We start from the raw sequence: 60,948 nt of genomic DNA on the forward strand, positions 1-60,948 counted from the left end.
TTCTGAAACATAGAATTGCAATAGAAGCTTGTTGGTGCATACCTGAAAAAATGCAGAAAATAAACGTGCAGTTCGATAAAACATATGATTTGGATCAGGTTAATTTAATTTTCGCAATTGCAAGCATAGGAGCCGGGAAATCATATTAAGCAGGAACGTATCAACGAGGTTCTACTGCATTTGATCTGTGAAGCAACCAGCGTTTTCTATTTGTATGATGTTTCTGCCGTCTACTCCTCATCACAAGAAAATGAAGAGTAAGGACATAAAAATCCATTGCCTAAAATCGCACTCATGCCTCTTTCAACTTATGGAAATCAGTCAAACACTCTATCTCTGACTTGTGTCACAATAAAGAAAAACAGACGCATGATGCCCCAGTAACATCACACAAAAGTTGACACAATATCTGGCCACATAACTACAATAAAGCCGGGGAGGGGACTCCATAGTGTGAGAATGACAGTCGTCAAGGCAAAATGTCCTTTGACAACAAGATTTCCAGGAATAAGCATTAGCATATTTGTGGGTCACTAAAGACTCACAGAGTAGGTGCTCAAGCCCACCAATTAGCCTCATAATTAACAACCTTGGAAAACATGTCAATGCATAATCGAAAGTAGTTTGGGCATTGAAGATGACTCGCCTAAGGTCTTGATGTTGAGAACCTGTCCGAAAATGCGCTCTCAGTACCAGCAGCAAGATGGGTTGCTGTATTAAAAGTAGTTGTGTGGCGTTTACAAAAATACCATTCGTGAAGCAGTTTGTCAGTCAGCCAAAGAACTTTATTGAGGTCCTAAGGAACTACGCAGACGTAGTTGCGGGCTGCTCTCACACTGAGGCGAGAAGACCATGCTCCTTTGCCCTTTCACAGGCTCTTTGGACAGCCCTCAGTTGGTCCTAAAGATTGCCCCGCTAAATAAGATAGATGTGAACTGTAGTAGACAATAAACGCGAACACGTGACAAAACTGATAAAACAGGTGCAGCACAAACTAACAATTTATTGGCAAGAAACATTACCTTATTTGCACATACGCTGGAACACACATTGTGTATTACAAAGCAAAAGCCAGAACCTCAAGACGCACTGTACTATCGGCCAGATAAGGAATTCCTTTAACTGATAAAGATAGACGGCATGCTGATGCACTTGACTTTGAGACATGACAGTTTGTGAGCTTCAATAATTAGGCGTTTCATTTCATTTCGGTTTTTTGCTATGACAGTACCTTCTGCAATTCAAGTTTACAACCAGAATTACGGCGCTGTTTCTTCTTGTATTCCCATTTTCCGCGTGCAGCAGTTTACTTTCATATGAATTACCAGCAAGCCCAAGTAGAAAACCCCAGGAATAAGAAGGCTTGGAGTCACGAAAAATTTTGGTTAAAATGTCACTGGTGCCAGTGTTTCAGCAAGTGGACTTGTCTGAGATTTGCTTTACTCGACGAAAACAAGTCTGCGAGCTGAAATGTTTGCTTTAGTGGCATTTCCTGTTCAACAATTTTTGATTGTCTAGAATTCAGAAAAGAAAAGGCAAAGTCATCTCATAGCTTTGTGCTACTATTACAATATAATATATTGGAACATTACTGAATGCTCTTCTAAAACATGTTGCAAGATCCACTGCTCTGGAACAATCCTATTTTGCTGGCCTTACTTTAAAGACTAAACTAGCATGGAACATTCCAGATGGCTAAATAGGACTGATAACAAAATTCTGCACTTTTTTATCAGTCCTGCATGTTTTGCACTTTTTCCATGTTGAAATACTAGCAAACCATTCTAGACTCGCACCTTTCTGGCTTTAATTGGCCGTCGAAATATTCTTTAGAAAATGTATATTCAAACGATTGGGTTTCTTTTCTTCTTCCTCCCCACATCTTTTCACACACAGAACTTCACCACTACATCAAGAGCACCGGCAGCGACGTGGTCGGCTACGTGATTGCCATCGTGATCCTGGTCACCATCATCGTGGTTCTCATGTGTGTGGCTTGCTTGTGGAGGCGGAAGAACACCAGGCCGTTCAACAAGCCCAAGCCAACGCACTACCAGAAGACCGCGAACGGCTACGTCTGAGAAGCTGAAGTCAACCATGTCTTTACTCCGCCGTTTTTCTCGACACCTTCGCCCCCTCCCTACTTTCCCCGAATGCTCCTGGTCTTTTTCTTCAAGTGCGTGCACTTTGTGATATCGAGTATTTATGCCAAAGCCGGCAAGAATGACCAGGACTATAGCGGTGACGTTGAGGTTCCCAACACCTGTGTATGGCAAGGACACCGATGTAACCTTGAGAACTGCTTGGTGGCCTTGTCGAGAGAATAGTGTCACGACCTCGTCACGGCTTTTTCAAGGATTTCGTCGAGGCAGCCGCTTCACTACCTTGCCAGGGAAGCTGTCAGGTGTATCACAACCTAGTAGAGAGAATGCTGTCACAACCTCGCCAGGGTAGTTCCGTCGTGACCTTCAGTAGTGCGTCACGACCTTGTAAAGAAAACAGTGTCATAAACTTGCCAAGGAAGTTGTGCTATGCCCTTGCCAACAGTGTCACAACCTTTTCAAGCGTGCTGCGTCACGACCCCGTCAAGTGCGCCGCGACATTGCAGGGACAACGGTGCCGTGACCTCACGAAGGAAACTGCAGCACGACCTCGTCAAGACAACTGTGTTGTGCATCAGATCTGCCGTGTTCGCGCAAACACTTTCAAATCCGTGGCACAGACTGCTTGGGCAGGGGAGAGAGTGAGGCACCATGACATATCCGAGGACGTGTGCTGGAACATGAGGCTGTATGCAGCGGCAGAAGGAACAGTGAAAGATTTTGGTTTCGAACAGTGATGACATTTCAGTGGCTCTGCGGAATTCCTTTTATTGCATGTGCATGTGTGGACTGTATCAATGTATTGCGCTGGTCCTCACATGTTTGAGAATAGTTCTGTGCACTTTCTCGAACTAATGTGGAAACGGGGGCGAATCGTGCGCCCAGCTTTGCGTGGTGGATGTGCAGCCGAAAGGCAAAGCACGAAATGACTGTGCCATAATGGGCAGACAGGTGATGTTTGTCATATGTGGGCCACTAAGATGTATGATCTCCCGTATACTGCTTTGATGACTTTTATCCCGTACGAGGTTGAATACCTGCACAGGGGCACGTTCGTACAGTGTGTCCTTTCGTCGTTGCAAGAGCATGCAGATTTCGCAGCATGCTGACAGAAAGAGAATGGGATAGCACGCACACTGCGAGCAGCTCGAGGCAGTTCAATACAATGAGGAACTTTTCATTGGCTTGGTTCACGCCATCCAGCAGTGAAAAAATTGTGAATATGTCTTTTACTTCCTTGCTCCACAGTTGCTGAAGGCCATAAACCTTTCAGTGATGTAAGTGAAGGACGTTAGGACATTGTACATATACAAGTTGTTGTCGACAAAGTTTTAAGTCTGCAGTGTCAATGCAAAAATAATAAGAGTGAAATGAAAATGTGTTCGTGTCGGAGTTGTGTGATTTCGTCAATGTCGTGCCTCACGGCGATTCCCTTTTGAGTCTTTTACGCTCAGCATGGGGACATCTGTTTAGCTTGGGAACATTTGCTTATTTAGGAGGCACTTGTGCGGTTCTGCCCCCAAAAATGAAGTTGAAGGAAATTCATTAGCGTACTTTCTTCGACTGGTGTTCATTGTTTAGGCCGAATTCCTCGAGGGCAGTTCGTGAAGCTGTCAGCTGCCTTCGCTTTTAATCGCTGCATTTCTGTTTGTTCAATATATACATACAAGTAAGATAGCAGACTGATCGATTCTCTGTCTTGTGCATGATGAAAATGATTGTAGAGGACTATCTATTAGCACTGTTTTGCAAGATCCTCTGCACTTTTAATTATGAAGTTGATGGTTTATAAAATTTTTATTGATTAACTAGATGCATCAAGCTTCTCGCACAAGCTGGACCTTCAATGTGTCTAGCCAAAATTTGCAAACCGTTTAATTAGGTTAACATATTTTAGTGGGAGCATATTGTATAGTTACCCTGCATGGTGGAAAACTCTACATGTGTGTGACAGAGTGCTATTAGAACTTTTATATTTTTCAGTGATACATAACAGAGATATAGTTGAACCTCGATATGACGAAGTTGTGGAGATCTCAAGTATTCCATCCAAACTTTATTACACTGCAGTACCTCAAGGGGAAATGGTACTCAAAGAAAAAAATGCTGCTTTATTCTGTAGCCTGGGGCAATGAAATTTTTGCTGAACTATACGTAGGTTTCCATGCAGATTTCAAATATGTAATCAGCTTCATAGTAAGTTGCATAGTTTTCATTTTGTACCATAGCAATGGGTAAAATATGGTTCTTAATTGAAAAACGTTTTCTGCCGCTAGGCTTCTATGGTTATGAGCCATTAATGGATTATATTGCTCCACAGTGGCAATTATTATAATGTGAGATGCTCTCTAATATTCAGCCCACACTCAGTGCTCACTCAAGGTTCATAATAACAATAAAAAGATATCTAGTTTTAAAGGAGATAATTGTACCGTTCACATGCTTAGAAATATCTGGTGAAAGTTTCATTCCGGGCTGGTCATTAGAAGTACCAAAAGCAATGATTAAACTCAAGCAGCTGCCCGATATTTCCCCATGGCAAGAAAATCACATTTTATATCTAGAAATGAAAACTCATCTACAGGGCAAAGATAAGCTATCTAAAACGATTTATTCCATCATAAGAGCTTGGAAATCATGGTTATTTTGAGCATGTGGCTTTGGTGAACTCCTCATGTGAAATGCAATAGCAAAAATTTCCAGAAAACTCTAGACAATTAGCTCTTTTTAATTTTTATTTGCCACCTTGTGCTCTTGAAGATCAATTTTAACCTAGTTCAATTTTAGTTACAACCTTCATTTTTTTATCATACAAGTACAGAAACAAAATTTGTGATAGCAAGTAAAAGCAAAAATATGTAAATTTGGAAAAAAAATTTTTCTTCAGTAGCATCTCCCCTTAGATACCCACGTAAATTTTCCTGAAGGATTTTTTTTTTCTGATGAACTTTTGAAGAACCACTCACAAAGCAACCAAGTGAGTACAAATGCCCTGCAATGTTTTTGCTTATGCTTCAATCTTCACATTGTGGAATCAGTTAAAGCTTTGTTGCGCAGATATTGCGGGAAAACAAAATATGAGCAATACAACTCGCCACACCAGAGTTCGTTGAGTCGAGGTTCAACTGAAGTTGTAACTTTCAGTGTCACACTTACTGCTGCGGAGGGCAGACAGTACTTTGTAAAGTTTTTAGTATAGTGTGTGGTGTCATAGTTGCCAATCGTGGTGTACTGTTCCAGGTGATGCTCTGCCTGTTATTCGAGCTTCTAGCGAAAGCCAGAATGAAATGGCAGTGCTATGTATACATATATATTTTTTTCCTTTTTGTGAAGTAGACGGCAATGAGAGCATGAACAGTGCACTGTTTGTTCCAAAACAAGATTTTATGAAATGAGTAGAAAACACAATCTTATTTGTGTTTCCATTCCTTCAGAACACTGTCGAGTTTTTTAAAAGTCTTTTAGGAGAAGCACAACATGTATATTTATGACTTTGTTTGCGGTTGTGCAGTTTATCGACTGTGCACGTGTGCGTGAGTGACGGATGAAAAGAACGCAGAGCGACAGCTTTTTTTTTTCCTCCTCCTCGGCTCGGTGTCGGCCACAAATAAAAATCTGAACATTTTACTGTACAACTCTGGTGCTGTGTGGTCCATTCCTTAGTTCAAGGCATCACAATGTAATTATTAACAATGGTGCTGTTTATACCAAGCGTCAGTCTGCAATCTGATAACAAAGACTATCCTCAACATGAACCAACACCCAGTCTTAGTACTCTGCTTTTCTTTTCGCCCTTACGCTTCTCTCACAGGATATGTGCGTCAATTTTTCTGGTGCACAATATTGATAACTCTGATGGGTGAATACAAGGAGAAAAATCACTGGAGAAAAATTTTTTTTGAATTTCAAACCAGCGTGGCCAAGATCCGAAACAAGCATCAGAGCCACTTAACTATCCAAGCATGCTAACAAAGCATAAAAACTAGGAAACGCTTAAGTTTCGCCTTTATGAGCTGAATTGCATTAGCAATAGTCATACCCATCCTCATCGCTCTCTGTTTCGCTTGTCAATAAAGTTCAGTCACCCAGCCATCCACACACACAAACACATGAACACACCCACACGACATGAATTGTGCATCATTTGGCCATGTCCTGTTAGCTTATGCCAGAGAAAAAAAGAAAAAAGGAGAAGTGAAATGTATGGTTCATTATGATTATGGTGGACAAGAAGTGGTGTAGATATGAAATAGCCACGCACAATAATTTCCTTAGTCTAGAATCCAGCCTGACACTCGGACACTGCATAACAAACCGTCTGCAAGATTTATTGCTTCTGCACCATGGAATTGCATGTAATTTAAAAGATTACCTGCTGTTCATACGTCGTGTGTGCATCATTTATAAGCGCAAGTACACTGCCACAAACGCGATTACGCCGCTTCATAGATAGCTTTGCGAAACATTGGTCAGTGATGACAGAAGGATGCGTTTTTATTTATTTATTTTATTTATTTACAATACTGCCAGTCTCTTACGAGACCAAAGCAGGAGGGCATGAGTTACAGAATACAATGAATGCTAAGTACTTTCTTACAGGCGGCATACAGAACTGTAGTTATTTTAAAATTGGTAATAATATTCCTAGTTACATAGAAAACATTACACATAGGTATTTATGCACTCCAAATATTCACACTTCGGAAGCAGCAAACTGAATTTTTGCTGCATAAAAGAATCAATACGGTTTTATACAGAGAAGGCATTGTGTACACTTATACATCCAAATAAATACTACTGGAAAACAATAATGGTGGTCATGGTTGAAGAAAGCCTTTGTCTCAAAGTATAGTCTCAATTTTTGAAGTGAATTCTGCCAGTGATGGTGCGTTAGTAATGGAGGGATCTTACCTATTCCATTCGCTGATTGACAGGGGGAAAAAGGATTGCTTGAAACAGTCGTTGTTGGAAGCGTATTCTTTGATAGTGTATGCATGTTTATGTCGTAGTGTTCGTGATTCTGCCAAAGATATGTACCTGGATGCATCGATCCGGCTGTGGTTATGCAGAATGTGGTATAGAAATTTGAGACGCGCGATTTTTGCTCTTGTTGCAAGCGTGGGTAGACCAGAGGTTTCTAAAAGGTTTGTGGGCGTGTCGGTGCGTTTGTACTTATTATGTATAAACCTAATGGCCTTCCTTTGAACCCGTTCAACTTTTGCTATATTAGTAACACCTCGTGGGAACCACACAGTGTTAGCGTACTCCAAGATTGGTCGCACAAATGTGGTGTAAGTTAGGAGTCTAGTATCTGTCGGTGCGAAGGGTAAATGCCTTTGTTGGAAAAACAGTTTACGCAAAGCCGATGCTGTAACATTGTTAATGTGCGCATCCCATCTTAATTCGGAAGTCAAGGTGACACCAAGATACTTCTGCTGTGTAACTCTTTGTAAAGGTACGCCGTTAATTGTATAGGTAAAGTCGGAGGGTTCTTTTTTCCTGGTTACCGTCATGCAAACTGTTTTTGTTAGGTTAATTAACATTTGCCACTGCTCACACCAGTGAGCAATCTTACTCAATGAATTATTTAAAGATAAATGGTCATCCGAACTGTTAATTGCTCTATAAATAATGCAGTCGTCTGCGAAAAGTTTAATTTTGCAGTCTATGTTATCAGTGATGTCATTTATGTAAATTAGAAATAATAATGGCCCTAGGACGGAGCCTTGGGGAACACCTGACTTAACTGGAGCCGTCCACGACGATACTCCTTCGAAAACCACGAACTGTGACCGGTTTATAAGAAAGTCTCTTACCCAGTTCGTAATTTCCCCATCCCCAATAATGTTCTGCAATTTCGAAATCAGTTTAGTATGACACACTCGATCGAACGCTTTTGCTAAATCAAGTAGAATTACGTCAGTTTGGCCACGGTTGTTTATACTGAGTGCAAGGTCGTGAACAACCTCGGTAAGCTGCGTGATTGTTGATAAACCTTTCCGGAAGCCATGTTGATGGGGGGACAGAAGATTGTTGTTTTCTAGGAAAATAGTTAAATGCTTAGCGATTATATGCTCTAGTATCTTACATGACGTACTGGTGAGGGATATAGGTCTAAAATTAGAAGGAACAGCGGTATCTCCGGTTTTGTGTATGGGTATCACCTTTGCTATTTTCCATTCTGATGGCAGTTTTGCTGTTTCTATAGATTTGCGATAAATTATGCCGAGGTATTTACTGCACAGTTCTGCGTATCGAAAAAGAAATTCATTTGCAATATTATCGTGGCCACTGGCTTTCTTCGTGTCTAGATTCAAAAGTAGGTTAAGAATCCCGGGGTCGCTTATAACTAATGGTTCAATGGGAATTCGGGCTGTAGGCAAGGCCGCAGGAGTGGTGCCATTGTCATCAGTAAAGACAGATTGAAAATAATCGTTGAAGATATTGGCCTGGTTTGTTTTATCGCTATCGCTTAAACACGACTTTGTTTCAGCGGCAGGGCGAAAATGTTTCCAGAATTGGTAAGGTTTTTTTTTATGCAACACGGAAGCGTTGAAGTAAAATGTTGCCTTTTGGCGAAGCTAGCTTTTTGTTTGAAGTCTGTAATAGCACGTGCTAGGTTAGATGCGGTTACTGGATTCTTGCCTTTCTGTTTGATTGCTTGGCGTAGCCTCTTAACTTTTCGCTTTGCGTATAAAACTTCGCGGGTTATCCAAGGATTATGTTTTTTTTGCCTTTTTGTTTTCAGTGGGACAAAGTGGGTAACGCAGAACACAACGATAGTCTTGAAGCACGACCATAGATGATTTACATCAGTCGTTGGATGTATAGCAAGGTTTGAAAAGTTTTCAAATTCGTGAGCTAAGTAAGTTACAATGCTGGCATCATCACCTTTAGGGAAATTTCGTACAGTAGTTACTGATGAACGTGGTGTTATGTCATATCCTAGTTGGAGCTGACAGATTGGTATGCGGTGATCTGATATCCCCGGAATCACATTGACGACTGATTTATTTAACGGGAACTGGCCACTAATCAATATAAGGTCGAGTACGCTTTTTGTTTGATCTTTTATACGTGTTGGCGCAAGCACGACTTGTTGTAGATTGAAATTTAAAATTAAATCAATAAGTGTCTCCGATGACTGTGACGTGTACTGCATGTTGTTCCAATTTATGTCGGGAAGGTTAAAGTCACCCATGATGATTAGTCCAGAGTTATGGGCATGAGTTTGAAGATAATCTTGGATCGCTATAATACATTTGTTGTCTGATGAGGGGCTTCTGTAAACGCACCCGGTTACTATGCTAATTCCATCACAATGAATTTTACAGAATACCGCCTCTGCGCCTATAACATCGGGAAGCACGATAAAAGGAATCGATTTGCTTATCAGCAGGGCCACACCCCCACCACGTGTGGGACGATCTTTCCGGATTACAACGTACTCCGGGGGAGTGAATTCGTCGTTTGAGATACCAGGCGTCAACCATGTTTCCGTGATGGCGACTATGTGTGGCTCTTGATCAAGCAGTAGTTGTTCAAGGCTTGCTGTTTTATTTAGTATACTGCGGGCGTTTACGGTTAGTAACGTTATTTCTTCGATTGGGCGTGTTGTCGGGTCTTCGGGCGGTTTACTGTGCCGTTTTTTTCTACTGGTACCCTTTCACCCTTTTCGTCGTCCCAGACAAAAGCGACATCGTTAATATAAAGCTTGGTGTAAGCTAGTGCGACTTGGTCTTTTTTTTTCCCGATTAGTTTTGGCGCTGTCCCAAAGCTTTTTCCTTTTGTTACCACTACCACGCGTGAGAATTCAAAGCTTTTTCCTTTTGTTACCACTACCACGCGTGAGAACAAATAGTGTTGCTCGGCTGAAGCTGTCACCCACGCACGTACACAAACACTTCTTACTGTTTAACTTCTGTAGAAAATGTAGCCGGATACCCCCTTCTAGATTGGAGCCGTAGAGCGGCAGACAACCGACAGCTGGGGTCGCCAACCTAGCTGGGGATGGGGTACACCGTACAGAGGCTAGCTGGGGAAACGAAAATCACGCGCCCCTTCAAGCCAATCCAGTCATCAAACTGGATTGATTTGACTTGACTCCTAATTCATTAAGTAATTACAGATCTCGAAGGCTGTGCTTTTGCGAGCGTTAGTCAAATACACGCCTTTTTCCTGCCTCAGTGAATACACGTCATGGCCGCCATGTTTAGTCTTTGTTGGATTGAATGTTTACTATTGGAGCCAAGCCAATCCGCAGATTCTCAAACGCGCGTGCGTTCTGTTTCGGCTGTTGTTCCGGCTTTACCGGCGTGTCTGACTGCAGACTGCCGAATGGTATCGATATGATATTGTTTCGTTGTGCAGTTGTGCCTGCCACATAACCCTCTGTCGGTATGCCCAAGGCGTTTTAGCTCACGAACCAAGCGATCGATCATGTTGCCAAGGCGATCGCTTCGATGCTTGCGCGCGTTCCACGCCGGAAAGTCGGTTCCGGAGACGTTCGTCCGTGCCTCCCGATTGCTGCAGCCCAGTGCGTCCACGAAGTCTGACTCAAAGCAGGCCCTTTGTAAAAGCCAGAAGGTACGTCGGGCACTCCTGTGTGCCGCAGAAAGAGTGGCACGTAAATGTTCGCGGTCGGTCACGAATACTGAACGCGGTCAATGCTGCGGGTAAACCACCGTGGAACACCTGGTGCTTTTGTCAGCGCTCGGGAGCTTCCCATCGCTGACTGTGTGTAGCTGTAAACCGAGGTGTCCGAGCACAAGCTGCGAAGCTGCTGTTGCCGAGTGAAACGTTTACACACTGACGTCTTGTAGTCGAAACCGAATGCGTGATATGCCCGTCGGGTAACGCCCTTTACAGCGATCGTGTCTCCTTTTTAGCGAGCAGCGGGTTTGGCGGTGTACCAAATATTTCATAAAGGTTGAATAGATCTTCAGGCTGACGGGTTGCCTGACTTTTTTTTTTTTTCCTGTCATACTGGCAGATGTAGTCATAGCAATTGCAGTTCTAGGCGTTCACATTGCTTAGTTGGTTTAGACCTCTAATGGAATTCTGCGAACTTCTGTTGGCGCGATTTCAGTTGGTGTGACGTGACGGGATGTGCCTCTACATAAATAAACAGGGCACGTTCTTGCAAACGAGCCAACAACGGGGTACTGCCCGCAGCGCGTATTCTGTCAAATGCAGCAGGGTAAACGAACTTTTATTTCATGTGCTTCTGAAGATTTATAGACACAAACCTCGCACTTTCTCACGATTGAAATTAAACAGAGGGTTTGAATGGATCACCCAAAGTAATAGACAGAACCGCGTTGTTGTCATTCGCTCATGTACAATCACAGTTTCCGTCGAAACACCAGGACTTATAGTTAGCCAGACTTTTATTTGTTATATTTCGTGTGTTAGTATAACCCCGCTACAGTGTAAAACCAAAGGACATCTTAGTGCGAAAATGTTTCTTCGCAGCAGTTCGAGTTTAGCGCCTCACCGCACCCCACAAGCAATTGGGCAGTGCAAGTTCAGGATAAGCTGAAAACTTCCTGTCAACATCATTGAATTAGCACGTGCGATGCTAGTTTCGTATAAATGTTTTTATCATTGAGAAATTATTTGTTGAGAAACATTGAAGTGCACTGATAATAATAAATGGCTTGCACTGGCATCACTGAAACTGCCATGTTGGTGCACTGCATAAAACACGTAAGGTTTGTGACGCAGTGTGTTAATGATATCATTGCATTGCTTACTTGCAAGTTATCTTGTTATTGACACACAGAGGCCAATGAAAGTCTGGCCGTAGCAATGTCATATTGAAGCTCCCAATGTTTCAAAAAGTGGACTTGTCTCCTTCAGGGGAACGAGTGCTTTTCAATTAAATTGCTTGCAGCCCTGATAAAAACAGGTCACCTCATTGAAAAGTTGGCTCAAGAAACGTTCCTTTCTCCACAGCCTCTCACCATTTTCCCCTTCCTCATTCCCCTGATCTTCTTTCTTATCTATTTGGTACATTGAAATTTCAGCTCATGCTGGATCATGGACTGATAAGCTCGACAGGTCCCGGAACGTTTGCCCTGCTCCCTCTGGCCACGAAGGCGCTGGAGCGCCTCGTCCATCTAATCGACTCCGAGCTCCAGCGAGTCGGTGGCCAGAAGACGTACTTTCCGTGCCTTGTGCCGAGTGCTCTCTTCAAGAAGACAGGTACGTATATTTTCCCACGTCATTTTTCCCGGAACATTTTTTGTCAGAGCAGTGCCAGTACATTTCCTCTCAACTTATTCCTCGGTGCAAGTACCTCCTATTCTGGCTTAGCGAGTACGCAGCTGTCTGTTAACGACTGCGACGTTATTGGTTTGGTGACCGATCCCTGTGCCTTGATGGAGAAGCACACAAAGGCAAACATAATTTGGCCCCAAATAACAGTAATCCTATTTTTACAAAACTAGCTTTCTCCTAGTTTTGCAACGAATAGGATTATGGTTATTTGGGGCCAAAATGTATTTGCCTTTTTGCGCTTTTCTCACACGGCAATTCGTTCCATCTTTAGTAAGCATCTCCACATCCATGATAGTTGTAACTTTGGCGGCACGAAGTTCTGTCAAAATTTCAGAGTAGAATTGGTTTGCGTTTTTGAGAAGCCTGGAGGGTTTTAAGGGGGTCCAATGTGCTTGACTTCAGCATAGTATTGTGTTGTGTGGTTTGCCTTGCTGTTGTCTATCATTGTGAGCTGGTTTGGGAGTTGGTTTCGAGTTCGCAGCTGGAGGGATAAAGCCAGGCCATCGTCCTCGTCACCAACCATTCTCTTCGTGCCCAGCGGTTGGGAGCGCTGGCCAGCTGAGATTTTCCGGGCGGCGGAGGAGCTGTTAAGTTTGGCCTGGAAATTCGTCTGAGCAGACGCCTTTGTGCGTAAGCCGATCCACTGGTGAGGCTCTCAATCCCTTCGGCGCCCAGTCTGACAGACGCCGTCGAAGATTTGAGCAATTATCCAGACCAAGCAGCAAGCAAAGGCGAGTTTCCGTCCTTCAAATGCGGACCCTTTTGTCGTCCTTTCAAGCAGCAGTGGTGCCTGATGATTTCGGTGATCCACTGGCGACAGGGAAGCTGCTGTGGCCGGCGCCAGAGCTGACGGCGGAGCGGCGCTTCTTTAATCCTCAGTCAAGTAGCCGACCGGCCGACTGCCTATGCCCGCCAGGCATTGTCCCTGCTGGCCGGAGGAGGAGACGTCATGTCGCCACGACGAAAGAGGGCAACAGGGACGGCGTCTTCCTGAAAGAGACCGTGACGGCCACCGCAGATCGCCCCGCTAATTGGGCGAGCTGTGCGGTGGACCCTTTGAAGTATGCGACCAGGATCATGGGAACTCTCGACAAACAGCACACACACGACGAGGAAGAGCCCTGCTGGCGCCACCACAGTGCAGTGTTCACGTGGACCGTGCATGCTCGCCCCCCTCACCTGTGTGTGCGTAATTGGTGTTCGACTCGGAGAGGAGGAGCCCGACAGGGCATAAAACGACGCCGTAGAGGGCTGGACGTTGCTCTGAAATATGTAACGTTCAACCACCACGCTCGTGGTTTGTGAAACCACTATCCCTTCTTTTCTGTAAATATGTGTAAATAATAGTGCCATTAAACCCTATGTTTGTTTTCCGTATCCTCTTGTCAGCGTTCGTATCCTCCAGCGAACTTCTTCCTTCCCAACATCTTACAGGGGCAAGACACAGATAGCCACATAATTTCATTGATGTGTTCAAAATTAACCAGTATTATAGTGCCATTTACAGTTACCGGAGTAAGACAATGGTCTTGAGAAGAGATGAAACATTCTTGAACTCAAGATGTCGCTAAATCCCACTTTACGACAAGCGGTCGTGTCTTGGTCAGAACAGGAAATCTTTCAGCTAAATGGACAGCCTTTCTGCAAAAAGCAAAACTGCTTGTCTAAACGTTGGCTTCAATGACAACCTATATTCATGAATTTTCCATTCCATTGAGCTTCCATCTTCCCTTGAACTTTTGTCTTACTTGAGAAAAAAGGCACACAAGTTTCCATTAAAAATTTTGAGACTGTTCATGAGACTGCCATTTGACGCTTCTCAGACTTGTGCTGTCATTACTGTGGAAGAAACTTATACTTGCCATGCTTGTTTGCTTGTGATTCCCAAACCTGGTGAGAGGCCTGTTTACAAATCAAACACTATATGCCGACTATTATATTGAACAACGCAGACCAAGAAATGGAGGTCTTGTCAGAAGACTTGAACTGAAGGGATACTGAACAAAAATTGGGAAAACTGGTGAGACTTCTACATGAAAGATGTGGCTGTCGTGATAAACAGAGTTAATTTCCGGTGTTTTGTCAACAGGCGGCGGTATATTTGACGCACTGTCAGCGCACAACGGCCGCACATGAACGCAAGCCGTGACATCACAATGGTCGAGGCGCATACGAGATACCCGTGTTCCTGTCCTCCTCTTCTTTTTCTCCACCTCTGCTTTCATCCCACTCTCCCCCTTCCACAAAAGCACTGATGCTTTACTCCAGCCGGGTGCATTGCTTGCTGCCGGTGCTGTTCATACCAGTTCTGGGAACCATAGAGGGAGATGAGCAGGTCGAGAGAAGCGAGTAATGACTGGCATTGTTGGCTAGCTTGCGGGCGTTTGTGACTTCACCAAACTCCCCCTTTTCCAGTTCACAGCGCAGCCGCCAGACGCGGCAGCTTGTGAAAAACACATTAAATTCACTATTTTTCTTGTAGTTCCCACCTCAAATGAAGACTGTCTCTATCTATTTCGGGGCCCAATCTTTGGATTTGGTTGAAAATCTTGGCAGCAAAAATTTTGTTCAGGAAGGCAAGGACTTAACATACTAAAGGCCAAGAAACTTAATTGGACATACGTAGCCAAAACGAGGGAAAAAAGATACTCTGAAATTTCTGCCATCTTGATCAGAGATATTATTAAAAAATGTGAAAGTGATATTTTCTTACTTGTGTTTTCGAATCCATTCATACACCTCTAGTTGTGGGATTAATCGCACTGGAATTTTTATAGTGTAAATTGTCAGTGTAAACTAATTCATTGTTTTATTAAGGTTGCTGTGGCGATTGCACTGTATTTTCTTTTATAAGTAGCTTTCATAAAAAAGATAGGCCGCAGTATGTTTTCGAATTTGATGCTGTCTTTAGTAGAAAGAGGTATGACTGGAATATATTTTTTTTCTACTTTCTACTCTATATACCTATCATATAATGAAGTGATGCATTATCGATGGGCATTCCACGCACTTACAGGTCGCTTGGACAAATTGGGCCAAGAACTGTTAATGCTGAAGGACAGGAAGGACCATGACTACTGCCTTGGACCTGTACGTGGCCTCTTTTGTTTTAGCATTTCTTAAAGGAACCGGCAACTGGCCAAAACGTGTGATTAGATCCCAATAGAAATGACAAAACCTTGAAGTATGGTTCTAGATTGCAACATTTTTTTTGCATAGTGATGAAAATTTATATTTTTAAATCGTGCTTGAAAGTCACAAAAACTGTTAGGTCCAGCTTTGCAATCCAGTTTCAAGGCAGATGAGCCTTGAATCTGGATTGTGGAACGTGGAGTGTATCACTTTGCTGTAGTTGTCGCAAAGTCTCATACTGTTATGTGCACCAGTCCTCAAAAGTTAAGAGTATGTACGTTATTATCCAGCCCCGCTCATTTCTGTACTGCTTATGATGTAAAAGGAGCTGCACGGAGACAGGTGGCGATGTCGTCGCAGCCACCAGTGGACCAAGTCATGTCGCGGCACATGCGCATGGAGTGCACGCAGGTGCAGTAAATCAGCAAGCTCAAACACGAACCACTCTCGTGCTTGCTGCTTGAAGCATGCGAGTGTATGACCTCGAATTCACTGCAGATAGAAAAATTCTGATTACAAATGTTTCACGGCGTTTCCCACTTTGCCATTCTATGATCAGACTCTTTGACCCGTAAGCTTTTTGTTGCACTAAAAAAGTAGGCACCATAAAAATTGGTTGTCGGTCCCTTTAAAGCTTGGGGTAACATATGTAGATTCAGTTGCAGAAAACGTGACTGTTTTTCAATGTCTCACACATGACTCTACCTGAATTCATCACCTTTTCTAGACTCATGAAGAATCCGTAACACAACTCGTCGCATCTTTGAAGACTTTGCCTCATGCGTCTCTGCCACTTTTGCTGTATCAGGTAATGCGTCAGCTGATTTTGCGGCTGTGCTCGATTTCACTGGTGCATTTGACCTCTTTAATATTTAGTTTGTTTGCGCTTTGTCCTAGATAACTCCGAAATTTCGGGACGAAGCACGACCAAAGTTTGGACTACTTAGGGGTAGAGAATTCATCATGAAAGGTGAGCTGTTATTGTCTCGCTATATATATGTATATATATATATATATAAGGGAAAGAAGTGTATACCTAAGGGCTCGTTTTTCCGTGTTTTAACACAATATTAATGAGATCTAACAGACAGTAATGCCAAGGAATGTACAGGGGAAGTTATTAGAACCAATGGATTGTAAATAAGAAAGAAAAGTGGATGAAAAAATATCCAGCCGTGAGCAGGAATATATATATATATATATATATATATATATATATATATATATATATATATATATATATATATATATATATATATATATATATAAGGCTTATATGCAGAATAATAACTTCGGTTGCCGCAAGGTTATAAATATGAAAATAGATGCGCGTTCACATAACAACTGTTTATTGTGCCGACGTTTCGACGGCAACCCCGTCTTTTTCAAGGCATAATGCATATATATATATATATATATATATATATATATGCATTACCCAGCACCTCCACCACTTGTGAGGAACCGGTTTATTCGGCCTGGCTCGAGCTCAATCACGCCGGTGATGATATTCTTAGATGAAGAAGATGTACAGGTGATGATGATTACAAAGAGAATAAAGAGTCATTCGCTTGTCGCGCTCACAATATTTTTTTTTTTTCCTGTGATGCAATTTCTCAATTTTTAATCAACCTTCCCCATGAACTAGTTTCCCAAGAAGCAAGTTCAGTTTACCCGCGAGCTGTTTATTTCTGGAAAAGTTAGACAGCATAAATTGTCTCAAATTTCGCTCAGCACCAGCAAAATATTTTGATCTTTCCGTGTTGTACAAGCCCTTGTCTGACACAATATTACATTTATTGTTTTTGATATATATAGAGTGCATAGATATGTCGAGTAATGCAATGTTATCTTCAAGAAGTGTTCCTTATTTATTTCATTATGTCCAAAAATATACATTGCATATATGTTTTTTACATAAATATATTCTAAGTATGTATGAATATGCTACCATTACAAAGATATACTTGCCGACATCTCTGGATTTTTCACGTTTACGGATTAATCTTCTCGTGTAATTGCACACTCATTTTTTTTTTATTTTGTTCTGTGGCGAGTTGACAAGATGCAACTGTGTTGCACTTTTGCAGATATGTACTCATTCGACAAAACTGTTGAAGAGGCTGCTAATACTTACAACATGGTGTGTGATGCATACGGGAGGATTCTGCAGCAACTCGAAGTGCCTTTTGTCAAAGGTGAGCAAGTGACTATTGGCTATTTTGTGAAGATTTATAGCAGTTCCACACCTTGTATTTCTATTCACAAAGCATTGATTGATTGATTGATCGACCGATTGATTTCCGTTCTTTGAACTGCCATTGTGGCAAAAAATGAGGAGGGCACGCAACATGTGTACTGGCTATCTTGTCAAGATTAAGAGCAATTTCATGCCTTGTATCTGGTTTACAAAAAAATTTATTGATTGATCAATAATTAACTGCCATTCTTTGATCTGCCACTGTGACAAAGAAGAAAGGGCAGACAACACGAGTATTGTATCATATGGCATTCACTAGCTGAGCTTCCATGTTCTGTTGTTTGCATTAGTGTCAACTATAATAGCAGATAACAATTTACAGGTTATGTACCAGTCATGCATCATCAGTTTCTTCTAATTCAAGTTCTAATGTTAATTTTCAAATACATACTTCAAACTTTACTCATGTGTTCATATTCTTACGCCTTCAATCATCACTCCTGCATCCATGAATTCTTGGAAATTAACTTCATAACAACCGTACGTGAGACACAAGCACAGTTTTACGTTGCTACATGGAATGGGTGCAGACAACATGATGTCTGTGCTATGTTTCCATGTTGTGTTGAATCAAACTGTATTGAAACAAATGGGTGTTCAGACATTGTTACCCAAATATTTGACCCACGCTTTCAACCCTGAAAATTCATGCTGCCCTGGCATTCGTTCATCTAAGTTTACCTTGTCAATATGTGCTGACATAAACTTTGTAAGAGGCTGGAATAAGAGATTGCACAAGTGATAAAATTCGATTAGTGGACAACATGGTGATTGTGTTATGTCACACTGCTAATTTTAACTCCTTCAAACCATTGCCATATTGTTGACCAGCACCGTTGGTTCACAAGTTGCTGGTAAAAGTAGGCAACTATTGGGTCAGTTCATCAGTGGTATTTTTCATTTTTTCTGGCAGTGCTTTTTCCTAGTTACCTCCTTCTCAGTGCTTTGGCATGCCTCTCAAATCGCTGTCTGCAATCCATGGGGCAGTGCTATCATAGGCCAGTTCATTCTGGTAGGGGTAATACAACATATCAGCTACTAGGGCCTTTCAAAACAGCTTCTTGATTTTTTGGTCAGACTGCCGGCGATAGAACGGAACAGAGACGGTTCAATCTGAAAACTGGTATTCATGCACCCGTTAATCATTGCCGATTTTGAAGGAGTACTGTGCGAATGCTTGCAAATAGAGCCGTGAATGCAGCTGTAGTCTAGTCGACCGAAATGTCCAACGTTTTTCTCACTGTCCTAATGACACGCCCGCCTTTGTTTCAGTGAAGGCATCCACAGGTGCCATGGGGGGCAGTTACTCCCACGAGTTCCACTTTCTCAATGACATTGGCGAGGATCGCCTTCATGTATGCACACAGTAAGATGACCATTGTAATCATTCCGCGCCTAGTCCTACAAAGAAAAATGGTAATGCATGTCGTCGTATGTCGCCTGAACGGCACACTATTATTTTAGTTTGTCACGTCAGCTGTAGTTAATGGCAGTGTAAGAATATGAAGCATCATTGTCTAGCTGAAAGAGAATTTCTGCAAATAAGCAAGCCTGTGGTGGAATTGTTCTGCGATTGCACCCTAGTTTCAAATGTGCTCATTTCCTCTGAGCAGAAGCTGGCCTTTATACATGAGAGCATTCATTTTTAAACTTAATTGTGGCACGGCAAAGGTCACATGTAAAAGAAATGTAAGGCAACAAATGCTCGTGTCGATGTTACGCTTTCGTTCTGCATGTCTGTCCTCTGCCATACTGCAACAGTTTTCAAACGACATACCTGCAAGCCAATGGAGCCACCCCAATTAACATTTATTTGGCTACCCTAGTATTCTACTTCTATTATGTGACCACATACGACAGGCATGTGAAGAGAATTTTTAAAATGTAGTCTTCATGAGCAATCGAAACTGTTGCTGAATCATGTACTTACTACTTTTCTTAGTCGCCAGACGGAGAATTGAGGAGGAGTGTGGTGGAATGCATGCAATAGTATAGTGGAAGAGCAGGGCTTACATCATGCTGTCATCTAATGGATGCCCATGTGCAGATAATACATGCATGTTTACAAGGCTTCAAAAAACACACACTGCATTACATTGCAAAGCCAACAGAACAAAACAAATGCACTGCCATGCTCCGCCTAGTCAACACCGACAGAAACAAATGATGTATGCATAATGTGCTAGTGCTTTCAAGTGATTTTGACTATTATTGTAGATAGATTCTCCCGAGACATTTTTCTGTGTTTAAGCAGCTGTGAGAAGCTATGTTTTGAAATCTGAAAGCAAAATGAATTTATCAGTGAAGTGAAACTTTGGGCTAGTTGGTTTGGCACTGCAAAATAGGAACAGCTTAATTTTTACATGAGAACACTAAAAAACGACATGAACTAGTGCTTGTCCAAGTCGTACTTAGTGTCACCATTATAAATTATGCTGTTCCTCTTTCGTCATCAGTAAAGCTTTTTCTGAATTTTTAGGCTGTTGCTAAGCACAGATGTAAAAAGCCAAGCAGTGTGTAACAAGCCAAATATTTATCTTCTAGTGAGAGCACAAACTACTACCACTTGACTGAATATGTTTCTGTTCTTGTTATCTTTCTTGTCAGATGTCAGACAGGCCTTAGTGTTGACGAAGCCGGCTCAGGTACGGCAGAAGTCCTCATGTTTCTTTTCCTTTCCGTAGCCAGTGTGAAGCCATATATTGTCCCACTTTCATTACCCTACGTTGTGGATATCTGTAGCGCTTTCAGTTGTCACTTCCTTGTGCTTCAACATAAAAAGAAAATTTAGCCTGCACTATTTTTCCGATGCCTGCACTTTGCACTAAGAGCGCTGACCATGTGCAATAACGTAATTGTTTGTGTGAAACTTGCTTTGACTGCGGTGTCCATGTTTTGCCATCGGTTATAACTTGGCGTCAGTTCTTTCACATGCACTCAAACTTCGTTATCACAAAGTCTCACCTTGCACGAAAATAAGTTCGTTATATCCTAAAGGTCATTATATTTATCTACTGCAAGAGTATTCTTCATTTACTCTGTTATAACGGATATTTCGTTACATTTGGGTAGGTATATCAAGGTTTGAGTGTATACGAATGTTTACACAAGTGGTCTGTTGCATTAACCTTTGAGGCTTCCTTTGCAAGATATTAGAGTCTTTTCTGTGAGCATCTAGACTGATGAGCTTGTTTTGCTGTATGTATGGATAGAGACGCATGTAAGTATTGTTTAGTCGGACTGTAGTTCAATTTACGATTTTACAGACTGCCAGGAAGAGACATGTGAGAATTGTGGAGGGCGCCTGCAAGAAGCGAGAGGCATTGAGGTGAGCTTCGAATGCGTATAAATTAAAATTACGTACTTCCATTTGCTGAAGGGTGCATCACAATTTTGAAAAGCCATTCCTGTTTCAATTTTCAACATCAAGAAAGAATTGCCGTAAAATTTTATCCACATAACAAATGCATTCAACTGCCAATATTTCAGGTGCCCCCCACTCCCCTTGTTTTCCTTTTTGGACGTCCTTGAAAGTTCCGACGCTTTTGCGTTACCGTCACAGATTCCCTAGACATCAGTGTACACGGGCTTCTGAATGCTGAAGCTTTCAAACTTTTTGCCATCTGATTTTCCAGACTTTCTACCCAAATCGCTGCTTCGAAATGTCACTAATTGAAGCCCCCACCTCTACCACGTCATCATCTCAGAGGTTTGAAACAGTACTCTCGTGAGTCTGTCTGTTTCTGATAACATGAAACTGTAACAGATGCCGCTTAGAGAAAGGCATTCTTGAAGAGAAAAATCTGTCTGGCTGCAACAGCTCACGCAAGCTACATGAGAGCATCAAGGTTGGGCTGCGACGCAACGCGGTTTCTGTTGTGGCGTAACGAATATCACTGCTTGCATGTTCGTTTCGTTAACACGCTCTTCTGCAAATGTGATGATCAAGGATTCCGATATCATCCTATGCTATGCAAGTTCACTGGCATAGCATGGCAGCAATGGTTAGCATCATTGTGTTCATACCATGCTGCCCTTGAAATGAGCCATGATTCCAGACCAAATGATATCTGCTGATGACTCAACAAGGAAAAGGCAATGAGTCAGCGAGCCTCTGCAGACGGCATGTTGCATGCGTCTGTCGTCTCTGCAAGCTCATTCACACGACGGAGGATGCGTCGCCGTTGTAACTCTATAAGCAAATCCAAGCAAGCACACATTCCTCGCTGAATGATAATTTCTTTGTGATAAAACCCATAAAAGTTTGTCGGAACAAGAGCCTCATAGCTGGAAGACAATTTGTCTTAGCGAAGAAATTGCACCTTGAACCACCGCCATTCAAAAGCAGTAGTTCATCTTGGCCTAACACTAGTCAATTGCAAAGCGAGGCTAAATTAGTGGATAAATTCGAACCATGAAAACAATAAACATTGTAAAATAGTTTCACAGGTTTCTTTTTCAATTTCAAGCTCTATACGTTTTTTGTTTCCTTTGAGGTGGCTCACGCTTTCTGCTTGGGAACCACGTATTCCGAGCTGCTCGGTGCGACCACTCATCACGCCGATGGAAAGAACAGGTAGGAAACTGAATTGCGCATGTTAAAGGGACACTGACAGAAAATTTCGCAGCCGAGATAGCCTGCGTGATCGATTCTCGTGAACATGCGTATATCATATGCAAAATAGCAATGGCAAATATAGCTTGGAAGGTATTCTTAATTAATTTTGAAGGTTACGTGAGTGATCGACTCCAACTGACACCCTCAAACAGTACCCTTGGGGACCCCCTGCTTCCCTTACGTCACCACGCTGCTACAAGTTAGGACGATGTCAAGGCCGTCATTTTTTCGTAGTCGGGTCTCCTCCAGCAGTCTATTACTTGACAGCTGCTTGCGAGTCTGTGGCCATGGCGCACGAGTTGAAACTTTTGTGTTTGATGACATATCTGTCTCGTTTTCGATTCGAAAAAATTTCTTTATGCGAGTCGAACGAAAGTGCGTCACATTTCTGTGTGCTCACGTGGTTGAGCATTGCACCCACTAAATGATGATAGTTGCTCCCGGTGGCTTGTCTTTTTTGAAAGCGAAACCGACACTGGTCGGTAATAACGAGCCTGTAATTAATTATCTGTCGTGCACTGCAGAAAACGATGTGTCGTGTTATAACTGACAGGCCCCCAGGAACATATTGCAGCAATAAAAACGCGAGGCCAGAATTTTTGTGTCAGTACCCCTTTGAAGGGGTCCTGCAACACTTTTCCAAGTAACCATTGACCGACTTCATAAACGGAGTTTGTTGCCTCACGAATCGATCGCCGTGAAAATGTTTGGAATCGTCTGGTATGAGCAGAGTTACAGAGATTTCTCTGCATCCAAAAATACAGCCGCCGCAGATTGGATTCGACACTGCGACATACGAATCAGCAGTCAAACACCATAACCACTAGACCGCTGTGGCGGGTGTTGCCATGTACAGTAGGATGAAAAGAAGAAAAAGGATGAAAAGGAGAAAAGTTTTTGTTATAGTGTAGCAGAGGGGAGTGGAGGATGAACTGCGGCACAGCTGATTGGGCAAAGTTAGTTGTGAGAAAAGCAAATTGGCAGCTATGACGAGCACAGGCGGTTTGACATTAGAGATGATGTCATCAGCCTTTGCGAGGTTAAGTTAGTTGCAGTCACGCATAATTTTTTTCCCTCACTAGCAAACTGATCTTGCTCGTGTCAGGAACAAGTTTATTTTTAAGTGCCAATCTTGACAGTCGTGCGGTCGATTTCAAGATTGATATGTGGGGTTTAACGTCCCAAAACCAGCATATGATTATGAGAGACGCCGTAGTGGAGGGCTCCGGAAATTTCGACCACCTGGGGTTCTTTAACGTGCACCCAAATCTGAGCACAGAGGCCTACAACATTTCCGCCTCCATCGGAAATGCAGCTTCCGCATTTCTCCCCCGACCTGTGGGTCAGCAGCAGAGTACCTTAGCCACTAGACCACCGCGGTGGGGCGATCGATTTCAAGGTGCCTTTCTCGATATTTTTATTTTCAGACCGTTTGAAATGAACTGCTTTGGGATCGGCATCACGCGGCTTCTGGCAGCGTGCCTCGAAATGCTTGCATCGGACGACCGGATGCGGTGGCCCCTTTCCTTAGCGCCTTTCAGGGTTGCCATTGTCACGCCCAAGGTTTGCAGCATAGTCTTCAACTATTCTTATCGCAGCTGTAAAGTTTGATTTCCATTACAGTAATTTTCCTTTGCAGCAAAGTTATCCTAAGCCGAGCCTGTACCATTTAAGTCACATGACCTTAAATAGGACAGGAAGTGAATAAACAAATAAATAAAACAAAATTATGGTGATGCTAGAAATATTGATGATGCCAATCACATTGATAGTGTTGACGCTAGATGATTGTGGGCATGATGATGCTGGTAAATGATGATCATCTGTGAAAGATATCTGTGAAAGTTTTGACGAATGGGCTTCTGTATACGCGTAACATTAGTTTTAGTCACGTCACTGTAACCAGGTTGTGCCATTGGTCTTTGTCGTGTTTTAAATATCCGTCCTGTCAAATTGTTAGCCAACACTTATAATTCCAGCTATTCGAAAGTCAAAACGAATTATTCTATTAGGTATGATGACGCATTCAAAACTCAAGTATTCGCACACCCCTGGTTTTTTCTAATGTCTTTTTACTGTTTGTTTCTTTGATCATTTCACAATGGCCAGCGAGGTAGCCATGAAGTGGGAAGCTTGCCCTTGGCAGAACACCTAGCAGGGCAGCTGGGTTTGCTCGACCAGCTGCGAGGTGCGATAATTATGGATGACAGGGATGACTGGACCATTGGGAAAAGGCTAAAGGACCTTGACACCCTGGGAATACCTTACATCATCGTTGCTGGCAAGAAGGTACACAGAAAATTTGGCAAATGAAGAACTCTTCATCGCGGGCCGCAGTGCATGCATTGAGGCGTTAACTTCACTGTGCTGTACTTATGAAATTCCACTCAGCTACTCAATATGTAACTGTTCTTTTTTTTATTTTTTGCAATTTATGCCTGTTTTTACCAAAGGGACTTCTCTTCTTTTACTGTATATTGTGGCTAAGGTAAGGTAATATACTGTGACAATTATTGAATGTGAATTAATATAATTAACATTCAATTAATATAAGATATATAGTTTTCTCTAGCTAAATATTTTTGCACATGCATGTGAACACTATCAACTAACGCAACAAAGACAGGAAAATTGTTATATGGGTGTTCTCACATCCTGTGTAGATTGTGGGTGTTTTAAGTGTGTTACCCATTGTACACTCAGGCATCGATATAAGAAACTCAAATATTACAAATTATTGGCTATAACGAAGTAAGTGAAGAATAGCTTTGATATATATATATATATATATATATATATATATATATATATATATATATATATATATATATATGACATAGTGTTAAGAATATATGTGTATAACAAATTTTTGGTTAAATTGAAGCATTTTCGAGGCAGATATGACCTCTTCATAATGAGGTTTGAATGTAGTGGCTCTGGGACTGTAGTGGAGTGCTGCCACGAAGAGGTCATGGGTTCAAAACAGGTTGTCGTGGCCGCATTATGATAAGTGCAAAATGCAATAATGCCGATTTAATTTAGCTGGCACAACCCCAGTACACAAGTCAAAACAACATGCCTCGTAATGTGACTGTTTTATAAGGCGATTTTAAGCACACATACAACCTGCACCAAGTTAGTCCAAAACTCGTGTTGCAGGTTGCAGTGTGGAAAAGACAAAAACAGGGTTTCATGCGATGATGGCTACAAAACTGACTGCTTTTCATCCTCTTCTTTGTTTCTTTACAGACCAACGAACCGGTGCCCCTGTTTGAGCTTTACGACTCACTAGAAGGCTCAACAGCTGAACTGACGCATTCAGAACTCCTGCACTTCTTTCAATTTGGACCATTAGCTGTAAAGAGAATATACTAAAGTTATTTAATTGCCTTATTATCTGTTTGGTTGTTTTGGGGCACATTTTCACTCTTGTGCAGCTTTGTATTGTTCTACCATAATCCCTCCCCCTCTCATTAAGTAGAAACTACCGGCAAAGTTGAAGAAGTGGGTTGCTTTCCTACCGCCACAATAAGAAAGTTCAAGATGGCGACAGCAGAATTTTCTCGCCAGAAAAAAACGACTCCCTCTGAAAGCCTCCCGCACTCATTCGTAGCGTGGCGCATTAGAACGAGGGCTCACAAACAGAGGAAATGCAACGGCCACACCGTCAGGTCGCAGGAAGCATGACCTCACCGAGTTTCTTACTAATATTGTATGAAACTATATGTATGACATAGAATTCCTTCGATCATGAGTGAACGCAACCGCTCAATGCAACAAACACAAATCACGAGGACCATGGTTTTGTTGTGGGACTTCAAGAACCATCATGGTTGCTTTTCGTGGGGGAAAAACTGCAATTTGGACCCTGAATTTCAGACGCAGATGCTTAGATATCTGGGTGTCACGCAATTCTGGCTGGAATTGCAGTGGGCCAGTGTTGCATAGACACGTCGCACGATCGGGGTGCCGAGCAGAAGGAGTACCTAGGTGGATGGGGTGTGTGTGCTTTTCTGGGATGGCACGGAAAATTGAAATCAGAAGTGGAATGAGAGGGGCCGCTTGCTCGGAATTTCAGAGTACATGCTGGGGCATAGCCAGGCAATTTTTCCGGAGGCGGGTGTAGTGTTTCAACCGTACTTAATGTATGCTTATGCGTGCATATTGTCACAGGGTCGTGCCGCTGACAGCGGCAGGGACGGCTTGTCCAAAATGAAGCTGTTTATTTGACCGCACCTGCGGGCGGTAAACAGAAACTAAAATTGCTGCAGTACACACTGGCACTGATAACGGCGAACAGAGCGTCGGCCGTCGATCAACCGACAAGCGGTGATGTGCATCGGCATTTATACATGTGCGGTCGAATGTTCCAGCATTATCGCTAGCAGCCAAGTATGTTCCAGAACAATCTGTAATGTTCTCGTTGTGCACGTAACCGCATCGGAAGGTTCTAAGATGATCTCGGTGGTTCTTAGTCCATCGACGCGGTTTGCGCAAGGTAGCACTCAAACGTGTAATGGGACAATAACAAAACTTGGCAAAAGAGTGTGGCAATATATACATGTGCAAAACTTTGGAACATTTTGCAGAAGCTGTTCACCCCCCAGCTCCTCCTCGATCTCTCTTGTACATGTAATCGCGTTTCTCTTTATCTCGCACCATATTGCGGGCGCCCCGAGCTGTGTATCTCGCAAGTTTGTAGGAACTAAATATGGCAGCACTCAATGACTTGCATACAGTTGCAGCACTTGTTGAATCTTCACAAGCATCCTTCTCCTGTCGATTGGCTTATTACGCCTTAGAATGAAAAAAAAAAAAACATGTTGCACTCTTTACATAAACTGAATTGAACAAGTCACAGAGGCATGTGGATGGGTTGTTAAATTTGAACGTGGTTTGAATTTGCCTCATTTGCCCTTTGAATACACGAGAAGGACCAAGCACTTTGGCGAGCCTTACTGCATGAGAAGCAAAAATTATTTTAACCATGGTACAAAACCAGCGCCAGAAATGAAAGCGTTTGTGCCTGTCGTGTTTCTTTCTCCCTTGTGTAAGAAATTCTACTCCCTAAAGCCTGTAATTATGAAGAGTCGGTTTGGAACATTCTGCATTACACTCACCAACAACACAACAAAAGAAAACCATTTACTTATGGACTTACACCGTCACACCTAATTTCACTAAGACGCCTTTAACGTACACAGTTTAAAATTACTGAGAAGAGTAATACACTTGAATGGAAAAAAAATTTATAGAGAATTGTCATACGTACTTCCTAATGCAAATTGTGGCCGCAACATTGTGTTGAGGGAATGCCGACAGTGTTGGAAGTTTTAGCTTTCCACAAGGTATCAATTACGCTATAAATCATAATTTTTTGTAACCCTATAGCTTACACAGCACCCACTACGCCGCTATTCGTCTTCCTGCAAAATTATGTGCACCTTGTTGAGGCTGCACATGCCGGATGACGAGTTACGGCTGAGCACTTTCGGGGTGCACGTCGCCGAATTTCAGAGGCAAAATCGGGCCGTTTCGACGTGCCAGGAGTGGGAGTAAAGATTATCAAAAGATGTATGTTTCCAGAAGGTACCAGCTTCCACCATTGACGTGGTAGGCAGTGTACCAGTGGCAGGCCGGCGGGTGGTCCAAGTTGGTGGTTGTTGCGAGACCGAGTAGGGCTAGCGATCGATTCCAGCATGAATAGCAGGAGGGGTCACTATACTGCTTTGAGAACGTCTATGCGGTACATTTGACCAGGCGCCACGGTAGTACGACTCTGGGTCGAGCCGCACAACGCGTACCCAAGCCCAGTGCACGTGCGCTCAGTGAGTTATTATGCGCCTTGTGAGTTGGCTGTATCCAAGCATAAGGGTATTCTTGCTTTTCACACCCATCAGAAAAGCGGCTGCTATGGCCAGAAATGGAATCCATCATAGGGGTTAGCAGCGCGAATAGACCTTTTCACCCATTTCATATTGCTCACGACCGAGCGCGCGATTTACCAGGAACATTGCCGATTTCTGTTTTCGTAATTCATCTGCACCTTGATGCCGTTGTCAGATAACGGCATCAAGGTGCAGATGAATTGATACGAGCAGAAAGCGAACGCAAACAGCTGATCAGCGCATGAAGCGTGCGCATCATTATGTAGGCGCGCTGCATCGGAGGGTCCGGTCCGCGCCGTGACGTCATACAGGCCTCCCGCCAGGTGGCGCCACTCCAAGCCGTGGTTCCCTCTCCATTCCGGAAATATTGCGACTGCCGCGCTAAGCCCCAATTGCGGATCATGTCACTTCAATACTTGAAATAACTACAATCGCTACTCTAACATCCCCTATACTTTTCTTGTTTGTCAGTTCTCCTTCAGATTCAGAAGGAAGGCGACAATAAAAACAAGAACCACCACCTGTCACGGTGATTTTCGTCTGCTGAGGCTTTAGTTACGTATAATATAACTGAAGTGGAGTCCACCGCCGCGGCGGCGATCACCTGCTGGCACAAAGGTCGCGGGTACGATCCCGGCCGTGGTGGTCCCATTCTGAAGGAGGCGGAACGCTAGGGGCCCGTGTACTCAATGCACGCTAAAAAAAAACTCGGCATAATCACGAAGTGAGTGATGACGGGATCGTCTGGTGGTGGCGTAAATCACCCCTAACTACAGTGTACTTCTAACTACAGTGTAATTCTAGTACACTGTACCCTAACATTGGCCACTCAAGCATGTAAATGACCAACCACTCACGCATTCATTATTACTGCTTCGTCGTATCTGATGTAGCCTGAAGTTGGGCAAATACGAGGACAGTGCACGCGTTCCCCTGGTGCTTGTTTCACGCGAAATGCGTCGCTGATCGAGCATATCGAAACATGATGCTCTGCACAAGCCAGTCGTTGTCCGTGATCACCATCGTCATCACGGCAACGGCGCATCTGTGCGCTGAATGCTCCGTGGCTAAACGTGCGTGTATTTGCTACCTTTGCAACTACCGTAGGCTAGGAAGAACATGGCGGTAGATGCCGGCTGCGCCTGCGAGAGGATCGGGAATGGAGGCAGTTGACTTTAGTTCGGACAAGCTTTGTTTCGACACAAATTTGAAGAGTAGCACAACTTGATGGTAATAAGGGTTGCAGCGCGAGCACGAAGGTTCTAGAAGAAACGAGAAACGAAAGGAGAGACAATGAGAGCAAAGAGGACAACTCGAGCGCCTCTTTGCTTTCCTTGCCTCGCCTTTCGTTTCTAGTTTCTTTTAGCACCTTCGTGCTTGCGCTACAACCCTTATTACCGTGGAATTTAACCGACTAGCCCAAATAGCCGTTCTTCTTCTATTAGCACAACTTGACTTTCGGTATAGTGAAAGCGATAACCTGCAAAATATGCACTGCTAGAAGATTCGGTCTTCTGGGACAGCTTACCCTCACGAGACATCCAAGAGTGAAACCAGACAAGTATTTTGCCTGCTGACGCGACCATTCAGGTGCTTAGGTTACAAGTGCCTGTGTGAACGTTCCTAAATAGAGCCGCAAGGGCAAAAGATCGGACAAAAAAGGTCATGAGCGCCTTAAGCTCTGGCGGCACAAAGGTAGAGACCGTACTATAGAGACAAGTAATTGTGAAAGTAAGGAACACTTTTCTTGAAACTGCTCGCTTGAAGTAATTCACTGCTTTACTTCCTACAGCAAGAGTATAATCACTGTAAGCCACGTCTCATTCTTGGATACATTTTCTTATATTAATTAACTAGCTCAGCGGTTCTCAAGCATCTTGGTCCCAATGAACCCCGCCATGCTCCGTTAGCTGCCAAGTAACAACCCACGCCTCCGCCGCTTTCATGCAACCACCTTTCATTCTGGTCAAGCTACATTCACGTGCGATAAATTAAAAAAAAAACAAGGGTGCATATAAAAATGATATATAGTAAAATAAAACTGAGCTCATTTAGTAGGGGCGATCGCCTCCCCCAAAGCTTATATCCGCACCCACCTCCCTTCTCTCTTCAGTGTTTGTGTTCCTCCTCCTATTGCCAATTAAAACACATTAATGGGAGCACTGTGAGCACACATTAACAGTATTTATGATATGATGAGGTTTTTGTGCTACTAAAGACAAAAAAAAGTGAAGACGCCTCCCCCACCCCTCCTGTGTTACTTCAAGCGAACCCCCCCCCCCCTAAAATTAATGGCAGGATCCGTCTGGCTCACAAACATTTTTTTTTTTTTTTGCACACGGCAGCAGCATGTCCAAAGCTTTATCACACACAAGGAGGTTAAAGTATGCCGTTGATGGACTTCAAAGGATAAAATGCAAACTCCATCGATAGCTAACACCGAGATTTCTTCGAAAAGGGCAGCGATTTGAAGGACTAAAACAACCCGCTCTCTTTTCCCCCCCACAATCAACCGAGTTTCCGACTCTGTAAAATAAAACAGGCTCGTCAACACGACGAGCGCAGTCGCACCAATGTCTTCCCGGCTCGGGAAAAAAAAAAAATCAAGCGCTCTACTTTGCGCCCCAGTCGCGATCAATGATCCTTGTGTGTGCGCTAGTCAGCGCGGCGCATCCCCTGCACGCAGCTAAAAAGGCCTGACGCGCGCCTGCGTACCTGTTTTTTTTTTTTTTTTTTCCGCGAGTAGAGAGAGAGAGCGAAAGAGAAGCAATGCCACCATAGCAGCGGGAAAGGAGGCGACCCACCGCGCAGCTTGCAAGCGGAGCCGCCGCGCAGGCAGGCGCGTTGCCATGGCAACTCGTGCGAGCTGCTGCGGCGCTGCGTAGCGGCGCGTCGTTCGCACCGACGTGTTGCTGCCGGGCGCCGTTCGGGAGAAATTGCAGAAGGGTGCTGTTTTACGGCGGGCCTCCCGCTTACAAAAAGTCGGGAATTCCTCTGCGGCGACTCGCACTGTTCCTGGGTCCCCTTCGACGGGTAGAGTACGGGACAGATCGGCTGGACGCGCGCACCAGTCTTATTAGTGTCGACGCGACGACGTTCACAAGAGCACGGGCTCTGCTGCTCCCGTCGTGTTGAGACTACGTCGCCGCCGTCAGGCGCAGCGCGTCGTGCCGCTGGCTACCAGTCGCCATCGCCCTCTCCTGCGAGACCACTTCAGCGCCGCGGTCGCCGGCTCCGATATGGCCTCGCACACCCCCGACTTGGAGGCCCTGGTCGGCGAAGTCGAGAAGCACCCGCTGCTTTACGACCCCGCTCACCGCGACCAGAGGGACGCCTTCAAGCGGTCCCAGGCTTGGAAGGAGATAGGCAAAGCCCTGAACGCTACAAGTGAGTGTGTCCGCATTTTTTTTTTTTTTCTCTTCGGCACGTCATGGAATCTGAGGGCTATGGATTTCCGCTTTCTAATAATAGACAGTTTTTTGGAACAGAGTATACGCATGGTTAACGTTAGTTCAGTACGATCGCAAGGCAGTTTTAGAATAAGGTACGCAAAGAGAACATCCGTTGGACACGATACGATATTTCAGTCACTCGAGTACCCCAAGGATAGCGCACGACGCGTTCGCAGTGCCGACGAACTCTAACGCAAACTTTAACGCGCAATCGCATTCTAGAAGTGCCCAACGTCGGAGCCACGCTAGCCTCTAATGCATCTTGTAGCGTGAACGGCGCAACGTTTCTCTTGCCCTCCACTACGGCGTCTCCCATAATCATATAGCGGTTTTGGGACGTTAAACCCCACATATCAATCAATAAATCAATCAGCGCAACGTTTCTCAGATGAAACTGTCTAGTAGAACTGACAATTTTCTCCGCGTAGATTACGAATACACATCGGCTTATCATGAGAAAAGCGCTGTGCACACGGACTGGACGAAGATAAGTAACGCAACACAAGCGCATTGCGTGGGTATTTTTTTTAACTTTGGGCCTCACAAGTGATGTTCTATTGATGGCCTGTAACACAACTAGTTACGACCGCTGGATACATGACAACACATTCCATAAAACACCACTTCATACACAACACCGGCCTGACGGCGCACATTTAATACACATACTCGCACTAAACATTCTGCATTAAGGGCAATTCTATGTCGCAATAAACAAATGATGTAACACCCGATTAGCATCGGAAGGGCCTCAAATCTGCGAGGCGAGACCGGCAGACGTTACACTGGTTTATTATGTCGCCGGACCCGTAAGCGAAGACCTGTCCATCTCCAGTGCCCGCGTACACGGTGCGTTTCAAACTCAATTTTTAAACATGCATTCGTGTACTGATCAGACGAAAACGCCCTTAACCCGTGTCTTCTTCGTCGGGAATGTTCGTCTACGATCACGCTTTCAACACGCGCGCGGACACACACACACACACACACAATGGATGAGTAGCGAAAATTCCACAAGGCGGCTTTCCTGCGAGGTCTTTTCTCTGCCAAGCGCATTTGTTCAAAGACTGCTTATCACGATCGTTGTCCTTTCGCCGCAGCCGGTTTCAGCGGAGACGCGCGTGCACCACTAACACTTTTTTTTCGAAAGATTACTGTCGGTTTGTCACGCCTGCTGCCTATCAGCCTACGCATTGTTATCGAGGAATTTGTCGTTCGAGGAACGGGCTCTCGCCTGGGGCGACTGAAGTACAACGAGGCTGAAAAGCATGTCTATGAACGAGGGCGCTTGGTCTAAACAAAAAAAAAAAAAAGAAACGCTTTGCAAGGTCGTCTTGCATATTTTTGGAAGTCATTCGTATAGTTACTGGGAATCAGCGCCGTGCTCCCGACCGGGCTGCAGTAATTAGGTGCCTTTCTCCTTTTCTAACCACTACCACCACCACCATGAGAAAGGATTTGTGGAGCAAGGAACGCATGCACAAAGAGACGACACACGAGAGTTCCTTGTCTGCGTATACCAGTCTGATCCTATGCTTGGTGTCTTGCGTTTGCTTAGTGAAATAACTATCTGGCATCACACAATGCGAATTGCGTAACGAGTGGCTCAACGAATGCTGCCAACCCATTACAAAAGGCTCAGCAAAAATTATTCATCAACCACCACATCGAGGGGAATTCCTTGCAAAACGGGTACCTCGCTTCTCTGCATTGGTTCCCAACTTGACGAAAACTATTATTTATAGGGCGGAGAGTACCATCAAAGAGCACTTGCATTAGCAATCATACTGGTAAGTTTTTTTTTTTTTTTTTTCAGCGCGCGAACATATATGTCCCTTTCGTTCTGTGTTCGTGCGCCGATAAGCTTGCCAGTGCCCAAGCATCCACTCTTGTATTAGCAACCCAAAGAGAGTTTACTACGAATTCTAGAAATTCCGCTCTTCAGTTATTGCTTTGGCTGCGCTCCACTTTCTGCGCAGGCCAGTTTTTGTTTGTTTGTTTCCTTACTTCAATGCACACTTCTCCCTGCATTTCCTTTTTGCCCATAGCAAACTTAATACGAGGCGTGTCACTGACGCAGCAATTTTTCTAAAAGTTGTGCTCACACACCAGGGCCGGGGGTATGGAAGGGAGGGCTGGACCCCCCCCCCCCTCCACCATATTTCCACCTGCCCCCCATTCACCCTCCCAAAAGTTGGCATAGTCAAGACACAACGCAGGTGTTGTCAGTCTCCCTCAATGAAAGAACTCACTCTTCGTGGCTCCTTCCCCCCTCCCCCCGTGTAAAAAAATTCCTGGAGCCGCGCCTGTCACACACAAACGCTGGAATGTACAGGGGTGCGCGTATTTCGTGTGAAAAAAATTTACGCCAGCGGTGGTCGAGTGCTTGTAAAGTACTCCGCAGTAGACGTGTTGCTCAGAAGAACCCATTACAAAAAAAAGTTTGGCTGATGGCTCCCGGCCTGACACCAAGCTCTTCAGGTGATTCGCGGCCTTTGCAATTACCTTCGCTTCTTCGGATGAACGCCCAGTGCGCATACTTCACTGCACCAAGCTATCGGCAAAGCAAATGCAAGTCCTAGCTTTGCCAGTGCCGTTTTGAGGAATCACGAGTATTTACAACAACGCTGCTGAGGATTATAGTGGTGGTGGTAGTGGTTAGAATGCGCTGCATCCCGGTTGGAAGCACGGCACAGCGGCTGAGGATTATGGCCGCACTCCGGGAGCCTGTGTTGAAAGCCTGCATTGTCTAGAGAGAGAGAGATAAAGATACAAGGAAAGGCAGGGAGGTTAACCAGACGCACATCCGGTTTGCTACCCTGCACTGGGGAAGGGATAAAGGGGAGAAAAGAGGTTGCAGAAAGATGAGAAGGTACACACAATCACGAGCACACTCGGGGAGCACACACAGTTTACAGGCGGTCGCTCAGGTTTGTTGACTTAAGGTAAAGTAGCAGTGCTTTAGTTGCTTTCTGCGCAACTGAGGCAGATGCCCAAGGTCCTAGTATCTTCTGCACACAAAATGGTCCGGGGTCAAGTCGATTCAAAACCATCCGTAGCTGGCATCGCTGTGTGTCGTAGCAAGTGCAGCTGCACAGGACGTGTTCGATGGTCTCTTCATCTCCGCAGTAGTCGCATGTAGGAGTGTCTGCCATACCAATGCGAAAGGAGTACACCTTTGTGAATGCAACACCCAACCAAAGGCGGCATAACAGTGTCGCATCGGAGCGGGAAAGTTGTGATGGTAGCTTTAGCTTGAGCGAAGAATCCAGTTCATAAAATTGACACTTTTGGAAGTTGGTAGACGACCAGAACGGGCGTGTGAGATCTCGAGCCAGCAGGTAAAGTTGTCTTGCTGCATCAGTGCGTAGGATACCGTTTGTCCTTGCACAGTGATTACATGACAGGCCGAGACCCCATGAGGTGCATCGCATATAATAATATAATAGTCATTATCATGTTTGGCATGCTGCTATGAAGAGCCAAAACAACGCATGCTGGCGCTGCGATATATGGATTGATATAGATGTACCTTTTAGATCGGGCGGCGGCTGACGCCACCTAGCCGTAATACTTAGCGAACAGAAAACTAGATTTATCTTTTTTTCTTTCAAATAGTCAAGCTGAGGGCTGATACTTTGCAGTGAAGGGCTTAATTTTCACTCGTGCCTTGATTTTAGCCACCAATCAGATAACCTCCTTCTATAGTCAATTCTACCGGATTGAAGTCTATTTTGCCCTCCCTGTCCCTAAACTCCAGTGCTTTGAAAAACTCTGCGCCATATCATCCTGAACTATAGGGTGAAGCCCTTTACAGAACATTATCAAGTGTTCGGCAGTTTCCTCCTCCTCTGCACACGCACTGCATACTGTGTCTGCCCCTTCGTACTTGGCCCGATATGTCTTGGTTCACAATACTCCCGTCCTGGCCTCAAACAGTGGAGAACTAACCCGGGTATTATCATAGATACTTTCCTTGGCAATTTCCTGCTTAATAGTTCGATATAACTCTAGTGCGGACTTCTTAATCATGCCAATTCTCCACATATCGGTCTCCATTTCCTTCACCTTCTTCTTAACCGATAGTTCTGTTTGGTTTGGCCCCCTGGTCTTTTCTGAGTATTTACCTGTCAATTTTCTGGTTCGTTTCCTCCATTTTGTATCGACATTCCTCATATACAAGTAGCTGAATACCTTCCTAGCCCAACGCTCCTCCCCCACTTCTCTCAGTCGCTTCTCAAATTTAACCTTGCTGCTAGCTTCCCTCGCCCTCAAATGATGTCCATTCCATATCACCTTGTACTTCCTGATTTGGTGTATTCCCGTAAGTTCCTAAAGCAAGCCTACCTATTCCGCGATGCTTAATTTCTAATCTTGCTTTAACCTCTGATCTGATGTCAACAAGACCGCATTACCGAAAGTCAGACCAGGAACCATGACCCCTTTCCATATTCCTCTCACAACGATATAGTTATAGCGCGAGAACAGAACGACGACAAAAAGACAAGAAAGACTCGTCGTCGTTCTGTTCTCGAGCTATAACTATCGTCATGTCAAACCAACTAGCCCTAACTGCCACACTTCACCTCACAACATCATGCCTATTGTAATTTAACAGTGCCCCATTTTTCATCACCACTGCATTCCTATTACCTTTAGTCGTTACGTGTATTTCGTGTTCCCTTATAGGTACTCGGTCCCATTGCTTATCCATACGCCCAGATATTTCTATTTATTCGTTATCTCTAGCGTGACCTCCTATATCGTAAGCTCACTACCTTCATTATCATTAAAAATCATGACTTCTGATTTTTACTTACTTAATCTCAAATCTAACTTATCTCCCTCATTACCGCAGATGTCCATTAATATCTGCAAATCTTCCTTGTTGTCGGCCATTAGCGCTATATCGTCTGCGTACATCAATGATCGTAGTGCCTGTTGAATGAGTTTTCCTTGTTTAACGAAAGAGAGGTTGAAGCCAAGTTCACCCCCTCTAATTTGTCCTCTAATCCTTCTAGGTACATCATGAATAACAAGGGTGACAGAGGACACCCCTGCCTAAGCCCCCATTTTATCTCTGTGGGCTCGGATACCTGTTTTTCCCATTTTATAATTACCTTGTTACTTTTATAGACATCATTTAAGAGCTTAGTGACTCCATTCTCTACAAGTAGTGCATCCAGTATTCCCCACAAGTCCCCTTGAACCACGCTATCGTACGCTACCTTGATATCTGAAAATGCTAGACAGGGGCCTGTGGTCCTTTCCTGCTATTTCCATGCACTGCGTCAGTGAGAACAGACTGTCTTCCAACCTCTTTTGTTTTCGAAACCCATTCTGCAGTTCCCCCAGCACCCCTTCATTGTCTATCCATACCTGCAGTCTTTCTTTTATAATCTGCACTACCAGCCTGTAAACCACTGATGTTACTGCTATAGGAAGATAGTTGTTTATGTCAGCTTTGTCCCCCTTTCGTTTATGGATCATGTTCATTCTGCTAAGTTTCCATTCATCAGGAACTTCGCCATTCATTACTGTTTTTCTCGTCGCATCTCTCAAAGTCTGCTTAGACTTGGGACCTAATTCCTTTATCAGCTTAATCGGGACGCCATCAGGGCCTGTTGATGCACTACTATAGGTGCCCTCTTCTCAGCCCTTTCCTACTCTCGCTGTGAAAATGGAGCCACTGCACCACTTGATTCATCCTTGTCTATCAAGGTGCATAAGGCACTTCCTTGTTGAAATTTTTCTGTCATCCTTGCTCTCATATATTCAATAGGTTCGTCCCCTTCTAGCCTTACACTTTGAACAGGCAGCGCCATCTCTGATAGAAATGTAGAAATCGGGGTCGTATATCGCGCGTTTTCCCTTCCCGCCAACGGGATCGTGCAGAGCGCGCGCGGTGCGTTCGAGTCGCCTCAAAATGTACCGTCTGCAGCGCGGCTTCAAAATGTTCTCCGAGCTGGACAAGCACTTCCGAAAAGAGAATCTAACAAACGGAGTGAAACTCGTTAGTCACGTTTATGGTGTGGAGGAGACGATAGAAGACGAGGACGCCCGAGTCTTTGCGAAATGCATTTCTCAGGTCCGTGACAATACCGTGTACGACGCATGCCTCGAGATAAGTCGCATTCGGTCGACATGAAGCCGCGTACTTTATTGATATGCTGCGTTTATAATTGTTGTTTTTATGTGGTATCTATAGCAGTAGCAGCCGTGTATTGTCGTGTGCAACGTTTGCGGTGTGCTAAAATATAAATAAATGTTAAAGTTATACAGTCATAGCATTAAAATGTCCGAGAAGTTTTTGAGTCATGTCCTCCGTGCCGCGGGAGCATGACCCGCTGACTTCGCCGCGAGGCAGCGAAGAGAGAAATATATGGTATGAAGAAAGGCAGGGAGGTTAACTGGCAGTAAAAATCTCAGCTTTAACTACTGCGAATCAAGTTGAAGTGCTCGACTCGTGTTTTTTTTTTTTTTTTTGCTCACGCGCCTCTCTGTCCCCCGGCAAGTCCATGAAGGGCGTTTCTTGGTGTTACCCGCATCGTTGTGGCACCCCACGACACAACAATAGGGAGTTTTAGTGCTGGGTACCCAAGCGGCTTGCGTACGCAGAACGTTGGGGCGGCAGTATTGCGCCAGAGCCACCACTTTGACATTTAAGTTTTAAGCGCAAATATTATAGTGGCTAGCCACTATACAAATAGCATGACACAAAGGCGCGAAATCTCGGACAGCATGGATCGGCCGCCTTGTAAGGTCCACCTGCGCAAGAACTCGCATTATCCGCACTGCGGATACTCTAGCCGTCGAGTTAAATTAAGCCAAAGTGCGAGCACTTATAGCGATTACACGGTTTCAGCCAGATTACCAAAGCTAGAATGGCCTGGAACTTAGAAACTAAATATATGCCAGCCCCGACCAGCTGAATAGGTGGCGCCATCTAGCGCAGCTATATTGAAACAGACAACCACAACATTGTTATTGCAGAAACATTGTGCATTGTACATCTGATGCAAAAACTGCGCAGCGACAATATTACAAATGAGTAACGTTTTTATTTGTTTTCATCTAACAAGTTCATGACTGTGGTTGCACGAAGTGTCACAAGATGTCGATACTGTCGTTATAGTAACCTTGTATTTTTCACTTTTTTGCGTATACGAGGATACTGTACACGATAAAGAAAGTGTCCTGATCACTATGTATGTTTAATTTTACATTTTGAATCATAAAATAATTAAATAATACTTACGCGACAAGAGGCTATGGCGCTGCGAGCAGGTGTGACCTTCGTGCGGCTTGCGTTTGCGTGCGTGTTACCGTGGCGCCAACTAAAAGGCGTTCCGGTTGGGTATGGGTTAGGCACGCAACGCCGCGCGCTTCCAAGCCCGCATCGCCCCAAGAGAATGCGTACCCAGCACTAAAACTCCGTAATAGTGCAGACCTCGCCGACGCTTCCGTGGGGTCGCTTCTTCCGTAGCGGAAAGGCAACTTCACACAGCGAGCGTCTCGTTTCAGCGCGCCTAGCTGACGGCACAGCTTCCCCCACCGACTACAGAACGCGTTCTGTTGTTGTTGTTGTTGTTGTTGTTGTTGTTGTTGTTAGTGGTTCATGAGGAAAAGGAAGAAGGCACCTAATTTCTGTCTGCCTACAGGGCGACACGGCGCAGTGCCTTTGGGGTGGGGTGGAGGGGAATGAAAGAGGATAGGAGGAATAGTGTGTGGTGTGTAAGGGGGGATGCCCGGTCCACTTCAGCGCGAGCAGCAGGCCGTCGGCAAGGGCAAGGGCAGCATGGCTCCTGGGATCAGCGGTAGGCGGCAATTCCCGACTCCTCCACAAACTCCGCCAGGCTGCGGAGTGCTGCTAGATGTGGACGAGACGGGAACAGCAGGTCTTCTAGGGTGGAGACGGGCAGACCCTGTCTCCTATAGGCCGTGTAGGCCCTCAAGCGTTCCTGTGCTAAGCCAGGGCAGGCACAGAGGAGGTGTTCGAGGGTCTCTGGGTCTCCGCAACGGCTGCAGGCCGGGGAGGGACAGAGGCCCTTGGCGCGTTCTGCGCGTGTCGCACGCGGAAACCCCGGAGGGCAAAACGCAACGAATCGCTTGCGCCCTCTGCCGCGCCTATCCTCAGTTACCCCGGAGCTTGTCGCTTGAGCCAGGCGCGGCGTTGTCGTCGCTCCGCAAACTCGAGCACAGCGACTTGAGCTTTGGTTCTCTATACAGTGCACTAGAAGAGATTCTTCTAGTTAACTATACTGCGCTCTACGGCACCTTCAATCCCTTCAGCGGAACAAAGCGTCACTCGGCGAATAGCACACGGGCACTTGTGGCCCCGCCGCGATGCACGTCTAAAGACTAAGGCACTCGGCTGCTGACCCGCAGGTCGCGGGATCGAATCCCAGCTGCGGCGGCTGCGTCTCCGATGGAGGCGGAAATTTCGTAGGCCCGTGTGATCAGATTTGGGCGCACGTCAAAGAACCCCAGGTGGTCGAAATTTCCGGAGCCCTCCACTACGGCGTCTCTCATATTCATATGGTGGTTTTGGGATGTTAAACCCCACGTATCATCATCATCATTGCGGCCACTTGTGATCGCGGTCAAGGCTGATCAGAATTGAGCTCGATCCGCATCAGGTGCTGGAACCCAACTTTGGCGCGATCAGGCCTCGGCATCAATCCATGCCGACGCAGCGGCTTCGTCTTGTCTTGTCTTGTCTCCTAGGAGATCTTGGCTCATCTCTTTTTTTTTCCGCAGCTTCCACGTGCAAGAGGCAATGGCGCAGCGTGCGCGACCGCTTCGTGCGTGAGGAGAGGCTGTGCAGGACCTCCCAACAACCGGTGAGCGAGGCCGAGCGCTTCGAAAAGTGGGGACTCTACAGGCACCTCGGTTTCTTGGCCAAGGTCTACAAGACCAGGTAAGAACTCTCGGTTCAGTTAGCTAGTAGCTCTTAGTCGTTAACGAAATTATCCAAGTAGCTAGCAAAAGCGCATCAGTACGTCTCACCTACCTCTTAGTGGCCCGACCTAATCAAACAAAAGCTTCATTTGGGCCTAGTTGGTACATATTTCTGCATTAACATTACCAGCGCAAACACACGACACCCCCCCCCCCACACACACATAAAAAGTACGCACACGAGCGTCGAACTAAAAAACTTTTAAAACCTTCCATGCTTGAAGCGCAGTCCACATTCGCAAAAAAAGAAATCTACGAAAAGAGGAGCAAGCCAGGCACCTATAATAACGCTATTGTGTTGCAAATATTGCCGGCAATTTAAAAAAATAAATGTAACTTCGAGATGATGCTCAATAAGGCTAAAAGTTTGTACACTGAAACACCGAAAAGATTCTGGAACGACACAGCACCGCTACTCGCAATGCGCTCATGCGCCGCAGACAAAAGATCGTGCTGTGGTACGGAACAGAACAAGTCTTCTGTATTCACGGAAAAACCGTAACCTACATTTGTATTCTCGCGCCAATACTAGTTTTTTAGGTCAGCGTTCGTGTATCTTCATTTATTTGTGGGGCGTGTTCTGTGTTTACGTAATTTTAATTAAGTCGGACTTAGTAGGCCATGGCTGCATGTGACTAATTAAGCCACGACTAATTAACTGGAGACCAATTAAGGTATGTCGCCACCTCTAAAAACGGTAGATTTCCTGGCCATAGTCTAAAAGACCCGGCAAGTCCTATTCGTCTTCATTTAAACGCGGGTCACTTTAGGAGCCCGGCTTGCGGTAATCATCCGCACATTCCATATGGCGTGATCATAATCGCGGTAAAGCGCCTAGTACCGGACATAACGAGGCCAGCAGTGCTCAAACCCGGGTTAGAATGAAGTAACAAGACCTACAGATGTATAATTAACAGAAGTAACAAAAAAATACGGCATATTTACGGAGTGAATGGTGATGAGTGGAGATGATTTGATTGATTCGTGGGGTTTAACGTCCCAAAACCACCATATGACTATGAGAGACGCCGTAGTGGAGGGCTCCGGAAATTTTGACCACCTGGGGTTCTTTAACGTGCACCCAAATCTGAGCACACGGGCCTACAACATTTCCGCCTCCATCGGAAATGCAGCCGCCGCAGCCGGGATTCGAACCCGCGCCCTGCGGGTCAGCAGCCGAGTACCTTAGCCACTAGACCACCGCGGCGGGGCTCTTGTGATGAGCGGGGCGAAGCGTCCGTCCATCAGTCTGTCCATCCGTCCGTCCATCCATCTAGTCAACACTCCAAATACCGCCATCTCGCATCTTTTCGTGATATATTCATCATATACAAGTACCGCCATCAAACAACGATTATCGGATATAGCAAATTAATTTATGGTCCTCAAGATGCTTCGTTACAACTTGGTTCGACTGTATTTGTAACAAAATCCCATTTCTGCCCAGGTTATGTTGTTCGATAACATATTGGACGAAACAATATTAGACTTACATTGTTCTGAACAGTGTTATTGTGTTGAGTGTGCCAAATTTTTGCTTTGTTCACGTGGACTTTATTACGCTGTTCCCTCGCGAAAGATGCACTCGGTGAGGGTCCATGAAGATCGGGGAGAGGGGAAAATCTGTGGTCAAGCTGTTCACCCTTTTTTTCCCACCTCCCCCCACCTTTCATCTTAACTCACAAATAATGTAATTTTGTTTAAAAGCAAAATCCCGGTTTTGCCGACTAAACACAGGAAACGAATTTTTTTTTCTTTTTTTTAAAGCGAAGCTGCTTCAGATTGTCGCAGCGCCGGGTAGTGAGAACATAAATTGTCAACATAATGAACCGGCACGGGCTCGTTTCGTCATCTTCAATCATCTTGATTGATTTGTGGGGTTTAACGTCCCAAAACCCCCATTTGATTATGAAAGACGCCGTAGTGGAGGGCTCCGGAAATTTTGACCACCTGGGGTTCTTTAACGTGCACCCAAATCTGAGTACACGGGCCTACAACATTTCCGCCTCCATCGGAAATGCAGCCGCCGCAGCCGGGAATCGAACCCACGACCTGCGGGTCAGCAGCCGAGTACCTTAGCCACTAGACCACCGCGGCGGGTCTTCTTCAACCATCTTACGCTTCGCTCTCACAAGTGCGCCGATTTGTCAGGCATGCAGGGCAAGAACTCTGATGGGCGAGAGATAAAGCCATGCTAATAAAGCGACTACATACTAAGGGATAGCTTACTGGACCACGAATAATTAAGTGAAGCTTAATTACTCTTGGCCCGTTCAGCTAGCTCTTAGTAGCTACCAAAAGCTTCTTAGTATACCGACTCTTAGTATCCTGACTCTTATTATCCTAGCTCTTAGTATGCTTCTTGGACTTTTTAGTATCTAGCTAGCTCTTATTCCTGTCCTAATCAAGCGAACATTAGGTAAGCCCGTTTTAATTTGGTCGAGGCTAATTAACTGGATACGAATTAGGCCAGGACTGATCTAGCCCAAGCCCGAAAAAATCGGAAAACGCAAAGTCGACCACAAGCGCTTCGCATTTTCGCCTCCATCGAAAATACTTGAGGGCCGTATTTATTACAATTTATTTATTACAAGTACCTACATCGCCCATTGGGCATTGTTGTAGGGGGGTTACAGTAGAAAATAAAATACAAAACAGCAAAATTAAAAGCAAATAAATCGTGCATTACAGTATACAGGAGAAATCAACACTTGTAGTACAGCATTAGAACAAAAGTACAAAACACAGGATTATACAACGAAAGCAGTAATTACACATATAAAAAATCAACAACCAAGAGAAGTACAAAGCCAACGTTAAATATATGGGTTATCTCAGCAGCTCAAAATGCTGTTTCAATGGCTGTTAGGAAATTAGAATCAGAGAATATTGGTATTTTTAGCGCATTCCAGTCACTAATAGAATTTGGAAAGAAAGAGTATTTAAAGACATTCAATCGACAGGTATATTCTCTAATTTTATATGTGATGAAATGCTTACATTGAAATGCTTACATGTAAGCATGTGCACGTGGAAAACGTCCAGGTGGTCGACATTTCTGCAGCCTTCCATTTCGATTTCTCTCATAATCGTATCGTGGTTCTGGCGCGTTGAGCTCTAACAACAACAACAATTATTATTATTCACCACTGTCGCAAGCTGCCCTAATTTTTTTTTCTTTATCAGGCTTTGTGAAAAAAGTGCGCTCGGTCATGCCACGGCTTCCGAGAAGAACTTCGTCCACGGCGGGCGGTTGGGACCCTCGCAATCAACGCCGTCTCCTGTGCAGGTAATGCACACTGTGGCTACATTGTACCAAAGTGCTCCTCCTTCTCGTGACTGGCTGATTTAATTGACGACGAACGTGGGCGTAGCCAGGACCATTTTCCCGATTGGGGAGGGCGGTTAAACTACCTTATGTGCTTGTTCACGTGTGCATCTGTACGAGCGCGTAATACAAAGCCCGTTTTTTTTTTTCATTTCATTTTATTTTTTGCATTCATACAGTATTTTTGTGCAAACAACTGTTGGGACAGTAGCGAAAGGCTAGTGTGGACCAATAGTCAATATACATATAGCAGCTACAACATCATAAATCTAATTCCCAGGAATAAAATCTTGATGGCGATGCAAATTAAAGAAACTCAACGTCAAATAAAAGCAAAGAGTGCATTCTACAATAACTCCCCGAAGAAATAATTTGGCGCAGTATGAAATACATCAGAATTAAATTCGGGAAAATCATGTAGATCATGTAACAGCAGGCGCGAAATGATTAGTCATTTTTACTTCAAGGGGTACTGCGTTTCAAATTTCGGCGCCATGAAACTCGAGCAGTCGTTGGCCGTACTTGTTACGAGTAACTGGTGGGTCGAAATTTATATTTGTTGCGTTCTTTATGTTGAGATTAGGTGCAATGAACAAACTCGGTGATAACGAGTGATTCCCACGTAAAATATTATTACAATACAGTTTTTTTCATGAGAGTTCTATTACAATCAGACTTGCAGTTCTCGCACATGAACTCTATGTCTAGGCGGAAATATTTTGCCGCAGTTAAAATGACACTGTTGTGACAAATTAACAAAAACTTGTTAATTACATTTCTTAAGTATTCATTTCAAGGCGAGTGTTTGCATTACAAAGTTGTAGCGCGTGCCAAATTATGGCCTTCCATTTTTTTTTTGGAAATCGCAAAAATTTTCCCGTAATTCGTTATATTCTTCATCGAACTTCAAGGGCGAAATCGAAGCTTATCGCACCTTACGCACACAATGCGCGGCGAAACACAGCAAGGACCCGTGACAAGAAAGGGACGAAATTTGAACGAAGGCGCGCCGAAACAGAATAGGGTCAGGAAAAAGGGAAAAAAAAAAGATTGGAGGACACACTGTCATTTCCAAAGTGTGTTCTGCGAAATCCTGTTGCCGTAAGACTGACTATTCCATGTCTTTTTATTTCTTTTATGCACTTCATATTTTTACATTATCAGCAATCACGTGATATGGCTGAGAGAGTGTAGAATGAGAGGCCACAGCTGACACTGTTCATGGCACGAACGGACGGACGCAAGTGTGCGCCATTAAAGCAATCTGAAAAATGCAGAAGGCGACAGCGTATAATGTTTGCGTTCGTTTAGCGGTGTTAACAATAGAGGGGCGCGAAGAATGGTTTCGCCCGTCTGAAAAAGCGCCGCCTGGAGTTTTTTGCATCCCAGACAAAGATAAAAAAGGTTGACTTTGCCGTTATCGTGTGCACAGTTCGAAAGAAACGGATGTGCTCGAGCACCAAACGCTACGCGCAAGTGAGACGACTTGCGGGTTTTCACTACATCCGCGCGGCGCCTTCATTCAAATGTCGTCGCTTCCTCTTGACGAGTAAGTTTTCGGCCTGACGTAACGGAACAGCCGTTTCTCGAGCGCGCCTTGCGCGATCAGTTTTTATTTCGCTCCTGAAACGAAGGCATGTTTAAAGGCGTGCCCTTGAAATCATGCGGTCACCACGCTTGGAGATGTATACATACCTGTGGCTCGCACACCTTATTTTATATTAATCTGTGTCGGGTTTTAGTAATCTTGTGGAATCGGTGTCGGTACCTTTCTCGAATCGACCCATGATCAGAAATTTTTTGTCTATTTTAAACATTGTATCCAGTTTGACGTCCTTTGTCGCTGTGTAACCGCTTGCGCAAGTATGTAGGTATGTCACACAATTGGTCCCTCTACTAGTCAGTTAGCCTATATGGGACCAAACAAGTGTTTGCGAAGTTTTTTTTGTTACATGGATGTGAAAGTTACAATAAAAAAAATGACCCATATGTCGGACATCGGGAGGGCCTTCTTCCAAATCGCAACATATTAAGCTCACACTTTGTTCTGACCATTACTCTGTGGAATGTCCAGTCGTGTGAGGGCGCATTTCGGCATGCGCAGCCTGTGCAGGCCGTCCAGCTGTTTCCGAGTCCGGCAGGGAACAAAGACGCCGAGGCCGCCGACTACGACACGGGATCAGAGTGCGTCATCTTGCACCCCGACGTCATCACTCAGAGTAAGTGACGTACGACTCCGTGCCAACCGGATTGCGACGTACGTTATGGGCTTGTCTGTGTCTCTTCTCTTCGTCCTGCGAGTCTGTGCGCTGGTACTGCCCGTATATGTATCACCAACTATAGCCCAACTATCAGTGCTGCTTGTGACGTACGTTGCGCTTACTGGCTATTTAGATTTGATGATGATGATATTTGGGGTTTTACGTCCCAGAGCCACGATATGTGATTAGAAGTGACGTCATATAGTTAAGGGCTCCGGACATTTTAACCGTCTATAGTGTTCTTTGACGTGCACTGACCTTGCACGGGCCTCTGGCTTCCGTCGAAATACGACCGCCGCAGCCGGTATCGAACCCGCAACACAGGTCTCCTTTTTTTTTTTTTTTTGCCGCAGCTTCTAGTGCAATTACAGCAAAGACTGTCCATGCTTGGCTTCCGAGATTACGCGCCGGCAAGTCTTTCCGGCCGTCCAGGAGAGGGCGTAGTTTCAAAGGTGTGCGTGGCCCATTCCTCCGCACCGCGGCGCTCGGCCACCGCGCTGTTGGCGAGACTTGCGTGACGCGAGGAAAAATTGGTTTTGCGCTGCTATATAACCTCTCCCTGATTTTGCAAAGTCAGGTCAAGGTTTATACGAGAGGCAAAGAGCACGATTCCGCAAAAGAACTTGTGAACCTGTCTGCGCATGCCAGAACGTATCGTTGCGAACCAATGTTTTATAAGAGAGATATCGCGCAGGAGTGATAACCGAATCACTCGCGAGATTGTGGAAGCTTACCGCGTGTTTATATAAACCGAAGCGCGTGCGTCAGCCAGACCTCTATCGCTCTGCACGATAAGGAAGTGCAATTTTTTAATGTTGTAATCAAATGACACTCTTTCACGACATGTATGCGTGATGTGCTAATGTGGCACATGACTGCAAGCATGTGTTCAAGCATGTGTGCAAGAAATAGAACCAGTTGTCAGTCAGTGCTCGTGTGTATCCGTACCTCTTAGTCCTTTGTCTGGGTCGCGGTTCCCGCATAGGTAAAGCGTGTTCGTCGATCATTCTAATGTACGTCCCTTGTCCGCGATCGTTGACCAGGTGTCCTGCTGTCAATGGTGAGTGTGCCATCACCGGAAGAAATCATCGTCCCAGATCAGCCGCCGTCCATGGACGTCCACGTGCCGACGACTAACTGCGTAAGTTGCTGTCCTTCTTTATTTTAGGGGTCGAAGCTCCTTCGGATGTGGGTCGTTCCCTCGGAGTATCTTGTAGAGTCTACTTCTCGCTAGTGTTAACGATTGATCACTAGATGGCCTTGTGTGTGTATGTCCTTGGAAATAATATCACTAGATGGCGTTAGTTGGTTTTCGTATAGTTGACGATTACGGAGGATAGATGGCGCAATTATGGCTCGAAAGGGACTTTATCGAAACCTCTTGAAATATACAGTAATGTGTGCGTATAGTGCACGAATTCACCTAAAGGCAGTTGAACCTCTTCCTCCCCGAAAAAACAAACAAAAAAAAACAAGAATGATCTCTGTAGCAATTGGTATAACAAGAAAGTGAAACATGTTTTCACAAAGGTAGTTTAGCTTTTGTTGTGCATTGTTTCGACGCAAGGGCGAAGAAATGAACGCTACAGGAACAAATTGCAAAGCCGCGCGAATAACGGTAATCAGCTCAAAAGATGCAGCACACATTTCTAGCGAACGCACGCCCGAAATCAGGATACGCAGGACAAGCGCGAGCAAGCAACCGTCACAGCTCGAGTCTTAAAGCGCGGTGTTCAAACAGAAAGACGCACGAAACGAACGCACAAATACATAGGACAAGCGCGAACAACTGCCACAATTCTTTGCGTGTGAGCAATGCTCCTATCGTGAACTCTGTCGCAATGGTAAGTGAGGTCACCTTGGTGCTTTGTTGATTAACGATTCTGATGAACGCGCGCGCGTAGGCGGGACCACGCTCAGTGGAAGCGCTGCTCATCGAAACGTGAGAGGCGACGAGCTTCTCATTCTAAGCTCGCCCAGCGATTTACCCAACGCGCGCACTTCGTGCAGTCTCGCTACTGACAACGAAAACGCACTGAAGTTGCGAAGCTCTGAGGAGTCCCAAACACTATATTGCCACGTTCTTATTCTCAAGATGCTGCACTGCATCGCCTTCTGTCGATGCTGCACTGCAATACTCGACGCGGTCGGCGATCCCGAAAACAAGTTATATCGGTTCTACGCCACTGTGAAAGCGAAGCACTATGAAACGAATAGAAGATGTTATGAGAGGCAAGTAGTACAACACGCAGTCAGTGCACACAACAAGCGCCCTCGCGTTTCCACCGTGCCGGCACGGGCGGACCGAAATCAAGTGAAAGTGTCCGCGAACACGGGCAATGCGGATAACTCGATCGCTTCAAAGTGCTGAATTAGTTAGAACTGTGAAGTACACTGACAACGCTAATAAAAGTGGGCAGTTCGTCAGCGGTAGTGTACCCGCACAGTCAATAGCCACAAATTCAAAGCAATATATAGAAAAAGTAGGCTTCGCACGTCATCGGTATGAAGCTGGCTGCCGGTGTGAGTGCATTGCCGGAACACGCGAAGGAAACGTCGAATACAATTTCTTTCGCAAAAAATAATATCTCCTGCGTTAAAGCTCAGACAAACTTGTGTCTTTTTCTTCATGCGACAATCGTTGTCATCAAACGTGAAGGCGATCGCGGATACGACTAATCGTGCGGCCGGCAGTACACAGGGAGCGACTTACCAGCACGATGAAAGAACCGTGCCTGCGAACGGTCTCATCGCTGTAAGTATACAGATATCTACATCGCTCGGTAAGACACCGCGAACATGGGACACTTACCTATTGTTCATTTGTGACTATATTATAACGACGACGAAAATTCCACGCGAGCCGCATGTTGCGATCGCCGGTGGTCGTTAAGCCGTACTCGTCGTAAGCCTCGCGACGCCGTCGGCAAGCCGACACGGTATCGCAACGGCGAGGAGCCTGGTGCTTCGCCGGCTTTCCTGCATGAGCGCCGCTGCTATGTTTGTGTTTGCGGACTCGTGCATCAGCACTGCGAACGCTGGTTTAGCCGACATGATTGAAAGCCATCTGATAATTCGTAGTCTCGGGCTGGAGGCGTGTTGAAGATTACATGGATCCATATTAAAAGATCGGTGCGCATCGGTGCTACGAATTAGCCCATGTAAATTTTTGCGTTACGGTGTCAATGTTTATTGTTTTTAAGCTGACTAAAAGTCGCCCACTGGCACTAGATGGGAGGTCAAAATACTGTGCTATATATACCCGATAGTCCGTTCTCTGTATAGTATAGAGCGGGCAGTCAGTGTTTGCGGTGTTTTACTTTGAAATAATAGTGCGTATGTATATGTGTGTGTGTGTGTGTTGCATGAATAACATACTATGTTCTTCAGTGCTGATTAAAGCGGAATAAACATAAATCATACTCCACAAACGCAGAGCCGCCATTTTTTGCCATTGGTCCAGGCGGTTCAACTGTTAGTCCCACTGGAGCATTCTACTGGGCCCAACATTTAAACCAAGTGGGTTAAGTGCTTGGGGTAATAGTTGAACCCTTGCAGTTACTCCCGCAGCTAGTCCAAAATTGGTTCAAAACCTGTGGCAGCGCATTTAGTCGACTAAAGGACCAATGGCATACCCCACTTTAGTCCTTTTCGGCTTAGAGTGTGCCAGCTATACGCCATTGGTTTTGCTTCCCAACCACTTGAATCGCACGGCAATAGGAATTGATTCCGTCTCTCGTTCGCAGGGCACAACTTCAGGACACGAACAGACCTCAGAGTCAGTGCAGCGAGAGCCGGCCGCAACCGTTGTAAACCACGTGACCATCAAGGAGGAGCCACTTTCTTGCGTGAATTCCGAGGAAGAAACCGAAATCGGCGGCGCACATCACGGCGCAGCCGCAACCGTGGCTCACGACGACACCTCGCGTGCCGCACCTCGCCGAGCTTCCTCTGAAGAGAGACAGGCGGCGCCACGCCGCAAGCGGAAGTTGCAGCCGACGACCGCGTCAACCCTCAAGCGGCCACGACGCGACTTCGAAGCAGACAGGAGCGGGGGCGACGATGCCGTCGACAGCGCCGATGCCCTTCTGCGCCATCTGGCGCAGGCGACGGAGAGAGTCCGGGTCGCGGCCGACGCCACGACGACGTGCCGATTGATGCAACTGGATTCCGCCGACTCGGACGTCATGTTCCTGCTAAGCCTACGAGAAAGGCTTAGGAGCTTCGGCCCTAGGGAGCGCAGCCTAGCACTAGTCAGGATTCAAGAAGTACTGCACGAGATAGAGTTCGGAACAGCGGCTCGTTGATTTAGTGCGTATATGTTGTAATTAAGTAGCACATATCGACAATCACCCCATCGTCGCGAGCCATTTTCATTTGTAATAAAAAAATGCAAAAGTATATGTGTGTGAGAAATTAGCTGCAGATTGTGTGGCGTCTCGACGCTGGCCGCTCTCGGAACAAATGAACACGGGGACATTTATTAGCATATTTTAGATAACTGCGAGCCTGCCAGTCGAATCTTATAATTAACTACAGTAATATAATGGCCATGTAACGTGAATATGACATCATCATCAGATTGATTACGCCCACTGCAGGGCAAGGGCATCTCCCATGAACCGACAATTAACCAGGTCTTGCGCTTTTTGCTGCCACGTTATACTTTCGAACCTTTTAATCTCATCGGCCCACCTAACTTTCTGTCTCCCCTTCGTGCATTTGCCTTCTCTAGGAATCCAGTCAGTTACCCTAAATGACCAGCGTTTACCTTACCTACGCGCCCGGCCTATGCCCGATTCTTCTTCTTGATTGCAATTATGATATACTTATTAACCGCAGTTGGTTCCTTGGCCCACTCTGCTCTCTTCTATGTCACTTAATGTTACACCTATCTTTTTTTCCCATATCACAAATATCCTTATATAATTGCAATATAACACGCGCAATCTCACGAGATCTCGCTGATCTCACGTGATAACTCACGAGGTCTGCCGGGCCCTCATTCTCAGGGCCTGGGCTGTCGCAGAGGTAACCATAGGAGTCCTGGAATACAGGAACCCTCCCCGTTTTCCTTGAATTTTCATGATAAAATGTTTTCATCATCATCATCGCGGAAAGCCCACAAGAACGGACCATGGACTCGTCCCCCCGGACCTACCGCGAGAGACCACCGTGACTTGTGTGGTAACCCCCCCCCCCCCCCCCCCAAGAAAAAGAAGCGTGCTATTCCTCATGTGCATGTGTATAATCGGTTGCCGCAAGGGCCGCGCCATCATGAAAGCATTGCGTCATCTCGTACGTCAGCGAGTACCCTAAATACTTCTTAAGACGCGCTGGCGCCATTAGGCGAAAACTAATTTACAGATAGTGTGAGCACCCGTCCCCCTCCCCCAGATTTATACCTTGAGATTCCGTCGATAATATTAAGCAGCTTGATTTACTTAGCATGATAGTTCAGCATACTGTATTGTCACGGGGTCGTGACGTAGACGAAGGGAACACACTGGATGCTCAGGTGAAACTGTTTATTCGACCGAGCTTGTGGCCAGGAAGGTTAGACTACAGCAACACGCGGCCACTGATAGCGGCGAACAGAGCGTCGGCCGGCGATCAAGTGACAAGCGGTGAAGCGCTTGTCAGTTGATCCTGCGTGGCATCGACCCCCCCCCCCCCCTCCCCACTCAAATAGCATCGTCCCGATACTCATAACTGAACTCTGGGGGAAATACGTGAACAATAAAAATAACAATAAAGGAAGAAAAAGTCACAATAATAAAGTACAAACAATAAAGTACAATGATAGAGAAACAACAACAAAGAACACAGTCCTTAAGTTCGTTAACGAGCGTGAAACGGCTTGAGGCGCACGATGTAAACTACTCCAGGTCGCGCACGCCGCCGTTGAAAGTTCGTGATGCCGTCGGGGACAAGCTCATAGTCGAGTGTGCCGAGACGTGGAACTACCCATTACGGTCCGAAGTATACCGTCGCAGAAGTTTTTCACTGAGGACACATCGACGTATCGGCGTCAGTACCCAAACGCGGTCGCCGGGCTGGTATTCCACGACGTGTCGCCGAGGATCGTACATAACGGAGGCTGTCGATCGTCTCTTGATGCTGAGGCAGCCGAGTTGTCGGGTTTCTTCAGCGCGCTGAAGGTAGAAAGCCACGTCGAGGTTTTGTTCGTCAGCGACGTTTGGTATAGCATGGCGTCGAGTGTCGTGGCCGGGATCCTTCCATTGACTACAATGTAGGGCGACATCTGCGTCGTCTCCTGCACCACCGTGTTGTATGCGATGGTCACGTACGGAAGGATATACTCGCGGCTAGGCCGTAACAGCGAGCACGCGCCTCTAGACCGGCCATGGCGTGCTTTACTTGGCTACGTCTGGCACCTAACCGTGGCGGACAGTATCCATTCTTTTTGCCTCGTTAGCTCCGCGGTGTTTCCCCGGTTAACTGCACAAAGCAACCTTTATAAACCTTGTCGGTTGCCACGCGGTCTGAACGGTGCGTGCAACCTGGTGGAACGAGCGCCTATCCACGCAGCGTGCTGTGAATGAAGCATTGAAGAAGTTCATCTGCTCAGCGAAATTCATTCATTTTTCATTTTATTACCTCAAAGGTCCCGGTTGGGATATTACATGAGGGAGTGGGTATTACAAAGGCTAACAATATAATGGTAGTTATGATGGGATAGTTTCGATGAGCCGTTTAAATGCTTGGGTGTCGATGATGGTGGTGACTTCGGTGGGCAGGTCATTCCAGTCTTGGGCTGTGCGCAGGCAAAACGATTGATGAAAGGTCACAGTATGGGCTTGTGGTGGATATACTGCGTTACAGTGACTGTTGCGGGAAATGCGGTGGGCTCTTCTGATGTATGGGTTATCTAAAGGCAAAGAATGGAAGAATTTATGATAAAGGTTAAGACGTGCGATTTTGCGGCGCTTAGCCAGATCGGATAAGTTAATCTCTGCTTTTAGTGCCGAGATGCTTGATGTGTATGAATAGTTAGACAGTATAACCGTGCCGTATTATGCTCGTATAACGCCACAAGTCCCAGCTAGCTGGTATACAACATATGAGAGGGAAGTGGCCACTTGGGTCTCTCACTCAATGAATCCCGGCGCGTGTCTATCGTGCCATTCCAGCTTCGATGATCGTCATGTTCTACTTCGTTGAGCAGTCGCGGTGACGCTGAGCGCTATCGACGAGATCAGGGCGGTCGCATCGCCGGTGACAACACGCGTTTACGCGAAGAGGCGCTTATCACGAGCTACAGCTATGGCGTATATAAATCACTCGGTGAAAACTATCTGGAATTGCACGAAAGGCGCGGGCCTATACGAAAGTTGACTTACGCACGGTGTTTGTCAGAAACAAGCGCCGAACGAGGCGCGCATCGCCGATTTCAAACGGCATTATGAAAACCTGGCAACGATCGTTAACTGCTGCGCGACAGAGCGAGCATGTGTAAAAAAGAGAACAAGTATCAAACGCGCCGAAAACGCGCCTTTTACTACCCTCTCCGCAGCAGGGGCGTAGGCACAAATATTTTTCTGGGGGATTGGGGAAAAAAGGCGCCACCTTGATTTATAGGACTTGATCTATAGGCAGTTGCGGTCGAGTTTCATATCGTGCTATGTGCTCTGTATGCTTAGGCAAATGAATTCACGGTGGGGGTGCCGCCTTTATGACTACGCCACTGCTCCGCACATGGCGCCACAGTGCCCACTGACGGAAAGTTTGCCGCCCGCCTGAGATTTTGAGAAATGAAACCGGCGCCGTCAGACTAGTCTGTGAGAAGGATCTGGCCCTTTCTCTAGTTTTCAGTGTGCACGATAGCGGTTATGCACAACGGCAACGTAGACAAACGCGGCACAAAAGTAGGCAGTTGTGTGACCTCATAACAGATTTCACTATAAAAAATGAAACTTTGACCCCGATTTTCCCTCATATTGATAAACGTATGAGGGTGAAATACACGACGTTGGAGTGCTCAGGGCCCAACTTATCGATCTAATCGGGTTCATTTTTTCCACTATAGAGTCCCTTTAAGAGTCTACATACTTAACGTTTCATATGAACAATTCTTAGCCAATGATGCAGCGTGTGCAGGACACACGTGAAAGATCATCATCATCATCACCCACTACAGTGGGTATGCGCCTTATCAACGTGGAAACAAACAAAGCGGCGCGGCGTCCGACCCTGGACGCCCTGGTCAGCATGGGCCTTCTGCTGGCCGTCGGCTTGTTCGGGGCCCTAGCCCTGCGCGTCTGTCAGGACCCCGACGACCCGACCGTGGCCGAGGCGCGACGTCTGCTCCGCCAGATCGACGCGTACGAGGCCCTCGTCGAAAACGTGCGTTCCTGCTACTGCGCGCGGACGACGGTGCCGTCGGCTCTGGACGACGTGCTGGACCTGACGGACGACGTTGACGAGAGGGCGGACCGCAACCTCGTCTCGCAGATTGCAGCCCAGCTGACAACGAGCCAGCGGAGAAGCTTCGATGGGCAGTACGCTTGAAATAAGCACGCCACAATGTCGTTGAACCCTGAAGAGTTGGCGTGTACGTACGAGTTACAGCCTTCTATGTTTGGGCTGTACGTTGATTGACTGTGCCCTTGGTTTGACAAACCTGACGGGGCGAGCGAAGTACCAAGGCGACTCCACCGCATGCTCGTTTCGAAAGCTTACCGAACGTTACAGCAATATGTGTGTCGTTTTCAACCAAAGGACTTGAGTAACAGCATCGTTACTAGCTATATAGACTACGTTCCATGCGTCTGCCTCCTGCTTGATCGATCTGACATGACTGCAGACTTTCGAAAGCGAGTAGAGAAGGCCGTACTCTTATTTGAAAGCTTGACATAAATGCCAGCATCGTGGCAACCCCAAATGAATAATGTAACATATTTTCCAGCTATCTAAACCGTACGGCCCGTCCTGTTGCTAGACCGATCAGACGTGCTAACCCCGGGTTAATCGACCGGAGGCTTGCTTTGAAGCATACCCGTGACAAGCATACCCGTGAAGCAGCTCGTGACAAGAGGGCGATGGTATAAATTTTGAACTAAATGTGAAAGTGCGAACAGAGATAGCGCTCCTCCACGTGCTTCTTCGCCTATACAGAGTTAGGCCGGCCGGACAGTGCTAGCGACGCGCCGAGGTGATCGAGTCTTGGAACGACTTGTCAAGAACCTCGCCACCCAGCTACAAGAGAGAACTTCGTACAAAAGACAAAAGCGTGTAGCCACTTGAAAGACGTTTGCGTGCCTGCAGTATATATACGTCCACGCTTACGCTGCAAGCGGTGTTATCGCTACACCTGTCCGGCGCAAGTGTCTGCTGTGAGTTTGGTGCGCACCGTGATTTCCTATCCCACGCACATTCGTTACTCGCGCTCATGGCGAAAGCAGCGATCGTGTCCTGCACTTAATAGCAGCTGTGCCATCTAAACATGCTTCCTGCTATGCCTTTCTTCGGAATGCTTTAAAGGGCCTGTTGTTTCGATAGCAGCCCGGCGGCTAGGCCTAAACTCGCGTTGCACTCCTATTCGCTTGCTATGCGTTCTAGGCTCGCTGCAGAGACAGAAGCGGACTCACAAAACTGCTGAAACTGTGTGCGTATAGATTTGTTGGTGTGTAATCAATGCGCGGTCGCATGTATATGTCTTCTCTCAACGTCACGGATCCGCCAAGATATTTAGAGACAAATGAACGCGCGGCCGTGCACTAATTTTTATTTATTAATTTAATTTATTTATTTATAATACCTCAAGGGCCCCAGTCAAAGGGTGTTACATGAGGGGGTAGACAGTTCACAAACAGATAGCTTCTTTGAAATGGGCGATGCTGGAGTGGTGCGATGTCAGCAGGAAGATCGTTCCATTCTGTTGATGTTTTCACTCTAGCTGCTCGAGAATTTAGCTCCATTCGTTCTGCTAAAACATGCCGAGTGCCACCGTTACTTAAATGTCGTCGTCATGTTTAACATTCGGTTACAATTACTTGTTAACGTCATGCGACTTCTTATGAAAACATTCGAATAAGATTTCACACCTGTATACCTAACAATATACGTAAGAAGCATGTAATACAGTTACAGCAAAGCATAGTTCGCTGCAACTAGAGTACATGCATCTGCGATATATGCACCTATGGTACCTAGCTATAAAAAAAATGAGATTTGCAGGCTCCAAGCAATTGGTTAATAAATGCTTAATCTAACGATGTATCAATGTCTCACGATTCTTCGCGATCACGGCAGGACGTATAGCTTCAACATTAGCAGCGGTTAAAGAACCACTGTTATAGAATCACTGATCTACAGTGTAGCAATAAATATTGTAACCAGTACTGTCATCAACACAGTTTACAAACTAAAGCTATCTCTGCATGGCCCGTCAGGCAGTCCAGAGGGTAGACTTCTGTGCAAACGTAATAAACGTAACTCATAAAGGCGCCTCTAGCGGCAAGAAGCGCAGGTTTGGAATAATGTTAGGCGCTCGCACAGGGAACGGCGCGTTTTCCGATGTCAATGCTTTTTTTTTTTTTTTGCTTTTCGCGCTTGTCCAGTGGTCAGAGCGACGGTCCGTCCACGTTATGAACGCGATCAGCGAGTGGATCACGATAAGAATAGCATAGCGCAAAGCATCACTCCGCGATAGCACCCCTGCAGCAGTCATGACAGTGCAATCGATGCTGTCGTCTGTTTCAAGCTGCCACCGAGTTTGATGCTGCGTTAGCCGAGGGTGATAAGCTGTGATCGCTTAGTGAGCGAAGCGGCCCGTGCTACACGCATTCAGATTTGGCTCAACGGGCTTGCGGTTGCCGTTTTCGACAAGAATTCGATGTGGCCGCGTTCGCCCGAGGGTGCACGAATTCAGGCGGAAAAAAAAAAAAAGCACACGGCGCTAACACTGCAGTTTTCTCGCGGCTGCTAACGATAGCAAATGGGAACGGAAACTCCTCAAGCGAAGCACCAAAACACGTAGCAGCGGCTTGACGCTTGCGTCGTCTGCTACCGCATCCTGCCAAATCTGATGCAGTGTCCGCGCTGGAGGCAGGGCGCCACTGTGGCGGCTCCACAGTGCCTACAATCTCGCACTGTTCGCGGCATAGTCATATTAACTGTATGGTTCGTGGAACCAAAATAATGTAAATAAGCTGATGCTGTTTACACGTAGCAGTGGCTCCACCCAACGCCTTCAGCTGCTAAAACCCACATGTGTACAAAAAAAAAAAAAAGAAGATGGGAGGGGTGTGTGTGTGGCTTGGTTAATTCACATTAACAGGCAGCGCAGAACCTAAATTAGCGCTCTAAGTTATAATGCCTGCATTTTAGGTTGGAATAAGCCCGTCCATCATGCTTCTTTCTGTTGATACTTGACGACACCACACAGGATAAAAATGCGTGATAATGAAGACTGCGCAGGCATCACTTACTTCATTTCGGCAGCTGCTTATTGCTGTCTCTCTCCGGTTCTTGCGATTTCTAAAGTACTGTGACAGTTCGTAACGCCGCAGTTCCAAGCGCCGGTTTTCTAGCATGACGACGGAGCTGCAGCCACAGCGAAAACAACGCCAAACATAAGCAATAAGAGCGCCCAGAACTAATTTTGCCGCGCACACGAAGGGAAACTCAAGTAACCCAAGCAAACGCGACCGCCAAAAGTGATTGAAGGTTTGAACTCTCTCCGCTTGAATGGCAAACAGCGCTGCTTTCCTGCTAGCAGCCCAGTTTCGTTTTGCGACACTTTAGGTTTGTCACTTTATGTTATTTTCGCGGAGCCATCAGCAGCCAAGGCAATCCAGTGGCAATGCAAACATGGCAGCGCCCTTCAAATGTGTGTGACCGAGTGCGGTTGAAGACGCGCGATGAATTCGTGAGCGTTGAATTGCGTTTTCGCCTAGTTCCTGTCACGTTTGGCTGATTAGCGGACACGGATACGTGATGAGCGGGCGGCTCGTAACTTTGTGTCAGGGGATGGGACGTCTGGCGACAAACTTTCTGCGCGTGCAGCCGGCCGGCGGCGGCAGGTACGCGTTGCGGCCCACGCGCCGTGCAAACAGTTCATCCGTGCAACCGTCGGCGAAGCTGCCTTTCGAAGTGGACACTAACGTCGCCAAGCACACCGAGATCTACCGCTACGACAACTTCAGAGTGTTCGCGGCGCTGCGGATGTTCACGGTTTCGCAGGCTTTCCTCTGGGCCTACATGGGCCAGGTCTGTTACACGATCACCGATCCTAAGGAGGCCCCTCCGCCGGGCGCAGATACTAGCGGGAGGTTTGGCGGATTGTTCCAGTTCCTCCGCGAGCGTTTGACTACGCAGCCGTACCGCTATGGCCTGGTCGTCTTCTGCACTGTTGTGGGTAGGTACCGGAGCCGGCAGAACACGCTGACCTTTCGGACTACTGAACAGCCGAGCGCATATCTAGTGCGAGACATAGAAAGACACGCGTAGCACGAGACAAGTGCTGGCTAATTGTAGGGTCCACCACATAACAAACGTAGCATGCGTGAATTTTTGCTGAGCTAGTTGGTTCACGATGTTTACACATGACATAAGTTGCACATGACGTCATGAACGCATGTTCATAACGGTCTGGTTCACCAACGTAGCGGCTTTGATGACGTAAAGGCAGCACAATCACACTGCCCTTAATCTGCTTCAATATGACAACGATGCGGCCACGTCGTTAATGGTCTCTGTGTGTTAATAACAAAAAAAGTTGAAAGTGGTGCTGCGATAACGTTAACGCGACGTCACAATTGCCTTGCATCCTACCGTGCATTACACCAACACGGGGGTTTCAGTGATGACAATGCAAACCATGTCCAGTTCAGAATTCGAGCTCTGCGGTTGAGCATTATGAATCAACTAGCCCAGTATGAAATTCTCGCACCACACCTTTTGGATGCTATGAGATTTGAAGCGGGTTGATTGGTTGAATTTATATTTCGACGGAGTCGTGATACGCCTGGTCAAGCGATTATCTAGACACCACAGTATAGGAGTATGGCTCACGATTCGAACCAACGCCACAAAAAATTATGGAATCAGCCAAAAGAGAGCGGAGTTACAGGGACGTGTGAGCGCTTTCACTCTCGTCCCGAAGAGCGCGCTGGAAGCTTAATTAGCAGGCAGGCTGAGACCGAGAAAAGAAGTTACGTCACGCGAGCGCCATGACTTTGACCGCGCGTAATGACACGGCATCGCTCATGCACGCTATTATTTGTGTGTGCAGTGTGGCTCACTGTGTGATGTTATCACGGCGTCGGCACATGGCGATACCCTGTGGCGAGAAGCACGTTTGATGCGAACGCGGCTCTTGATTCATGTCCGCCAGTAGCATGCTGTCTGCTCTTTGACGTCAAAAAGCAGCTTTGACGTCAAAAAGCAGTTAAACTGCGCTCCACTTCCAAACTCGCCTCGCTGCGTTAGACCACAAGGTTTGGCAAAGCTGTTCATAGCAGTGTCTTTTTTTTTTTTTGCGTGTTGTGTTTCTTCTCTAGCATTAATGAAGGTTGGTGATTCCTTTTAACGCATTACTAAGTGGGTACCAGGCTTTATCTTCAAGTGAAAAAATGACTTTTCATGTAATTTACCAGCTCAACCGACAGTGTGTCATTCTTGCTTCCCTGTTCAAACTGTACAGGCACGGTGGTTGCTGTGGGAAGCAGTATGTTCGTTCTGCGCAATGTGCGTTCCCTGCTGCTGCTCAAGGGTGGCCAGCGAGTCGCTGTGCAGACGTACGCGCCATTTAAGGAGCTGCGAACCTTTCAAGTCCCGCTGGAGCACGTTAGCTGTGGCCAGTCGCGACTACAGAAGTCCAGCTACATCACGCTCAAGATAAAAGGTCACCGGATGCACTACGTGCTTGACCAGCGGGGCCTCTTCCCGCATCCTGAGCTGTTCGACAACACCGTTGGCATGGCCAGGAAGTTGAAGTGAAATGACAGCAACTTAAAAGACTGCTGAAAAATCATTCGTTAATAGTTCGAAACGTCTCTAACCATGCACAGAATGTACACTGTGTGTTGTTGTGCCTGATATCGCGATATAGATTAAATAAAGAGGACACCAAAGCGAAACAAAGTGCCCACTATGCTATGATTCTTCCTTTTGCAAATTGGTGAATTAACTACTAACAGCTCAGGCCCGTGTGTTTAGATTTAAGCCCACATTAAAGAACCCCAGGTGGCTGCAATTTCTCGAGCCCTCCACTACAATGGCTCTCATTATTCATATGGTAGTTATGGGACGTCGAACCTCGATAATTACGTATCATTAACCACTACGCAAGCTGGGTACCACGCACACCTGTGCGGCTGCACACTTTGTAATGGGTGAGCAGCTTTGAACCACCCGCTCAGTGCACGATTCTGGTGCAATCCTACAATTCTACCATGCAATTTAAAGAGACTTCCCACTACATGACATTCTCATACTGTTTTTTTATGAAGCAGGTTTGCGCAATGGCATGGCTGTGTAGTGGCACACCTGCTTGCTATGCAGAAGCACCGAGTTCAATTCTCCCTCGGACAGGATAGTTATTGTGGTTATTTGCTTGCATCTATCTCGATTTTTTGCTGACGAACAACAGTGCCGACACTGGCATTTCTGTGAAATGAGCTTTAACACTATTGAGTTC

At 45.7% G+C, this 60,948-nt stretch overlaps 4 protein-coding genes and 1 long non-coding RNA gene across 6 annotated transcripts in view; 4 read left to right on the forward strand and 1 right to left on the reverse strand.

Moving 5' to 3' along the window:
* The window catches only part of LOC119166808 (cysteine-rich motor neuron 1 protein), a 202,389-nt gene extending 196,652 nt beyond the window's left edge, over nt 1-5,737 (forward strand). For both annotated transcript variants that reach the window (XM_037418171.2, XM_037418172.2), the window contains exon 11: nt 1,897-5,737. In XM_037418171.2, the coding sequence (XP_037274068.2) occupies nt 1,897-2,081 (185 nt within the window). In that variant the 3' untranslated portion in view covers nt 2,082-5,737. The remainder of the gene's footprint in view (nt 1-1,896) is intronic.
* Nucleotides 5,738-10,350: 4,613 nt separating this feature from the next.
* ProRS-m (prolyl-tRNA synthetase 2-like protein, mitochondrial) lies at nt 10,351-25,786 on the forward strand. Its single transcript, XM_037418173.2, has 13 exons — nt 10,351-10,688; nt 12,131-12,308; nt 15,400-15,473; nt 16,243-16,323; nt 16,413-16,485; nt 17,606-17,713; nt 19,048-19,141; nt 20,383-20,420; nt 21,042-21,103; nt 22,272-22,351; nt 23,821-23,956; nt 24,503-24,682; nt 25,643-25,786. The coding sequence occupies exons 1-13, from the start codon at nt 10,542-10,544 to the stop codon at nt 25,766-25,768; spliced, it is 1,377 nt and encodes a 458-aa protein (XP_037274070.1). The 5' UTR covers nt 10,351-10,541; the 3' UTR covers nt 25,769-25,786.
* Nucleotides 25,787-31,141: 5,355 nt separating this feature from the next.
* Nucleotides 31,142-50,684, forward strand: LOC119166810 (uncharacterized). The gene is made up of 6 exons (XM_037418175.2): nt 31,142-31,668; nt 40,494-40,653; nt 43,881-43,983; nt 46,127-46,241; nt 47,327-47,424; nt 50,030-50,684. Exons 1-6 carry the CDS (start codon nt 31,521-31,523, stop codon nt 50,588-50,590), a joined length of 1,185 nt encoding a protein of 394 aa, XP_037274072.2. The 5' UTR covers nt 31,142-31,520; the 3' UTR covers nt 50,591-50,684.
* Nucleotides 50,685-52,926: 2,242 nt separating this feature from the next.
* On the reverse strand, nt 52,927-57,945 carry LOC142765106 (uncharacterized). Its single transcript, XR_012884059.1, has 2 exons — nt 57,737-57,945; nt 52,927-53,175 (listed from the first exon to the last, which is right to left on the reverse strand). It is a non-coding gene; the product is annotated as an uncharacterized LOC142765106 (long non-coding RNA).
* A 168-nt stretch (nt 57,946-58,113) lies between these two features.
* Nucleotides 58,114-60,392, forward strand: LOC119166811 (transmembrane protein 223). The gene is made up of 2 exons (XM_037418176.2): nt 58,114-58,665; nt 59,953-60,392. Exons 1-2 carry the CDS (start codon nt 58,245-58,247, stop codon nt 60,246-60,248), a joined length of 717 nt encoding a protein of 238 aa, XP_037274073.2. The 5' UTR covers nt 58,114-58,244; the 3' UTR covers nt 60,249-60,392.
* The last annotated feature ends 556 nt before the right edge of the window (nt 60,393-60,948 follow it).

Source organism: Rhipicephalus microplus, chromosome 6 (genome assembly GCF_043290135.1).
Source record: "Rhipicephalus microplus isolate Deutch F79 chromosome 6, USDA_Rmic, whole genome shotgun sequence".
Taxonomy (NCBI): domain Eukaryota; kingdom Metazoa; phylum Arthropoda; class Arachnida; order Ixodida; family Ixodidae; genus Rhipicephalus; species Rhipicephalus microplus.

Bases quoted from the DNA above. Each gene is read 5' to 3' on its own strand.
- ProRS-m (XM_037418173.2), top strand. From the start codon at position 10,542: ATGTTGCCAAGGCGATCGCTTCGATGCTTGCGCGCGTTCCACGCCGGA. The intron at 16,486-17,605 runs GTGAGCTGTTAT...GCACTTTTGCAG, and splicing joins TAGAGAATTCATCATGAAAG to ATATGTACTCATTCGACAAA. The intron at 20,421-21,041 runs GTACGGCAGAAG...ACGATTTTACAG, and splicing joins TGTTGACGAAGCCGGCTCAG to ACTGCCAGGAAGAGACATGT.
- LOC119166810 (XM_037418175.2), top strand. From the start codon at position 31,521: ATGGCCTCGCACACCCCCGACTTGGAGGCCCTGGTCGGCGAAGTCGAG. The intron at 40,654-43,880 runs GTAAGAACTCTC...TTTCTTTATCAG, and splicing joins GCCAAGGTCTACAAGACCAG to GCTTTGTGAAAAAAGTGCGC. The intron at 43,984-46,126 runs GTAATGCACACT...CGGCATGCGCAG, and splicing joins CAACGCCGTCTCCTGTGCAG to CCTGTGCAGGCCGTCCAGCT.
- LOC119166811 (XM_037418176.2), top strand. From the start codon at position 58,245: ATGAGCGGGCGGCTCGTAACTTTGTGTCAGGGGATGGGACGTCTGGCG. The intron at 58,666-59,952 runs GTAGGTACCGGA...CAAACTGTACAG, and splicing joins CGTCTTCTGCACTGTTGTGG to GCACGGTGGTTGCTGTGGGA.